The 72,089-nt window shown below is 40.7% G+C and overlaps 2 protein-coding genes across 2 annotated transcripts; both read left to right on the top strand.

Moving 5' to 3' along the window:
* The first annotated feature begins 24,933 nt into the window (after positions 1–24,933).
* Positions 24,934–25,551, top strand: LOC139839057 (uncharacterized). The gene has a single exon (XM_071829102.1). The coding sequence runs from the start codon at positions 24,934–24,936 to the stop codon at positions 25,549–25,551; it is 618 nt and encodes a 205-aa protein (XP_071685203.1).
* A 767-nt stretch (positions 25,552–26,318) lies between these two features.
* LOC127347056 (uncharacterized) lies at positions 26,319–26,934 on the top strand. Its single transcript, XM_071829103.1, has 2 exons — positions 26,319–26,546; positions 26,647–26,934. The coding sequence occupies exons 1-2, from the start codon at positions 26,319–26,321 to the stop codon at positions 26,932–26,934; spliced, it is 516 nt and encodes a 171-aa protein (XP_071685204.1).
* Positions 26,935–72,089: the final 45,155 nt, after the last annotated feature.

The following is a 72,089-nucleotide window of genomic DNA, read 5'->3' on the forward strand; positions in this document are numbered from 1 at the left end:
TAAGATGGTGAAAAGAGGGGTGAGGTTTAGGGTTTAAGATTATTTCAAACTACTATAACAAGCAATCATGGCAATAGCATAAGAATTAAGCAAGATCACTATGTATCCCACTCTATTTAATAAAAGTTTTTGTTGGTTCCAAAATTTGGAACTAGGGAAATTCATTTGTTTTGTTTTGAATTTTTGGGATGTTACACTTTGTCTCCCCTTGTGTCGAATCAATAAATTGGGTTTTACTTCCCGCGAAGACTGTTGCGATCCCCTATACTTGTTGGTCATCAAGACTATTTTCTGGCGCCGTTGCCGGGGAGCATAGCTTTATTTGGAAGTTCACTTGGATTGATATTGTTCGCTGCAAATTCTCCATCATGGGTAAACCTCGCGATACTAAGGTCGCCATATTACCATCCACTACAAGAAAAGGTACAACTCTGAGTACCTCTGCTGCTCTTGATTCACCATCTGTGATAAGTAAACTTGTTTCACCACCACAAGCTTCAAATGCTGGTACTTCTGCTGAATCTGAAAATTCCCCTTATAATTGTGATGATGCTTCTACTGTGCTTGATAATGATGGTTCGTTAGGATCTTTTCTAGATGCTACAATTGCTAGGTCTAGACAAACTGAAAATACTGAAACTCCTAATGAAAATGCTGTTACACCTGTTAATTCACCTGAGTCTGTTGAATACTCTAGTGATGATCTTGATGAAGATTATGTGGAACTTGATGATGATTTTATTGAAAAATGCAATGCTACTACTGATGCAAGAAAAATTAAAAAGTTGCTTGCAGAACATGCTGTTAGATATAAACTGTCTCCTGATCCTAAATTTGCCACATCTCCTATAAACATTAAGGAGAAAGATTATGATTTTTCTCTTGATCTATCTCATATAGCTATTGTTGAGAAAACACCCTTTTGTGGTACTGAAAAAGAAAGTGCTGTTGAACACATGATTGAGTTATCTACTCTGAGTAGCTTGTTTTCTGATGATGTAAAGAAGCGTACTTACTTTGTTGCTAAAATCTTTCCATTCTCATTAAAGGATGACACTAAAACTTGGTATAATAGTTTGCCACCTAATTCTATTAAAAGTCCAAAAGAATTGCTTGATGTTTTCTTCCGTAAATACTTTCCTGCTAGTGCTCAACATATTGCTTTGCAGAGAATCTATAATTTTGACCAGGGAGATGGAGAGAAATTGCCTCAGGCTTGGGCGAGATTTTGCTCTCTTATTAGAGCTCGGCCTGACCATGATTTGGAAAAGCATGATTTACTTGATATATTTTATAGTGGACTAACCATTGAGTCTAGGGCATACCTGGATAGTTGTGCTGGTTGTGTTTTCAGAAAAGAACTCAGGGCAATATTTGAAGAATTATTGGCTAAAATAGGCCGGAATCATGATGATTGGACTACGCCTGAACCAACTCCAACGCCAATATTGAAGAAGAGGGGTTTAATTAAATTGAATGATGAAGATATGAGGGAAGCCAAGAAGTCTCTCAAGGAGAAAGGTATTAAATCTGAAGATGTGAAGAATCTTCCTCCCATAGAAGATATATGTGAGATAATTCCCCCTTCATCCATGATTGAGGTAAATTCCCTTCAGCGCTTTACTAGGGAAGATATTCCGTATTCAAAACCTCCCGCGCAATGCTTAGATGAGTTTGATAATTATATTGTTAAGCAAAAAAAAATTAATATGAGAGTAGAGAATCATCTAATGGAAAATTCTCAAGCTATTAGTGAATTGCATGATATTGTGGAGAGAACCTCCAATGATGTTAAGATGCTTGTTAAACATTTTCATATGGTTCAAACTCAAATTGATCAACTCACTAAAGTGCAAAATGACTTGTTGGGAAATAATTCTAAAGAAAAACATGCTTATGAAGTAACAACTAGAGGCGGTGTTTCTACTCAGGATTCTTTATATCCTGAGGGACATCCCAAAAGAGTTGAACAAGATTCTCAACGAACTAAAACTAGTGCTCCATCTAAGAAAAAGAAAAAGAAACGTAAGAATGTTGTAGAATCCTCTGAACCTGTTAATGATCCTAATAGTATTTCTATTTCTGATGCTGAAACTGAAAGTGGTAATGAACATGATAAAGATAATGATAAGAATGATACTCCTGATAAAGAAGAGGTTGAAGAAGAACCTGAAAAGCATGCTAAAAATAAAAAGTATACTAAAGAAGATTTTATTGCTGAGAAACATGGTAATGAAAGAGAACCTTGGGTGCAAAAGCAAATGCCCTTTCCTGCTAAGAAACTAAAATCAAAGGAAGAAGAACACTATAATAAATTTTGTGATTGGATGAAACCTTTATTCTTGCAAATCCCTTTGACTGATGCTATTAAATTGCCTCCTTATTCAAAGTATATGAAAGATATTGTTACTAACAAAAGGAAAATCCCCAATGAGGAAATTTCCACTATGCTTGCTAATTACTCTTTCAATGGCAAAGTTCCAAAGAAGTTGGGCGACCCAGGTATACCTACTATTCCTTGTTCTATTAAGAATAATTATGTTAAAACTGCTCTATGTGACTTGGGAGCCGGTGTTAGTGTTATGCCTTTTTCTCTTTATAAGAGACTTTACTTAGATAAGTTGATACCTACTGATATATCTTTGCAAATGGCTGATAAATCTACTGCTATTCTTGTTGGTATATGTGAGGATGTTCCTGTTCAAGTTACTAATAACTGCTTGATATTAACTGATTTTGTTGTGTTGGAAATGCCTGAAGATGATAATATGTCTATTATTCTTGGGAGACCTTTTCTTAACACCGCAGGGGCTGTTATTGATTGCAATAAAGGAAAGGTTACTTTCAATGTTGATGATAGGGAGCATACCGTTTATTTTCCCAAGAGGATTGAGAAAGCGTGTGGAGTTAATACTATTTCTAATGTGAGAACTATCAAAGTGGGAACTATTGATTGTCCTATATATGAGCCTAAAGAAGAATATCAAACTCTTATGATTGGATCCATATCAATACAATTCAAGGTAACATGATTGATTTGAGGTTTATTTCTTCTTATGCTATGTAAAATTTATTTGGTGGCAAGACTTGATCAACCTTGTTTGCAAATACTTTTTATATGCATAGAGGAGGTAAACAACATCTCTTTCTTCCTCCACTTGCTCTAGTTGCTGTAGCATTTTTAATTTGCAAAGTTCCTTAGTTAATTGGAGATTTCAAAAAAATTCCTAGCCAATAATAATAAACTTAATACCCAGAAATGTGCATTTTTCAAAGTTTTCAAAAATTCACAAAAATTATACCGTTGGTCCTATTTTTCGACGAGGCACCTGGGAGCACCAGAGGATGACCTGTGGGGCACCACAGGGTGCCACACCACCATCCGGCGCGGCCAAGGAGGTGGGCGCGCCACCCTGTGGTGTGGGCCCCTCTTTGCCCCACTATTTCATCTCTTTCTCCCAACATCTTCTCTCTCCCGAAAAAACTCGCACCAGGTTCCTCTCACTCGCGTTTTTGCTCAAGAACTCCAGATTTCTCGATCTCTTTGCTCAGCCCAGATTTCTGTCTGAGATTTGGCACATTTGCTCTTCGGTATGTGACTCCTCCGATTATCCAAGTAGAATTTTGTTTGGTGGAGTATATCTTGAATATTTTGCTACTGTAGGTAACATGTTTAGTGAGCTTGCATGCTTGTTCTAAGTGGTAGAAACTAGTTTTGATGCATGATTAGTACTCTAGCAAGTTCCTATGGTAGTTTCCCTCAATTATATGTCACCAAATCAAATTTTATATCACTTGTTGAAAATTTCAAAAAAGAGATGAAGAAGTTCAACTTTGGAGAGTTGTTCAAGAAAGGAACAACCAGCACCGGGAGACCTTCTAGGACCGCCATCCAACTTAGGCGATCGTACAATGAGGATATCATCGCGCCTAGCTTCGCGCCCGAAGAGGACAATGGGGCTCCTAATGCTTCATCCTTCCCATGTTATGATTTTCTGACAAATGCAGGGATACTGGATGATTTCTTCACCCTTGTCAACAAGGCGGGCTTAGCCACCTACGTGGGAGATGAAAGGGAGCAATGCTACATGCTCACCAAAATCTTCGTCGAGAGCTTCAAGTTCCAAAACACGCAATATGAGCCGACAGTTGCATTCAAGATCTATGGTAATCCTATTACTATGGAATTGAAAGAATTTTGTCGTGCATTAGATATTGCCCCTGTAGGTACAGCAAGGAGGATTGATGACAACCCCCGGGACTTGTTGGAGCTTTATCGAGGGATCACCAATGATGATTGTCGCACCATTCAGCGTGGCAAGATAAGGAACATTCAACTCCCCGCCATTAAATATTTTGCATATTACATTGCTACTAGCATTCTTGGTAGGGAGAACACTAGCAATATTTCTAGTTATCATCTTGCTTTCTTGAATATTGCACTTACTGGACGGACATCTTATCATCTTGGTTCTCTTATTGCTCGCCGCCTGTCTAACAGGGGGCCTATTTTTGGAGAAACTATTGCATTGCGCGTTTTAACACATTTAAGACTTCCTATTGATCCTAATGATGTGCCATTAACCCCTAGGAGGCTTGATATCGCTGCTATGAAAAGCCATCATTTTGTTACCACTGATTCCACTTTAGATAATATGGTCTATAGAATGTTGTTTGCTGACGGGGATGAGAAAGAAATCCCTCTTCCCCAGCCAGGTTTGTTCTGTATTGACAGGCAACCATGGTCGCGCACTAAGGAGGAGGTGGATGAACATATGAAGATACAAGATTTCCACCAGCAGCATGACTCCGAGGACGCCGAGCCCTCCTACGACTACACCGTCACGTATCCGGGTGCTTCTTCTAGCACATACCCGGAAGATGATCCATCTTTGTCGTACTACGGAGATACTACCTCATGGGGTCGATGGGATTGAACTCCACTTAGGCCAAAAGCCTAAGCTTGGGGGGAGGTATACCAGCATCACTCATTCTTTGCATATTATGGTTGCTGGATACTTGTACATACTTGTTTAATCTCTTTGAGTGGTTTTCTAATGAGAGGGAGATGATATTTGGGGAAGTGCTGCCTGAAAACAGATTCTGGACTGTTACTAGAAAAATTCGTGCGCACAGCCAGGACGTTATTTTGAGCTGCCAATTTTTGTGCAGGTTCCCCAGGTTGTTATCTAACTTTTATTAGTTGAACACTTTTCGAGCTGAGTAACGTAAGATTTTTGTAAAAATAGATTTCTGTACTGCTGTCAGGTTTTGGCAGATTTCTGCCATCTCACTTTTCTGTGTTTCTTTTAGTTTTCATTTTCTTGTTCTTGCTTTGTTTCTTTCCTAAAACACAAAAGACCAAAAATATTTCTACTGTTTCTCTTCATCATTTGTTTATCTTGGTTTCTTGCATTTGTTTCGCTTTATTTGCTATTGCCAGTTTGCTATAAGAAAACCCAAAAAGATTTTGCTTTGTTTGTTTGTTTCCTTTTGTTCTTGTTCTCAAATTCGAAAACACCAAAAATATTTGCTGTTCTTCTTTGGTTTTGTAAAGTTCTTTATGAGTTCAATGGTCTTCGGTGGCTGGAGCGTGGTTTTCATTTCATATTATCCAAGCTACACAAGTGAAAGGCAATAATGACGATATTCGACAATCTGATTGTGGTGAGAGGCTGGTATGAACTCTATTTGTTTTCATTTTTGTACATATACTGATCCATGTGAGCATGCTTAGTTGGTTCATGTGAGGTATATGTCATTTAAGAAAGTCTAGTAGTTCATGATCTCTCATGTTTAGCTCCAATTTATTAATATGAGTAGCATGTCATGGATGTTTGCTTGCATTGTTTTATTCATAGATAGGTGTGATATTGTGGTATCCTCCTCTGAATAATTCGTTTGAATTAACTTGGCACATGCTCACGCATGCATATGACTGAACAAGAGTCAATTAAGCCTCAATGATTTACATTGCTTCAGAGTTCTTGTATCACTTTTATGCCTCAGTTAATTTATTTTGCCGCAAGCATGATTATGACAGTTATTGCTCTCTTGATTTGTCGCTCCCTAGTCTTTTGCTAGCCTTCACTTGTACTGAGCGGGAACGCTGCTCGTGCCTCCAAACACATGAAAACCAAGTTATTCCAGAGTGTCCACCATAAATACCTACACATGGCATTTCAAACCATTCCAAGTAAATTCTCATGCGCTACCTTTAAACCTTCAAAAATGCTTCCCAATTTGTGTTAATGTTTCATAGCTCATGAGGAAGTATGTGGTGTTTAACTTTCAACCTTGTCATTTACTCTTGACAGACCTTCATATGGACTAGTGGCACATCCGCTTATCCAATAATTTTGCAAAAAGAGCTGGCAATGGGGTTCCCAGCCCCGATTAATCAACTTTCACTAATAATTCTCTTCACATGTTTTGCTCTGATTCATCAGTAGGCAACTTAATTTTGCAAATAGACACTCCTCCATGGTATGTGATTGATGGAAGGAACCCGAGGATTCGGTTAGCCATGGCTTGTGTAAGCAAAGGTTGGGGGGAGTGTCACCCATAATAAAACTAAAATACGTGTGTAAACAAAAGAGAAGAGGGATGATCTACCTTGCTGGTAGAGATAACGTCCTTCATGGGAGCCGCTCTTGAAAGTCCGGTTGGCGAGGTAGTTGGTGTACCCATTACCATTCGTTGACAACAACAAACACTTCTCAAAATAATTTTACTCCTGCTTTACAAATGAAAAGCTCTAGCGCATGTTAATCCCTGCTTCCCTCTGCGAAGGGTCAATCTTTTACTTTTATGATTGTGTCTCCATCCTTTCTTTGAGCACTTTCTTGAGAGCACAACTGTCATTCTTAGTGTAATATGCTTGTCTCAAAATATGATTGATTGTGGTATAACTTTGATGCTTTTATCTTTGACAATCACTATTTCTAGTCTTTCTATGAACTTCAGAGGTGCCTGAGCATTTATGTTTTGCTGATCAAATATGGGCAAGCGAGATACCACTCTATCATATTCTTTTATGAACATTGCAATCCTGCTTATATACATGGTTCATGATGCTTATTATTAATTGTTGGTACCTTTCCATGATTGACATAGCTATGGATGATCTTATTTGCATGTACCTTATTATGAACTGCCTAAGTGTTAGCCATAGCATGAGAATATTTACATCATATGAACAAATGTGTTCGTGAAAGTTCTTTTATCGCTCAGTTGTTAACTGAATTGCTTGAGGACAAGCAATAAGCTAAGCTTGGGGGGAGTTGATACGTCCAAAACGTATCTACTTTGCCGAACACTTTTGCTGTTGTTTTGCCTCTAATTTGTGTATTTTGGATGCAACTAACACGGACTAACGCTGTTTTTAGCAGAACTGTTCTGGTGTCTCGTTTTTGTGCAGAAATCCAACTTTCAGGAAAAACCTCGGGATTTTGACAGAAGGCCCTATTTTCCAAGAATACTGACGGAGCCAGAAGGACAAATCAAGTGGAGGCCCGAGGGCCCCACACTATAAGGCGGCGCGGCCTAGGGGGCCCGCGCGGTCCTATGGTGTGGCCCCCTCGGCCGGCCTCCGACACCCTCCTTCGGACTACTTATCGGCCTCGACCTAAAAATGCATGGGGAGAAGTCGAAGTCGCCAGAAACCCTCCAGAATGCCGCCACATCACGAAACTCCGTCTCGGGAGCCAGAAGTCTCCGTTCTGGCACTCCGCCGGGACGGGGAATTGGAGGAGATCATCGCCGCCATCACCACCGACGCCTCTCCATCGACCAGCCATGTTTCCCCCATCCATGTGTGAGTAATTCCCCCGCTGTAGGCTGAAGGGGATGGTAGGGATTGGATGAGATTGGTCATGTAATAGTCATAAGATTGTTAGGGCATAGTGCCTAGTATCCGTAGATGTTACTTTTATGATATTGTTGCAACTTGTTATGCTTAATGCTTGTCACTAGGGCCCGAGTGCCATGATCTCAGATCTGAACATGTTATTGATTCATGAAGATATTCGTTGTTTATGATCTTACCTGCAAGTTGTATACACATGTCGCTGTCCGGAACCAATGGCCCCGAAGTGACAGAAATCGGGACAACCGGAGGGGATGGTAGTGATGTGAGGATCACATGTGTTCACGGAGTGTTAATGCTTTGCTCCGGTACTCTATTAAAAGGAGTACCTTAATATCCAGTAGTTTCCCTAGAGGCCCGGCTGCCACCGGCTGGTAGGACAAAAGATGTTGTGCAAGTTTCTCATTGCAAGCACGTACGACTATAATTGGAACACATGCCTATAGATTGATTAGTACTTGGATACCGTTTTATTATTATCTGCAAATGCCCCTGCTTGACTGTTACATGAGTTTCTCTCATCCATGCAACGCCCGTTCATCCGTCCCCGTGCCTACAGTATTTTAATCCTGCTGTTTACTAAAATCACTACTGCTGTCTTTGTTACTCGTCTTTGTTATTTCACTACTGCTACTGCTATAAAACTATTACTACTGATAAACTCTTGCGAGCAAGTCTGTTTCCAGGTGCAGCTGAATTGACAACTCCGCTGTTAAGGCTTTCAAGTATTCTTTGTCTCCCCTTGTGTCGAATCAATAAATTGGGTTTTACTTCCCGCGAAGACTGTTGCGATCCCCTATACTTGTTGGTCATCAGTCCTCTAATTAAATTAAATGTGCCATGCATTAACCCTAAACCATATATATGTAACTAACCCTAGCTAATCAACCCTACTTAATTAAAACACATAACCCTAAACTATACTAGCTAGCTATAACCCGATCTAATAAAAACATGCTCTATATATAGCAGCTAGCTAGCAAACCGTAGATTAACACCAATTAAAATATACATGGCCTATATCGATGATCATGTTGTATAACATATCCCTGAGATTCATTAATTAATTATATAATTATCGTGATAAATTAATTAACTTGAATTTTGACAAGTTCTCTCGAATGAAAACACATTTGATTAAGTTGCCTCATAATATATATATATATAATTAGTGTGCATGCATGGCCTACAATGCATTCGTGCATATATTTTAATGTATATTTGAACATATTCTTGGGGATTTCAATCTCTCTCTCGATCATCTATATATCGTTGGTGGCCCAAAAAACACACATATATACGCATGCACTTTATGCGTAAAGGCGCGAGTGCCTCTAATAATGTGTGTGCGCACTCAATCGATGATCCCTAATAAACCTTAAACAACCCTAAAACCCTAAATCCCTAATCCCTAAACCCTAAACACCCTAAACACTAAACCCTAAACCCTAGACCCTAAACCCTAACCCGGCCTAACCCTAACCCTAACCCTAACCCTAAACCCTAGCTAACCCTAAACCCTAATTAAACCCTATGTATAGGCCAATGACACTTAATTGTGCATCGAGCAGCCCAGGGGTGCCTCGCGGTCCTCTAATTAAATTAAATGCGCCATGCATTAACCCTAAACCATATATATGTAACTAACCCTAGCTAATCAACCCTACTTAATTAAAACACATAACCCTAAACTATACTAGATATAATTAACCCGATCTAATAAAAACATGCTCTATATATAGCAGCTAGCTAGCAAACCGTAGATTAACACCAATTAAAATATACATGGCCTATATCGATCATGTTGTATAACATATCCCTGAGATTCATTAATTAATTATATAATTATCGTGATAAATTAATTAACTTGAATTTTGACAAGTTCTCTCGAATGAAAACACATTTGATTAAGTTGCCTCATAATATATATATATAATTAGTGTGCATGCATGGCCTACAATGCATTCATGCATATATTTTAATGTATATTTGAACATATATATTCTTGGGGATTTCAATCTCGATCTCTCTCTCTCGATCATCTATATATCGTTGGTGGCCCAAAAAACACACATATATACGCATGCACTTTATGCGTAAATTAAGGCGCGGGTGCCTCTAATAATGTGTGTGCGCACTCGATCGATGATCCCTAAACCTTAAACAACCCCTAAAACCTTAAATCCCTAATCCCTAATCCCTAAACCCTAAACACCCTAAACACTAAACCCTAAACCCTAGACCCTAAACCCTAAACCCTAACCCTAACCCTAAACCCTAGCTAACCCTAAACCCTAATTAAACCCTATAAATAGGCCAACGACACTTAATTGTGCATCGAGCAGGCCAGGGGGTGCCTCACGGTCCTCTAATTAAATTAAATGTGACATGCATTAATCCTAAACCATATATATGTAACTAACCCTAGCTAGCTAATCAACCCTACTTAATTAAAACACATAACCCTAAACTATACTAGCTAGCTATAACCCGATCTAATAAAAACATGCTCTATATATAGCAGCTAGCTAGCGAACCGTAGATTAACACCAATTAAAATATACATGGCCTATATCGATCATGTTGTATAACATATATCCCTCATATTTATTAATTAATTATATAATTATCGTGATAAATTAGTTAACTTGAATTTTGACAAGTTCTCTCGAATGAAAACACATTTGATTAAGTTGCCTCATAATATATATATAATTAGTGTGCATGCATGGCCTACCATGCATTTGTGCATATATTTTAATGTATATTTGAACATATATATTCTTGGGGATTTCAATCTCTCTCTCTCGATCATCTATATAAGACGTTGGTGGCCAAAAAAACACACATATATACGCATGCACTTTATGCGTAAAGGCGCGGGTGCCTCTAATAATGTGTGTGCGCACTCGATCGATGATGATCCCTAAACCTTAAACAACCCTAAAACCCTAAATTAATTATCGATCTCCCTGTGATTCATTAATTAATTATATATATAATTATCGATGATAAATTAATTAACTTGAATTTTGACAAGTTCTCTCATATGAAAACACATTTGATCAAAAGTTGCCTCATAATATATATATATATATATATAATTAGTGTGCATGCATGGCCTACCATGCATTCGTGCATATATTTTAATGTATATTTGAACATATATATTCTTGGGGATTTCAATCTCTCTCTCTCAATCATCTATATAAGACGTTGGTGGCAAAAAAAACACACATATATACGCATGCACTTTATGCGTAAAGGCGCGGGTGCCTCTAATAATGTGTGTGCGCACTCGATCGATGATGATCCCTAAACGTTAAACAACCCTAAAACCCTAAATTAATTATCGATCTCCCTGTGATTCATTAATTAATTATATATATAATTATCGATGATAAATTAATTAACTTGAATTTTGACAAGTTCTCTTGTATGAAAACACATTTGATCAAAAGTTGCCTCATAATATATATATATATATATATATATATATATATAGGTCTGCTATTCTCGAACCGGTTCAAGAATAACTATTCTCGAACCCTTTCTGAACTTCCTAACTTATCGCATGCGAACTTCCCGTGAGTCTTCATATTTTCGCGTCCCACGTCCCGCTCGCGTCCCGCTCCCGCGCGCGTGTGAACTTCCTACGAGACAGCGAACCGTTACGTGTCCCACCTCCCGCTCGCTACCCACCTCCTCCGTGCTCGCTCCCCACCCCTCCCTGCTCGCTCCCGAGCTCTTCCATGGCGATTTCCTCCCTGCTCGCTCCCGAGGTCTTCCCTGGCGTTTTCCTCCCTGCTCGCTCCCGAGCTCCTCCCTGGCGATTTCCTCCCTTGCTCGCTCCCGAGCTCCTCCCTTTTACTCGATGCGTTTCTTAGAAGTTCGGCGACGGTGGCGGCTCATCTCCGTGCTCGTGCCCGACGCTCCATCGACGAATTTGTTCTCCACTGGTGCATCGCAGATCGTTGATGTCTGCGGCACAGTTTCTTCTATGCTATCCGGACATTGCTCTTATCTTTTTTATCTTTGATCTGCAGATTTGTTTTTTCAGATGGCCGTCGCACAGCTTCAGAAATCCTCGAGGTTGATGGCTCCGCCGTTATATTCTCGCGCTTTGTTTTGATAGGTTTTGCTTTGATCCTTATCCACGAATTTTGTTTTCACAGATCTATGTTCTTTTGCTTAGTTCGGTATTTTTGCCTATGCTTGTGTAGTTATGTTTTTCCTCAGATGATGCAGTGATGACGCGGTGGTGTTCATGCTTTACACTTTGATGTAGTAACAGAATCCAGATAATGCTTGTTATCTGTGGGTTTTTTCGTAGCTTACAAGTCTCTGCTCTGTTTTTCATTACCAGCAGTGCATGTTTGTTGGTATTATAACAAATGAACTTCTTTAATTTTATGATTTGAACTACCGGAATGCATGAACTTTGTCATTTGCATGTTTGATTTTCATCTTTCAGATAAGTTGTGGCCTCCATTTCACATGTAAATCCACATCGAGCATGTATGTATATATCTGTTTGTAAGTTGTGAACTTCCCTTTAATGTAGTATCCAATTTTTTCTATTATTGTTTTTCCATTCATACGCATGTTTTTATCTTTTTTTATCTGAAATCTGAAAATGAACTGCTGTTACTTTATTACGTGAACTGCTGTCAGTTTACTTTTGGTATTCTTTTTCTTTAACTCCGTGTATAAATTAACCAGTGTTAATTTATTTTGTTCTTGTACCATTAAAGGGGGGGGGGGGTTGGGGGGGGGCCCCCCCCCCCCCAAACTAGGAAATGAATAAAAGGTTTTTTAATAAATGTTTAAAATATAGTGTAATACATTTTTTTTAAGATTGGTGAACTCCTTGCGTTTACAGAAGTGCACTCCGTAATTGTGGTGGGGAACTCCTACCCGCTATATTAGGGAATCAATTAATGTTTTTAAAATATACCCAAATACCCTTTTTCAAGATGAGTGAACTCCTGACGTTTTTTCAAGTGAACTTCGTAATGGTTGTGGGGACAGTGCGGGTGTGACCCTCCCATCCTATATTTTTTCTTTCTTTTTTAGACAAAGTGAATCGCGATCGCGATTAAATGTGAACTTCCTGTTTGTTTATATCTTACTGACAAAGGTAACGTTTCAGTGTTTTTTTTTTATTGTTGCCTCCTTTTTTTTTTTAATATAAATCTGGTGCAGTTATTTCTCAACTCCTCTTTTTACTCCTCTTGTCTGCGGCTTCTCCTTCGCACTCCCCACTTCCCCCACTCGCAGGCGGACATCCCGAAACTGCTACATCCTCTCTGCAATGGCGGCGGCGCTCTAGGTAACTGCTGCTCCCGATTCGTTTGCTATCCCCCGTCCCCTGTTGATATTCCTTCGTTCTACTCGAAATCCACCATTTCCCCTTTGGTCTAAACCCTAGGTTCGCTGCAGTTTGCTCTTCCTCGCCGTCTTCGGTGTTTGCCGGCGATATTTCCCCGTTCGGCCGGCGGTTGGAACTCCGGCGCTACTCTGATTCTCCTTCGCGGTGGTTCTAGTTCGTCCCAGACGGGCTGGTCGGCTTCAATTTTTGGTTTGGGAGTCCGTTCCTCTGTTTATTTCTCTGTGAGTGATGGATAAGGATGCTTCGAATGGTGGTGGAGGTTTGTTTTTCGGATTTGTATTTTTACTACCCATAAATTCATGCTTTATTCTTGCGTTGTCAAAAATGAAATATCCATGTTTTTGTTCTGTCCTATGACTGGTCCATTTTTTTTTTTGTTCTAGGGTTTGCTTTTCTGTAGGCTTTTTCTGTGTTATAATTCCCCGTGGTCACCATTTTAGGATTTCTATCTTTTTATCTGTGTTTCTGTATAGCACATGTTATGAACTACTTGTCATTTAATTGAACTCACTGTATTAATTATGTTCATTCTTCCTATGTATAATGTTTATTTTTCATGTACAGGCTGTTTTTTAAAAAAAGTGAATCATGAAATTAACATTTTGCTGCACATAGGAAGTATAAGTCTGAACATGAATTTTTCCTATGTTTCGACATTGAATTTGTTTGTTTTTTTGTATTTTTTAGGGAAGGTATTTGATCATGTTGATGATTACGGTGATGCTTTGTGTTTTCTGGTTTGGGGAATTTATCTTCTAATATGACAGATGATGCCGATGAATCAGGTTAGGAACATACATATGTGAACCTCACTAACATTTTCTAGTGAACTTCCTTTTCTGCAATCCATACAAGCTTTCTTGATTACATTTTTACTCTTTTTCTGTGTTATTTTGTTTGTGTTATGCAGCTGACAAGACTATAAGAGAATCTCTGGATTTGCTGAACCAGGATTTTGCTGCATATTCTGCTGACAGTTTACCGCGTTTCTTAGATCCCCCTGTATTTGACAGGACTCCTGCTGTTGAGAAGGGTAACATGGGCAGCCCTGTTTTTGATTATACTCCTCTGCGGCAAGTTCTTGAGTCTGAAACAGTTGAAGCTACACTGTGATGGAAGAAACTCAATCTCGATCTGTGGCTGGTACTCAAATAGTTACTCAGGATTATATGGTTGAAGAACAGCTTGCGAAGGAAAAGGAGAGACAAGCTGCTAAATTAGCTCGGCACCAGGAGAAATTGACTACATATTACCGGAAATACCCTGCGAAAGCAAAGTCTGTTAAGGGTAAAGCTGTTGTCAATGATGTTCCTCCTAAAGTGAGGAAAGAAAGGGTTGTTTGCAGGAAGATAAAAGAGAATTCACCTATGGGGAAAGCTGCTGCTGCTTTCGCTGCCTTGACCAGAGATCCTTTGCGACAGAACATACGCCTTGGTGCCACTCAAGAAGATGTTGCTTTGTGACAAGGTTTATTTCTTTTTATGTTCTTATTTTGTTTATTCTGTTAAATTCCTTTTTGTTCACTTTTACATATGTGTACCATTGTGAACTTCTCTATTTTTTAAATAAATCTGCTGCATACGTCCGGGCTAGAAATCCTGTGCGGCGCAGCCCTCGTGTATTCTTTACTGTCCAGCCTTGTTGCTTGAACGAGTTTCATCTCCTGGGAAATCACGTCTGGGTCGCCGTAAACGTAAGATTGATGTCGATGAGACATATGTCCCAGATTCCACTGAAGATGGTGTTGCTGCTGGCAAGGTTATTTTTGTTTCTTCATTTTTACATAATTCTTCCACTGTGAACTTCTTTGTTTATTGAATCTGAACTCTTCCCTTTTTATGCATCTCATTTTATGTAGTGCAATGCTAAGAAGAGTCGTACAGAATTGGTTAGCGATGAATCAGACTTTGAAGCTCCTGCCAAGGTTAGTGTAGTGTGAACTTCTGTGTTCATGTTGGTGTGAACTTCCTCTTCTCATTAATTTTTTTGTGGTTTTTAAATGTTTTTTTTCTATACCAGGGGAAGAAAGTTGGTAGGAAGCCAGGTCCTTCTAAACCTGTTGTTTTGGAAGGTGATTCGAAGAAAGTTCTGAAAAGGCCGACAAAGAAAACCATGGCTAGGAAGAGGAAGGCAGATGAAGATCTTGATGGTGAGAAGACACGTTTTCGACAAACCTGTTATTTGTTCTCTCGGTGAAGTTCGTTCGGCTGCAGCAATGTTAAAACAGCAACACAGATTGAAGGTTGAGCAAGCTGGTTTTGGCTGTGTTTTTCAGTGGGTCCTGGAGGGTAACGTATCACGTGTTCTCATGTGTTATTTGATGAAGACTATTGACACTTCTACCATGAAGTTGGCTTGTGGATACAGCGAGTTCTAGAGGTTAATAGAGACACTGTTCATCAGGTGTTTGGTTTTCCTATAGGAGGCGATACTCCTATACTGCCTGCAGAATCTGGACATGACGAGTCATTGGCTCTTTTGAAACAAGAGCTTGGGTTCGAAAGCAATGCTAGTATTGAGCCTAAAGATCTGCGTCAATTGTTATCTGATTTTGTTGAAGACCCCGAGAAGGAAGATTTGGCTGTTAAGGTCTTCTTTGCCATTCTTTTTAGCAAGCTCATATGTCCTGGTTCAGCTACCCGTGTCGGTAGGGAAGGTTTGCAATGCTTGTGAACATGGATTATGATAAGATGGCAAAGATGGATTATTGCCACTTGTTGTTGATGAGTTGAAACGAGCTGCTACTAAATATCAAGACCCCGATATCCCTCAGTGGGTTAGAAGGGTGTCTTTGTTATCCCCAACTGTTATGTATCTTGACAGCATCTTTCTACCACCACATTCTGTCATGCATACTCAAACTCCTCGCGCAAACTTTCTTCATGAGAAACCTCTGAAGGCTATTTACAAAATGGACATTCAAAAGAATGGTGGACCAGAGTTGATGAAGTACAAGTTTGGCAGAATTGTGGTTAGTTTTTTCAAACTGTAACCCTTTTTTTATGTGGCATCTGATCTTCATACTACGCATGTGAACTTCCTTATGTCTTTTTTAATGTTTTTATGTGGCATATGAGGTTTACTTTTTATATCCAAGTGAACTTACATAGTTTTGTATATTTTTTACTTTTTATGTATCATCTGAACTTCATAATATCTCGCTAAGTGAACTCTGTATTACAATGCGGTGGAAAGGCCGCAACCAAATTGCTTATTCATATCGGTATCGTGTTGAAGATTTAATTGTCAATCTTAATGAGGGCACCCATCGTAGTGAGCACGATGCTGGTAATGCCAATGAACATCTGCTCGGAGGTCATTGCGAGATTCCAATTTCGCAAATTGCTAATGTCAAGATGAAAGACAATCACCAGTCTGCTTCAACTAGTGCTGGGATGCCTTCTGCTGGTGTTATTGATCAGATTGGATCACTGTTGCAGAAAGTTGAGCATCTCTCTCGTACGATTCCGACTACAGCTGATCGTCTGAAACAATTTCAAGGTCGGCTTGCTGATGGTAATTTCCCCAGTGTTGAAGCACTGGATGAGCAGTCAAAGCGTGAAACATCGCTCCTTGATAGCTTGAGGGGGGCTTTGTCTCTAATGCGCACAGGTTTTCTTGATTTTGGTATGAATCAGGACTCTTTGTGCAAGCAGTTTGAGAGCCGTGCAAATGTATCAGGCAATAATAGTGTTGAAAGTAATGTTCAGAAGAATATTTCTTCTTCTGTTGAAGATGTTGATGCAGGACTTGGTCAGTCCAATTCTGAAGCTGAGGTATAATTAGTCATTCTTGAACTTATGTCCATCCCTTTTTATGTGAACTTCCTTTTTTATCTCTTGTTTTGTGTTACTACACATATGTGAACTTCTTTTGTTTTTTCATGTGAACTTCCTTACCTTTTTCTTTTTTGTTATCCTCTTATTTTTTGCAGGAAGATGCTAGGATTGCTGAGGAAAATGCACCTCAGAATTCAGGAGATGGTGATCATGCACCTGTGAATGATGGGTTTGTTCGTCCGCCAACCCCTCAATGTCCTCCAGCTTTTGATGGTGATCATGTTGAAGATGCAGTTTTTGATAAATCACCTCCTTTAGCTGAGGTATTTTTTTATTTTTTTTTTATAGTTGGGCTTTTGTTTTGTTTTTTGTTTGTGTGTATATGGACTACTCCATCTTCTACATCTGAACTTCTGTTTTTTTATTTGTTTGGTAGGTAAATGAAAAGTGTGTTGAGAAGGATGGTCTTCCAGATGACAGTGATGACAATTCATCTGTTGATCGTTATTATGTCAAGCATAATTTTGTACATCCGGCAACCCCTGTAACTCCTCCTTTAGATGACAGTGATGGTAATTCTGGTGGTGCCGGTGACAAAGTTGCTGATCATTATTCTGAGTTAGACTCTGTTGGAAAGGGGAATTTATTTCCCGAGATAGTTGCACATTCGATGGAGACAAAGATGCTGAACACCATGTTGAAGATTGTGCAGTTACTGGAAAAGGTTTCTCAATTCCTGAAGATCTTGTAACATGTCAGGATGGAAATGATGCGAAGGATGCTGCCCAACTACCTGGCATTGGTGCAGTTGTTTCCGAAACATGTGCTGAGGCTGCTGATGATGTTGGTGTATTACCAGCTGCTATGGATTGTAAGTCTGTTGTTGCGCATGGTCGTGAGGAAGTAGGTGTTGCTGCTGCACGGGGAGAACTGCCGGGTACTGAAGCCAATATAGAGCGCAGCACTGGTGCTGATGATGATGACAATAATGAGTTTCAGGCTGGAGATAACCATGGACGCGATGCATCTGATTCGATTGAGCAGTCGAGCTCATTCTTTGAAGAATCAACAGATGACTTGAGCGCTTCTATTGAAGAATCCCCGCAAGACTTAGGCAAGGATATCTGAATGGGGAACATACAGTTCTCCTACCCCACACACCCTCCCCTAATGCTAGCCCGCCTTTTTATTCTTTATGTTTACTCCTCATATATCTCTATCTAAAACCTTTTTCCCTTTTTTTTTGGTTTTTTATGGGGGGAGGGGTGTGGTGGGGTGCTTTTGTATATGTATTTTGTTTTTCGCTGTTTGGCATCATGTTCCATGTAAGACACTTCCTAATGCTATGTAATGCGGCATGAGTTCATGTCGTAGTTTTCATTTTCTGCATGTATATGACTGACTGGGGGGGGTGAGTGATATCGTGTGTGTGTATTTTTTTTGATGGTAGCCTTCATTGATGAACTGTGGGTCTTCTGGACATTCCAGTTCCTGCACCACGTTCTTGAATATGTGAACTTCTGGAATATCATCATCTGAACTTCCTTTTTTGTTCTTACATTTTTGTCTGTGTTTCCTTATTTTTTGCAGACTCGAGTTTATGTTCGACGCCTCCTTGTCTCTTCAACCTATGATGATTAAAATCAAAGAAGTATATGAAAGCGTTTGCAAGTTGAGGAAAGATCCCATAAGAAGGTTATATCTGTTTTTTAGGCTTTTTTCTTTTTTTGTTGTTTTGTTTTTTATTTTTTTATTAAATTTTTGTTTTGTCCTCTAATTTTTGTGTTTTTTTATTCAGTAAGAAGACCCTTTTCATGAATGATCAATGTGATTGCACGATCGGACAAATTGCTGAAGCTTTTAAACCCAACGGGTTTCTTTGTTCTCTAACTGTTTCTGTTGGAACATACTTGCTTGGTCAGAAGTACAAGAATTCTGATAAAATGGTGGTGCCATACAATTGTTCTGTAAGTTATTTCTCCGTTCTTTTTATCATTTTTTAGTTTTTTTTTGTTAATGTAGGTGCTTGTTTTTTTCCTCCTTTATGTTTTTAACCTTCTTTGTGTTTCATTGTCATGTTTGCAGAGGCAGATATTTGAAAGAAATCTGAGTTCTCGGCTTGTTCGCAATATTTTCAGCGTCGATGCTCCGGAACGTTTGGACCACAAGAAAGTGGTCTTGTTTGTTGTCTTTTTTCTTCTTTTCTATACATCTGAACTTCACTAATTATGGCATGTGGACTTCCTACCTTTTTTTCCCTCCCCTGTTGTACATGTTACTAAAATAACTCAGTAGTAAAGTTAAATGTGATTTCTTATTTGGGGAAATAGTCTACCTTTCATACTTCTAACCTGTCCTTTTTTATTTTTATCATTTTAATGGCAGATTCTTTTTGGTTGTTTTGATCCTCCTGATCCATGTGCACCACACGTTCCTGGTCACTTCGTGTTGTTGCTTTGAACCTTGAGAAAGAGCGTTTTGAATTGCTTGATTCGTTACGCGATATAAATGATCCAGATGGTAAGAAGCTGTTACATACAATGGCATCTGGTATCAAGAAGTTATGGTCGTTAGCAGGGAATTCAAAGGGTGATCATTTTCATCCAAAATCCATCGACCACTTCAAGCTTCACTATGTTAATTCTCCAAGACAGGCAACTGCGTAAGCGTTTTTTCCCCTTTCTTTTGTTTTGCTCTTTATTCTGTATACATTGACTACAGGGTTTTTTTTTTAACTAATACAATTGTTTTCTTTTATTCTTATTCTTTGTTGTGTGTTTTTTTTTTTGCAGCCATGATTGCGGGTTCTTCATGCTACAGATCCTCCAGTCTTATGATGGGGAAAGCATGTGCTTGTTCGATCAAAAAGATATTCTAAACATCGGGATGACCATGTTATATAGGCCGGTGACGGTGGAGATTTCAATATCGACACGAAAGATGTTTTAGGTGTTGATCCTGGTATGATTTTTACTTTTTCGCAAAATATATCGCTGGTTATGCTCTATAACACATGTTTTTTTTGGACTGCACTGTTTTTGTTTCTTTTTTGTTTTTTGATTCAGAAGTGAACTTCCTGGTTTTGTATTCTTTTCATGCAGGTCCATCTCTTGGTATCGAGGAAGATAATTTCTCACTTTTCGAGACTCAGTCATTCACACCAGAAGTACAGATTATCCCTGAAGAGAATTTTGATAGTCTTGTAAGCAAGTCAAAGAAGATTATCCAGAGGCTGCATTCCAATACCAGAAAATCTTCTAGGAATAAGGTTCCTGACACTGCAGAGAAGGGGAAGGCTGATGTAGTTTTGCTCGACGACGATGATGATTCTGATGACTTTGTCACTCAGCTTGGTAAGAAGCTTACTGCGAAGCCCATTACAAAGGATGTTCGGCGCTGTTCTCCGACTAGCAGTGATGATTTTGAAACTCGAAGCCCGAGCAGTCTAGTGCTAAAAATCTGGTTCTTTCGAATAAAAGGCCTACTAAATTGTCCAATAAGTTCAGGGAAGAAGTCCCAAACTTTGTACCATATGTGTTTCCTCATTTATCCAAGGCCAAGCAGATGATGGAGTTAATTCTAAGCAAGGAGTACATCAAAGCTCATGGAAGGTATGTTTTTCGTTTACTACTTAGTTAGTTTTTTTTTGTGGCATATGAACTTCATATCTTGTCTTTGAGTGAACTTCTCTAGGTCTTTTTATTTTTTTATATGCTAAGTGAACTTCCCTAGTCTTATATATATATATTTTCTCTTTTTTAATGTGTGTGCAGTGTCCCCCTGGTGAAGTTCTGCAATGATTTTGATGATCCTGTTTTAGTTGATGCCAAGTACATGTATAAACTGTTTGGCCGCTGTGAAATGTTGGAATCCGACATGATGGATCATATCATCAGTTACTGGAAGGATGATCCAGGGATGAAATATATTTTTGAATCTGGCTCTCGTGTTTTGATGTCACCTCATACTATCCCTGTAGGTTTTTTCAAACATTGAAAATTAATTTTTTCAGATATACCTTTGTATGCATATACTTACTTTGTATAGTTTTTTTTTTTTTGTGTTTTGTGCAGTACTTGCTTGATTTTGCGCCATTCAAGCTAAGGGACAGCAATGGTAATCCATTACCGAGACAACCTTTTGATGTGAGGTCTGCTGCTAAAATGTTCAAGCGTTATGTTCGGCCTAATGAAAATTTGCTGAAAGCAAAGTTGGTATGCTTTTTAATCTGAACCTCTTCATATTTTGCTGTAGTGAACTCCCTTTGTTTTTTTTTGTTTTCACGTGCGTACTTCCTTTTTGTTAATTTCGGTTGTTGCTGAACAGATCATCATCCCTCATTTCATGCATGATCATCACTCGTTTATGTTATGAACAAGTACACTTTGGTACGTTGGACATCCTTGACACTAGGAGGTATCTTTGATGCGGCACATACTTCAAGGAGTCGGCACCATGAGGATCGTGTTGAGATTGTACGTGATTTTCTTTTCATCATTTTATTTATTTTACTTTTTCACTGCTATCATTTTTACTTTTTTTATGTGAACTCATTTGTTAATATAATGTGAACTTCCCAGCTTTTTTCTTTTTATGTGTACTACTGCAACCATTCAAACTTTTTTGTCTGTACTGATATGTTTTTACAATATGAACTTCCTAGCTATTTTTTATATTTATTTAAACTGCTGAAACCATCTGACTGTGTGTGTTAATTTGATATGTTAGTACACTGTGAACTTCCCAGCTTTTTATATGTTTTTTAAACTGCTAAAACTATATGTAGTGTGTGTGAACTGATATATCAGTACTATGTGAACTTCCCAGCTTTTTCTTTCCTTTTTTGTTTTTAAACTGCTGAAACCATTCACTTTTTGTTTTTTTTTGTTTTTGCAGATTAATAGGATGGTGGCCTTGTTAAAACAGGTGTATGGTGTTGCGAGAATTTAACAAATATAATGGTAATATACAGTGGGATGTTGTTGCTGACAGGTGTTCTTATCCAAAGACTCCGGCACAAGGGGCTAATGAGTGTGGCTTCTATGCTCTAAGAATTTGTGCTACATACGGTGGTGATAAGATTGCTGATAATATAAAAAACCAGGATGTAAGTGTAGTGCTGTGTTTTTTATTTGTATAGCTTTTTTGTCTTATTTTTCTTGTTTTTCATATGTTTTTTTGCATTCCTGATTGTCTACCAGCGGCGTGTTGAGGATTGGAAAGCTGAGTACATGTATCAGCTCCTATTTCATCCCAAGAATGAAATTCTGGCGGAGCAGTGGCCTAGTATGTTGAAAGATCTCATGCTGCTTATTGGTCTATGTTCGCAGACAACCCAGCGATCATTGGGATCTGCATGATGATGATCTGATTCAATTTCTTCGCAATTAGTAGTTGATAGGATATTCAACATTTTTATTTTTGTTGTTTTATTGAACTGAACTTCTCATTATGTGATTGAATTCAGGATACAGATGTAATTAGTGAGGATATGGTCTTTCTTTTTTTCAAAACAGCAAAGTTTGTACAAAATATGTGCTGTTTTTTTTTTTTTGTTATTAGTGAACTTCTCTGTCATCACGGTTGTAAAAGTATTCCCATATCCATTCGTTTTCTCAATGCAAGCTGTACTATTTTTTATTCCCGTATATTCGAAATGATTTTTCATGTATGAACTTCGTGGAACATAAACTTGCTAATCTTTTTTTCATTTATAAGCGAACTTCGTACTCACTCTATGTGAACTTCTTCATAAGCATTCTTATTACATCAACAATACTGAAACACAACCATAATTTGTTCTCGGTCTTGATACAAAACATAAGGTTCAATAAAGTAAACCGGTACATAATTTTATTTTCATAGTTAGTTTTTCAGACTCGATTTGCTAAGACGTGTCACGAAGCAGCCGAGTTCTCTTGTTCCGTCGTATAGCGAGAACATGCGAGATATCTCCATCTTTTATTTCTGCACCCATGACTACATCTGGCCAATTTGTTGTCATCACTGCATTTCCAGTTGCAACTTTGTTTATCCTTACCCGTGTACCAACCCAGGCATTTGTGTTGGAGGTTATTGGAATTGTTGTTGGCTCCGTTAGATAATTCTTTAGGTGTTCTTCAGTGTATTCCTTATCGAAAGTCTGCATGAAAACACATGAAAGTGAATATCATATCCATGTTCGGTGTATTACGTAAGTGAACTTCACAGTTTCTTTTATCTGGACTTTAGTAAACATTTAAATATCGGAAGACTGTAATAAAGTTAGTAATACATGTTGGTTCAGCCAAAACATCATATGTAATACAGTTAGTGTACGAAAATAAAGTTTTGTAAGTTGGCGTCTTTGGTATTACCATTTTGCCTCTCGTGATGTTGTTCGTTGTCTTCCCCATCTTGCATACATAATATGGGATTGTTGGCTTGTAGTCAAGTACTTGCCTTTTGAGATGATCCAGATTTTCCTTGGTCATTTCAACTTCATTTCCGAAGTGGCCGGTGCTTGTCAAAGATTTCAAATCCATGAATAGTTGGACCTGCATAAAAAATAAGCACATTTTTAGTTCCATAAAGTATTTTTGAAAGCATTTCTATCTTTTTTTACCTCTTTTACAGGTCTCTTCATCGCTTTATTTGTCGGCGAGGATGACGTACGATGGACCAGCAGCCATTCTGTCACAATATTCCAAAGCATAAAACATTTTTGTACTAACAGGACCTCATCACTTTTTTGAACTGAACTTCCACTTCTAGTCTGCATTTTGTGTTGTCTACATTTTAAACTCCAACTTCTTTTATTATATATTTTTTAAGTTTCCCAATCACAGTATACTAATGCCGGCTGGATACATGTTTGTAGATTTTAAAACCCTCCAACTTATTTTATTTTTTGTATATTGTTTTCCATTTATTTTCACAAGTGAGCTTCTCGGGAGTTCTTATCTGAACTCCTGTTCTTGTTCATTAGTGTCTATTCCACCCCCCCCCAACCCTCTGCCTAACATGTTTTTATTTGATTTTTTTGATAGATCTATCGTATGCAAAACATTTTTTAAGTAATCTCTAAAGTATTTATTTTGTTAAGTTGTTAGATCTTTGTTTTTTATACTAGTCTAGATTCAAAATCACGGCCATGAAGGATGAAAGAGAGGAAGATCCACGGCGATTCAATGAGTAGATGGGATGGGGATGGGTTAGACGCACCTTCTTTTGTTAGGTAATCCCTTCGCTTTTCTGATGCTGGATTACTTTTCTGTAGATCTTGCTAGAATTCTCTTCTTCTTCTTCTTTTTCTCTGTTCTTTTGTTCTCCCTTTGCTCTTCCTTCGACTCCTTCTCCGTGGGATGTTTCTTCCGGCGGAACACCAGGCAGTGGTTGACTTTTTTTTTGCGCCGAGTGGTGGTTTTTAGTGGGTTGGGCGTGGTTTGGTGGGTGGGGGGTGGTTGGTTGGTGTGGAACAGCTTTTTATTTTTTCAGTGTTTTTACTCTGTGCGAACGTCTGCACTGTTATCACGTGAACTTCTTTGTAGTCTTTTTATGCTTTTTTGTTTTGTGCTTGCACGTGAGCTCACAACTGGCCCCGGATAAGATCCTTTTTTGTTTGTTATCCCGCAGGATTTTTTTGTTTTTTTGTGGTTATCTCTCGGCTGTTTCTGTTTTGTTTTATTGGATATGTATTGGTTTGTTCCCTGAATTTGTGGATCACGACGTCTCCTGTTACATTTCTGGAACTATAAATACATGTCTTTTTCCCTCTGTGTTTCGGTGCATATCAATCACCGATTCTTCTCCCTTTCCTTTTTCTTTTTTCTGTGCGTTTTCTCTGTTTCACCGATTGCATGGCAAACCCTCCTTTTTCCCACGAGTTCACATTCCCCTGCCATGGCACAACCACTATGAAGGTCCTGTACACAAACGCAGCAGCTAGTGTTGAGGAGTGGCTCACCAATGCTGAAGCTTCCCTAGATTCTTCTGCTAGGAAGATTGTTGGTCTTGATGTTGAGTATGACAAACTCAGTGGAACCTATTTCAATCCGAAGAAAGCTGCTGTGATCCAGCTATGTGTTGGCACTGATGTTCTTGTGTACCACATATGCCATGCTGATGAGAGGAGTGAAAAGTTGTATGATTTCTTTTATGGCTATAGGTACACTTTTGCTGGGTTTTGCGTCGCAGAAGACCGCACCATTCTGTCACGTTCAAAGTACTATGTTCATAATGTGAAGGATATCCAGGCAATATGGAGAGATCCGGACAACAGGAAGAGAACTCAAGGTTTGAAGGATGTTGCTGGAGCTATTATAGATCCAATCTATTTTGAGATGAAGGATGGTTTTGGAAGGGCAGAGCACAGGATGTGGGCTGATCCGCCGCCTCTACCGCCTAAGCATTTGGAATATGCTGCACGGGATGCATATGCCACGTATGAGGTTTTTCGGAGGCTGGATGTGTTTGAGAGGGGCTTCTTCTCCTTATTCAAACATCCCGAGAAGAAGCGTGGCAGGGATTGGTGAAGATTTTAGTTTTGTAGGGACATTTTTATTTTTATTTTTTCTATGATCAGATTGTAATCGTTTAATTTACCTACACTTTCTTTTAGGTTTTATGTTTAAGAGAATTCCTTAGTTGGCTAGATCTGAACTTCGCAGTCATAATTTTCTCTTTTTACTTTGTGTTTCCCTTCCCTTTTATTCATTTTATAATACAATGAAGATGTCCCTATTTTACTGTTTTTTGCAATCCTATATGTTGTCTGTTCATTTTTTTAACAATTCAGTATCATTCACGTATGAATAGTATGTGAGAACTTCGCAGCTGTTGATATCTGATCTCCCTTTTTTTCTTGCATGTGTGTTCCTGTTTAATTTTTATACGAACTTTTTTTTCACACCGTCATACATAGTGAACTTCGCGGATAATCGGATGTGAACTTCCTGATGTTTTTTTTTAATCAACATTTTACGTGAACAACTGTCTAGCAGTTGAATTACGCGGATAAGGTCATTTTTGTTTCTGTTATCCCGCAGAATTTTTGTTTTCTTGTTATCTCCATCGGCTGTTCTATTTATTTGTTTTGGATATATACTGTTTGTTTCCCGAATTCGTGGATCACGACGTGTTTGTTACATCTCAATCTATAAATACAGGTCTTTTCTTTTTCTGGCTCGGTGCACGTGAATTACCAATTGCTTCTTCTTTCTTTTCTTCTGTCCACCGTTTTTGCATGGCAAACGCTCCTTTTTCCCACGAGTACACATTCCCCTGCCATGGCACAACCACTATGAAGGTTCTGTACACGAATTCAGCAGCTAGTGTTGAGGAGTGGATCACCAATGCTGAAGGTTCCCTCGATTCTTCTGCTAGGAAGATTGTTGGTCTTGATGTTGAGTATGACAAACTCAGTGGTACCTATTTCAATCCGAAGAAAGCTGCTGTGATCCAGCTATGTGTTGGCACCGATGTTCTTGTGTACCACATATGCCATGCTGATGAGAGGAGTGAAAGTTTGGTTGAGTTTCTTCATGGCTTTAGGTACATTTTTGCTGGTTTTTGCACCACGAAGGCGCAAAGTTCTCTCACGTTCAAATCTCTATGTTCATAATCTGAAGGATATCCAGGAAATATGGAGAGATCCGGACAAAAAGAAGAAACTTCAAGGCCTGAAGGATGTTGCTGGAGCTATTATAGATCCAATCTATTTTGAGATGAAGGATGGTTTTGGAAGGGCAGAGCACAGGATGTGGGCTAATCCGCCGCCTCTACCGCCTAAGCATTTGGAATATGCTGCACGGGATGCATATGCAACCTACGAGGTTTATCGAAGGCTGGATTTGTTTGAGAGGGGCTTCTTCTCCTTATTCAAACATCCCGAGAAGAAGCGTGGCAGGGATTGGTGAAGATTTTAGTTTTGTAGGGACATTTTTATTTTTATTTTTTCTATGATCAGATTGTAATCGTTTAATTTACCTACACTTTCTTTTAGGTTTTATGTTTAAGAGAATTCCTTAGTTGGCTAGATCTGAACTTCGCAGTCATAATTTTCTCTTTTTACTTTGTGTTTCCCTTCCCTTTTATTCATTTTATAATACAATGAAGATGTCCCTATTTCTTGTTTTTTGCAATCCTATATGTTGTCTGTTCATTTTTTTAACAATTAGAGTATCATTCACGTATGAATAGTATGTGAGAACTTCGCAGCTGTTGATATCTGATCTCCCTTTTTTTCTTGCATGTGTGTTCCTGTTTAATTTTTATACGAACTTTTTTTTCACACCGTCATACATAGTGAACTTCGCGGATAATCGGATGTGAACTTCCTGATGTTTTTTTAATCAACATTTTACGTGAACAACTGTCTAGCAGTTGAATTACGATATATTTATTCTCACAACATCCTGTGTAGAGGTTTAAAATAAATGATTTTTATGAAAATTCCTGTTCTTTACATTTTGGATCAGCAGTAGCATGAACAAATAGTGAACTTCAGCAGTATATTTATTCTACACAATGTAACCAACTACATATTTGTTTTCAGTATGAACTATTCTATTTTTTTTTCCTTTTTTGTGTCTACCTCTTCCTGGTACTCCTTCTTATAGGTGCTGGTGTAGTTTGTGTTTTCTCCTTGTTCTTCTCATTGCTTCTATCTTCCATTGTGTTGCTATCATTTTCTGTTGACTGCAGGTGTAATAGCTGTTCCTCAAGCTGCCTTCTTGCGCAAGTTCTAGAGTTGTGTCCCCTTATCTTATTGCATGTACCACAAGCTTTCACCCCTTTTGGTTTCATTGTTGCACCATCACTTCTTTGTCGTTCAACAATCTGTTGTTGTAGTATCTTTTCCCTGTTGGGGCATGTTGACGCGTAGTGTCCTAGCCTTAGGTTGCACACGCTGCATTTCCTTTGTCCTCCCGTTTTATTTAAGTTTTGCAGTTTGCTCTCCACATCTGGTGTTTTCTGTGTATCTTCTTGCTCAGTGATATCTTCATCCTCATCTTCTTGCTCATATTCTTCATCATCCGTCTCATCTTCGAAGCATTCACCCTCATCTGTGTCCAGTTTTTCCTCTTCATCATTCTCTGGGAATGTGCTGGCGAGCAAGCAAGTTTCTTATGCGGACCTTGATATTTCTTGAAGATGCTGTAGGCCCATACACCTTCTTATGTGTTTCCAAGAGTGTTTTAGCCAGCTGCCTTGCCTTGCAGGTTCTGGAATTGTGGCCATTAATTTTATTGCATGTTCCGCATAATCTTGTACCTTTCGGTCTCCCGTATTCATCTAGTTCTGGTTCCGGACGGGCAGGTGCAGGGGGTTTGCATTTTCCATTCCTCCTTGCAGCATCTGTAGTCTTGCTTCCTTTTGTTATTGCAAGTAGTGGAGGCTGTATATCTGCATATGGATCATTGTCCTCAGTCTGAGGAATGTCGTTGTGCTCGCCAGTTTCTCGTGTTGTGTTTTCTTGGTTCGATGACTGCTCATTGTTCTCCATCTCTGCATCCTCATTATTCTCCATCTCTGCATCCTCATTATTCTCCGGCTCTGCATCCTCATTGTCCAGGTTTGTATTGGCATCTCTGAAGGCAGATAATGCTATTTGGAATTTTGCTTCCGAAGTGCATCCTTTGTTTATAATTTTAATCGCTTCTTGTAAAGGATTGTTCGTACGTATTCAATTGAAGTCCCATCGTCTGTTGTTGTCCTGTAGTCTCTGCGGTTGTAATCAGGGTTTGTCACTGCATCTTTGGTGTATCTCTGGAGTATATACTTGCTTGGTATCTCATCCAGGCGTAGGTGCTCAAAGACAGCTATGACATGGTGGCAGAACAACCAAGTGTGTGCATAAAGTTAACATTAGCTCGGTTAATTTTTATATTTTTGCGTGTCAACGATTACTATTTTTAGATGCATCTGTAGTGTAATACAACCAAAAGCAATTGATGAAAGAGGCTTTTTTTTTTTACCTGTATGTTCCCACAGTTACATTCGCATTCATAGCGGCCTTCAACTTCATCTGCTAGCACTCTGAACTCATGTCTTGACCAAGCGAATTCTTTACTCTGATTGTAGTGATGCACAAGGTAAATGTTGGGATTATCCTGGGAAGTCTTAATGCGGAAAGCTGTGCTGTGATATTGCCGCTCCCGGAAAACTGAGTACACTGCCCGTGTGTACTTATCCATCACCTGTGCCTCGAAGCCATACCTGGTGACTGTTTTCCTTGAGCCCTGCATTTTTGATTTTTGTCGGTGGAAAAGTCATTTGCTTTTTGAACATGAAACATAAGATAACTTTTATATATATATATGAACCCCAGAACTAAACAGATGTGAACTTCCATAACATGTGCATACTTTTTTTTCTCGAAAACAGATGACACTTTTTTGTGTACAGAAGAACCCCTGACCAAACAGTTGTGAACTTCCATAACATCTGCATAGTCTTTTTCCTTTTTTTTATGTTCTCATCCTATGTGTTTCCAAATTATTGAAGCATATTTTTTTTCATTAACATAAAAAAGGAAATCGATCACTCACCGTTGATGCATTTGCCTCTGCATTCTCTGCTTCATGCCTTGCCTGTATGCAGTTGTTAACTTGCTTAGCAAAAATGTGTAGGTTGTCTCGTTCAGTGACAAAACCCCTTTTCAGCACAAAGTTCATGCTCTCGCTTCTCTGTGTTGAAGTCATGCGTGCACAGAAAACTTCCTTCCAGTAAGCTGATATCCACAATTTCCTTTCAGCCCATAAGTTAATCATGACATTTATATCATGCAGATTGTACTCTTCAATCAAAGCCTTCCACGCATCTTCAAACTCAGATGGCATTAGGGGATGGTTCAAAATTGCAGTCAGCTTATCCTTCAAGTCAGGGAATAGTTTATAAAGCTTCTTCAGCGGGTCCTTATGCTTGTTCATTATGTGCCATCTACAGAACTTATGTAGAGTCCGTTTGAAAATTTTAGGTATTGCTTTTGCCATTGCTGGGCATTGATCTGAACAATTATTAGGAAAAAACACATCAGGTATAATGCAAGCAAACTTCACAAAAAACAAAACAAAGGTGAACTTCAGCAAATTAAATATCTTTTATTTTTTCGTGTTGCAGGGGTGTAAACATGTGAACTTCTGTGTGTTTTTGTTATGAACTACAACTGAAGGTACAAACAGGAGTATAGATTCTGATTTTTCTGCAAACCTGTAAGTATGCAGATTGGTTGTTTACCGCCCATGCATTCAAGGAATCTGCTGAATACCCATTTGAAGGACTCCTCTGACTCGTTTCCCATCAACGCAACACCAAAGATTGTTGACTGCAAGTGGTTGTTTACGCCGACAAATACTGCAAGGGGCAAGTGGTGCTTGTTCGACTTGTAAGTAGTATCGAAAGTTATGCAATCTCCAAAATCTGCATATGCTGCCCTCGAGCTAGCATTAGACCAGAAAACATTTTCCAGTCTGTTTTCGTCATCAACCTTGTAGTCATAGAAGAAATTTTCATTCTCCTTCTTCATGTCTTCAAAGAATTTGAACATATTCTGCACCTCATTCATGGACTCCTTCCTCGTGTTTTCTGCTTTCCTGCAAAAAGAAATTTGTTGTTATTTTTCTTTTTTTGTTTTGCTTTTTTCTTTCCCCTGTTTTTCATGTAAGTTTTCATTTTATATATAAAGGAGGGGGGTGGGAGGGGGGGGCGGGGGAGTACTTACATGTTTAGTATGTCTCTGTTGTGGCAGCCAATCTTATCACGGCCACCATGCAGCCTTGTAAGCAGGCCCATTATGTTTACATGTTTTATATTGCTGAACTGAAGGTCTTTTACCAACCCCTTCAATGTTGGATCCACCTTTTTGTGAGAACGCATGAAAACTAGCATTGATGGGCTTAACAGCAGGGTATGGTTGTGCTGAAGTGTAATGTCCTTGACAATGCAGGTACCATCACTCCTCTCTTTCAATCTCATAAAGGCCTTGCACCCAGTTCTTTTGGTCATCTTGTCACGCTGTCGGTCTTCCTCGTTGACACTTTGGCGGTGTGTACCTTCTCGTACACATCTCAAGTAACGCTTTGCTCTTGTTGTGCTGTCCTTTCCTTATCCCAAACCACTGTGTGCTTTGCATATGTATTGTAAAATACATATGCGTCTTTGAATGTACTAAATTCTTGACCAATGGATGGTATCAGGTCCGGATCAAGATCTGCAGCCTGCAAATTGCCACGGTTTTGTTATTGCATTATTTTTTATTTATTTTTACATATTTTATTTGTATGTTAACTTCAGGGAATAGGTCAAGTGAACTTCCTAAAATTTAATAAAAAATAAGAACATGGACTTCTTAAAGTCATCTGAACTTTTTTCACGGGAAAAGCTGTTGCACATGAATATCGAGAACATATCAACTACACATTTCATATAATAAACTGAGCATGTGAACTTCCTAAAAATCAGCTGAACTTTTATCATGGATATAGGGTTCACGATCTTTCCCAATCATATCAACTGTTTTTTCTAAAGATATAGCATGTGAACTTCCATGCAAATTTGTCTAAATAAATGTGTGTGTAAGAGTGAAATTTTTATCAGCAATATATAAATTGAACTTACGTGTGTGTATGTTCGCAGCTCTGCGAGGGTGGCTCTATCATCTGGTACTATGGGGCATGGCGGTGTGACTTTTGGTACATGGCGAGTGGATCTCGAGGCGGCATATGACTTGATTGAGTGCCTCGACGATCTTGGTGTATCTTGTCACTTTGACCATCCCCATAAGCTGCGTTGCTTTGTTCGAAGCATCCTTGCTAGAAGACGACTTTTGGCCACTTTGTCCCTGTTCACATTGTTGCTTCCACTGTGTTTGTTGTAGATGTACTTGTAGATTGCCGTTTCGTGGCTGACGGAACGTTGCATTACTAGCAAATATCTCCTCGGTGCACTTTATTGGTGAACGGGGTTTTTGGTGGACCTGACCAACACATAATATCCTCATCATCATCTGTTGATGTTGTGGTATCCCGCTTCCTTTTGCTGTTATCCATGTCATCTTGTTCTTGGATTTTCTGATTGAAATTCCTTTCAACGGCAGCAGCATTTGTCTTTCTCTTGGGATTGCGGAACACTGGCTGGATAAATGAAGCGGCTCATCACGGCATATGGGAGTCATTGGAGGCTTTTTAGGGCACGACCGGTGATTATCTCGTAAATCCTTTTTGTTCCTGATTCTTTGCCCTGCAGTAGCAGAACAAGGTAAGTTTTTTAACATGCGAACTTCTTGAACATTTGGACTAGAACTTTTATACATAAAACTTTGTCTGATGTCTTCAAAAAACTAAAACAAGTAAAGTTAACCGCTAAACAATGTAATATGAACTTCCAGCATACATGCACCTGCATACTTATTTTTTCATTTTGCTGTTTTTATTTTTTATAACTGAAGTGAACTCCAGAAGCTGTTTTTAAGAACTTCCCAGTAAAAGACATAAGTTTTCTTTTTCCTACAATAGACTCTGCAGGAGAATATGTGAACTTCCAGTCTATTTTTGGTTTTTGTTTATACTGATGTACATGAAAAGCAGTTAAATAGTTATGTGAACTTCCAATATAAATTCATATGAACCTTTTAAGGAGAATCTAAATTGGTCGTTTTTTCTAAATGAGTTATGTGAACTTCCATTATGAATCATTATGAACTTTCTTTTCACTAGAATCTAAAGTGCTCCTTTTTTTTGGTTTTGCAGTGAGCACAAAGCAGTATATGAGTTATGTGAACTTCTGGTTTTGTACCTTATCTTCCTCCAGTGCTAGCGTCTTGAAGGAGCTTGGTCGGATTGATGTTGAAGCATGTTCCGATGATCTGCCTCTAATTGGAGCCATTAAGCTGCTTTGTAGGGAATGCGGATCTCGTCGGGCTATAGACGAATTGCGGCGAGTAACGAGGCGGGATCTCGCTGTTCTCCGCCGCTGGCTCCTTTGCGTCAGCTACCGCCGCCGTTCGCCTCCGTCGCGTGCTCCCTCGCGTCGGCTGCCGCCGCCGCTCGCTCGCCCGCGCCGACGAGGTAGGAGGCTTCAACGTCTTCGCTTCCGTCGCGTGCTCCCTCGCGTCGGCTCCCGCCGCCGCTCGCTCGCCCGCGCCGACGAGGTAGAAGGCTTCAACGTCTTCGTGTCCGTCGCGAGCTCCCTCGCGTCGGCTCCCGCCGCCGCTCGCTCGCCCGCGCCGACGAGGTAGGAGGTGGAGGTGCGGAGCTGGTTGATCTCCGCTCGAGGCGGGGCGCGGTGTTTTTACGAGGAGGACGTGGGAAGTTCGCTTCGTTCACGAATCGGTATCGGTCGGGAGTCGGGACGTGGGAAGTTCGGTTGGGTATCGGTCGGGACGGGGGGAAGAAACCGAGTGGGATTAGGGGGGGTTCTAGAATCGCTATTCTAGAACCACTCTTAAGGGGGGTTCGAGAATAGTTCAGCTCTATATATATATATATATATATATATATATATATAATTAGTGTGCATGCATGGCCTACCATGCATTCGTGCATATATTTTAATATATATTTGAACATATTCTAGGGGATTTCAATCTCTCTCTCTCGATCATCTATATATCATTGTTGGTGGAAAAAAAACACACATATATACGCATGCACTTTATGCGCAAAAGGCGCGGGGTGCCTCTAATAATGTGTGTGCGCACTCGATCGATGATCCCTAAACCTTAAACAACCCTAAAACTACTCCCCTAAACCCTAAACACCCTAAACACCAAACCCTAGACCCTAAACACTAAACCCTAAACCCTAGACCCTAAACACCGTAAACACTAAACCCTAAACCCTAAACACCCTAAACACTAATTAAACCCTAAACCCTAGACCCTAAACACCCTAAACACACTAGACCCTAAACCCTAGACCCTAAACACCCTAAACACTAAACCCTAGACCCTAAACACTGAACCCTAAACGTACCCTAGACCCTAGCTAAACACCCTAAATACTAAACCCTAAACCCTAAACCCTAGCTAGCTAACCCTAAACCCTAATTAAACCCTATATATAGGCCAACGACACTTAATTGTGCATCAAGCAGGCCAGGGGTGCCTCGCGGTCCTCTAGTTAAATTAAATGTGCAATGCATTAACCCTAAACCATATATATATAACTAACCCCTAGCTAATCAAACCCTAGTTAATTAAAACACATAACCCTAAACTATACTAGCTAGCTATAACCCGATCTAATAAAAACATGCTCTATATATAGCAGCTAGCTAGCAAATTAAACGGTAGATTAACACCAATTAATATAAACATGGCCTATATCGATCATATGTTGTATAACATCTCCGTGAGATTCATTAATTAATTATATAATTATCGATGATAAATTAATTAACTTGAATTTTGACAAGTTCTCTCGAATGAAAACACATTTGATTAAGTTGCCTCATAATATATATATATAATTAGTGTGCATGCATGGCCTACCATGCATGCATTCGTGCATATATTTTAATATATATTTGAACATATTCTTGGGGATTTCAATCTCTCTCTCTCTCTCTCGATCATCTATATATCTTTGGTGGCCAAAAAAACACACACATATACGCATGCACTTTATGCGCAAAGGCGCGTGTGCCTCTAATAATGTGTGTGTGCGCACTCGATCGATGATCCCTAAACCTTAAACCCTAAATAAACCCTAATCCCTAATCCCTAAACCCTAAACACCATAAACATTAAACCCTAAACCCTAACCTCCTAACCCTAAACCCTAAACCCTAATTAAACCCTATATATAGGTCAATGACACTTAATTGTGCATCAAGCAGGCCAGGGGTGCCTTAGCTCGCGGTCCTCTAATTAAATTAAATGTGCCATGCATATATATTGTGTTTAATTTGGGGATTTCAATCGCTCTCTCGTATGTAGCTCTCTCTCTACCTCTCTCTCTCTCTGTCTCTCTCTCTCGTTAATTGGTGGCCAACAACACACACATGCACTTTGTGCGCAAAGGCATGCGCCTCTAATAATGTGTGTGCAGTCGATCGATCTAGTTTTGATTAATCATAGCACACAAATAAAGAAGTTGTATTTGAATCCACACAACCTAATCTAAAACACATAACCCCTAACATGGCCTAATTAATTAACCCCTTCTCTCTACCTAATTAGTGGAAATTGCACAAAATCAAAAGGGGTCCCTCACTAATTATACATATCTGCTAGATTGTGATAAACTTTTGCCCCATATATATTTGGTGGATGGGTGCATCTTGGCATGTAAAACAATTAGTGTTTGCAAACGGCGTTGTCAAAATTTATGTACAAATGATTTCTTTCCATCCAAAGTGCATAAAATGGGAGTTTTAATGAAGAAAGTACAAATAAAATAGCTCAACATGCTTCCACACCCCGATTTTTCACACGAAGTAGAGCATATTTAAAGGATAATTCCAGAGTTTTACTATTTTCAAGCAACTTCGCTAATTTTCCCCCACTCACATGACTTTATGTCGATTTAACGAAAATATGACGAATTTAAACTACATGGGCGGGATAGTTTGAATTGTGCGCGCAGCAAAGGGAACCGCCTATTCCTCAACCTTGTGCACGGCAAATTACACACGCAACTCCATTAAACGCCACCTACCGACCTTAATTATCACCCCGGCGGCCCGGCCGCATGACCCTCCACCCACCCCTACACAACTTATCCCCGTCCGTGCGAAGAGCTTCCCCTCCCCGTCCCGTCCGTGCGAAGAAGAAGCTTCCCCTCCCCGTCGTTCTTCTCGAGACGCACCGGCGGTCAAGTTGATCCATGGTAGGGCTGCTATCTCTAGCTCAATCATGTATCGGGCAAGACGGCCTAACGATTTATATTTTCTTGATGCTGCTAAAAAAATTCGTCAGTATGCTCGAACTAATTGGCACTTTATAGTTTTCTGCTCGATTTGTCATCGATCAATTTGTTCATTTGCATGGGCATATAGAGTCAGTTCTGCACTCGATCCGTTAATTTGCTGAAATGCCATGGCAGAGTTTTGTACACGATCTGTTTGCTAAAATGTCGACGGGAATTTTTTGTTTTGTACTCGACATGATTGCTGAAATGCATAATCATGTAGTATAGTTTTGTACTCGATGGATATACATTTCCTACTTCGCCTTAAATTAATCACCAACCATTGTATCTCATAATTAAACAGATGGACAGAACTTGGATACTGCATGGACACTTATGTTCCCCTTCATATATAAATGGTGTTCAACCCTTTATGGGGTTTATTAGAGCTCATGAAGGTCACAACCTGGACGTGTATTGCCTGCGCTGCACATGTATGAATGGTGAGAAGAGGCCTCACCCTGTAGTGGCAGATCATTTACACATTTTTGGGATGGACCGCACATATGTTAGGCGGGTTTAGCATGGTGAACCATATAATGATCCTTAATTTAGCAGGAGAAGCAGATCTTGCTCACACTGTATGTGTGCTGGCATATGATGTTAATTATTTATATTGATGCTACCGCTGTTTCAATCAATAGTTTGCATTGCTATGCAAGGTTCTGTACTCAAATTTAACTTGTTGCAGATGGATGGACGGGAAGGAGAGAAAAAGCGCTTGCTTCAGGAAACGGGTTTCAGCTCTGGGACATGTGTTGTGCCAGATGAGAAGGTAAATATGTAAAACGGCATTTGTTCAGGTTGCATCCCTTAGATGTTTGTCTAATCGGTTGATGTACTAATTGCAGAAGCATAGAGTTGAAGAGGTCTCTCAGTTTGATGGGAGATTTGAAGATGAATCTCAGTTTGATGCACCTGTGGATGGTACTGATGACGAGCCTTTCATAGACGAAGGTCCTGCACCTGAGATTATCCAGCCTACAGAAGGAGGCCGTGGACCGAGTACACAGCTTTGCGTTGAAGTGGATGCACGCCCGGAGATCATCAGGGGCGTCCGGGTAGTCTCAAGACCACCCAGCCCTGATGCACCTGTGGATGGTACTGATGACGAGCCTCTCATAGACGAAGGTCCTGCACCTGAGATTATCCAGCCTACAGAAGGAGGCCGTGGACCGAGTACACAGCTTTGCGTTGAAGAGGATGCACACCCGGAGATCATCAGGGGCGTCCCGGTAGTCTCAGGACCACCCAGCCCTGATGCAAAATGTTGAGCTACTTTATGATTCGTACTCTTATGTTCTGGTGCTGTAGTATGTTATGATTTGTACGACTTTGGCGCTAGATTAAGCATTCAGTGGATGATCGCGTTGCAAAATTCGACACCCACACAATCAGTTCATCGTATGAGTAGTAGCACAATTACTTCTACAGCGATTCCTGCCAGCGCATTAGTTGGTAGCATGAAACACTTTCAGGTACTCCCCTCTGATTCATATTAATTGACTCAATTCTGTCTAGATATGGATGTATCTAGATGCATTTGTTAACTAGACTAACAAACTTGAGTCAGTTAATATGAATCCGTGTAAACCGCCCAGTCCTTAAGCAGCTAGTTTATTGACTCTGGACTCCAAGCCTCTCGCGGCAAGCCATCGTCGAAGCTTTGACCAGATCTTGGCCCGCAATTTTTTTGTGTGGCGAATAGCAAAGCTTTGACCAGTTCCTCTCGGGATACAGCACGCCGGTGAGCTTGCACGGTTTCCATGAGCACTTTCCGGTGGAACTTCCTCTTCAGCGCCCTCAAGCCGCTGCTGCGAGACAGCACGCAGTGCCTCGAGGTGGACGGAATTCTGGATCTCAGGGCGGGGGGTCCGCATCGTCCGGGAACGATCTCCAGCGGGTTAACGAGGACATGCATGGCGGCCAGGGGATTTGTTTTTTTTTGGTTTGAGCTTGGGATTTGGGGTTTTTTCGGATAGGGGAGGAGGAACCGAGGAAGAGGAAGGAAAAGCCGCGTGCTTGGCGCGTGGCGGTGTGCTTGAATTTCGAATTTTTGTGAAATGTTTCATTTCCCCGCTACAATTCGGGGGTTTCTTGACGCGCCAATGCGTCCCGCCGGGCAGCTTCAAGTGAATTTGGGGTGCCACACTATGAGCCCTAGTTTCAGTGAGACATGTAATGACTAGTCACATCAGTAAGTTCACTGTGTAATAAAATATGTTACCCCTCCCCTTTATGTAGCACCCCTTCTCTCCCGATCGAGTGCCGATTGCCGACGGATGCAAGCCGCTAGCTCGATCCCCTCCTTTCACCTCCACAGTCCAGGCATCCAGCTTGGAGGGGCAAGCTGCATCTAGACCAAGCGGATTAGGTAGGACTAGTAATGTTCTTTCCTTTCTCGAGATCGGTTCTTTTTTCCTCTCCTCGATATCTTGCGCATCTCTTTGCTATTCTGGGCGAAGGGGTGTCTTTCTGGTCACCCTCGAGCTGGGAGTGATTGATGGGGGTGGGGGGCGGGGGCTACCTTTGCTTTGATTGGGGTGTTCTTCCTTTATTTGTCGACATTTGCAACCTTTGTAGTTTCTGCTGATACTCACTGTATCTTTTGTCAGCTTGTACAGGAAAGGTAAGACCTCGGCGGTGGGGGCAATGGAGCGTAAGGCCACCACGCATGTGGGCAGTTGGCTGAGCCTGAGCTGCGTCCCCAGCCCCGCGAAGCAGGTACTCCGTTTGCTTATCCACTCTTTACCTTTTAAGTGTCTCTCTGCATCCTCAATCTGTTCCTGTTCTGGAATATGCTTAAAGTAGCACATGTCTTCAGCTGTTTGTGCGTAAAGCCTCTGTGACACCATGCTCTATATTCTCTGTATCAGGTTGGTACCTCCAGATTCCGTGCTGAGGCTATGGGGAACGAGAATAGCGCCCCACCTGCTGCAGGAGCATGGCCCGATCTGCAGCACAAGAAGCGAAATGCCACTGCCGAGCTGGGCAGGGACCGCCTGTGGGTAAATTTTTTTAACCAACTTACCATGATGTAGTCTGAATCTGATATTCCCTCAGATCCCAAATTAATTGACTCAACTATCTGTAGATACGGATGTATCTAGATGTGTTTTAGCTCTAGATACTACTGCCTCCATCCCAAAGCTTTGGGCTTATATTATTTTTAGAAAGTCAAACTATACCATGTTTGACTAAGCTTTTACCAAAAATCAGTAACATGCAAAATACAAAATTAATATCATTAAATAGATAATAAAATATATTTTCCTACGGTATCTACAGTATTATATTTGTTGATAGAATGTTCTAAAATTTTGGTCAAACTTTGGTTGTTTTGATTTCTCAAAAATAAATAAGGCTTAAGCTTTTGGATGGTGGTAGTACATTCATATCTAGACAAAGCTGAGTTAACTAGTTTTTTTGTCTGTCCATAGCTAGTGTTCACGCTGCAAAAGGCTAAGAGCATCCACTATATGCATCAGTCTATCTCATACAGTAATTCAATATCACTGCTGAGGTCTGCCTTTTGTTTTGCTATTCATATGCAGACTGAAACTTTAGGGCCTTTACTCAAAAGGAAGATCAAAACTGCGGCTGATCAGGCTGCCAGTATGTTGATGCCGCCCCCATCTTCTATATGCCTCTACAAGCACAAGGCCACGCGCCAGCTGGGTGGTGATCTTTTAATGAATATGGTATATTTTCTTAATCCACAAAACATGCCTTGATTTTTCTCTATTTATTGTCGGTTTTTTCTATGCTTGCCAAAAGTTTACAACAACAACAACAACCAAGCCTTTCAGTCCCAAACAAGTTGGGGTAGGCTAGAGTTGAAACCCATAAGATCTCGAAGCCAAAAGTTTAGAAACACCAAATTCGTTTGCTTACAATCATCATACAGTAATGTTCATCTACTCCAGTTCCCCTAACCCAACAAAAAATGATGTTAATTACGATTTTTAGATTAAAAGAGCACCATTAGGCGCTGTTAATTATGACTTTGAGATTAAAATGTCATTTGCAATTGTTAATTACAATTTTGAGACAAATGGTTAGTTTAACCTCGATCTCTTCTGCTCTCCATTTTTCCCAACCGAACAAAAATGTAACCATTCCATTCCTCTGAAATGGAACCATTCCATTCCATTTCACGCTGTTTCTTAACCGAACACACCCTTGCATTGTTGTGAACTGTTGTACATACACGGCCATACCCTTCCACTTACATCCAGCACTATATGCATCAGTTTGTCTCAGAGTCATTCAATATCACTGCTGAGATCTGTTCCCATTCTTATGTAGGCTGAAACTGCTGCGCCTTTACTCAAGTGGATGCAAAATGAGGCTAATGAGGCTGCTGTGAGGACGATGGTGCCGGCACCATATTCCGAAAACCTCTACAAGCACGAGGCCATGGGCCAGCTGGGTGGTGACCTTTTAATGAATCTGGTATATTTTCTTAATCCACATACATGATTTCATTATTATCTGTTTAATTACTGTTGGCTTTGTCTAATGCTTACCAAAAGTTCAGAAACACTGCGTTTGCTTACAATCATCATACACTAATTTTTCACTTTTCAGTCTGTCTCATCCAGTATATAAACTATTGATTTCCATTGGCTTCTTTTGTAATCATTTGCATTGTTGTCAACTGTTCTCTATGCACAACCCTATTCTTCCACTTACACCCCGCACTATTTGCATCAGTCTATCTCATAGATTTATTAAATATCAATGATGAGTTCTGTTGCTATTCATATGCAGGATGAAACTTCTGTGCCTCTACTCAAATGGATAAAAAATGATCCTGATGAGGCTACTGTGAAGAAGATGGTGCCGCCACCATCTTCTGAAAACCTCCTCAAGCACAAGGCCACGGGCCAGCTGGGTGGTACCCTTTTCAAGAAGGTGGTATATTTTCTTACTCCTCATCCATGATTTGATTTTTGTCTGTTTATTGCCGGCTTTGTCTAATGCTTACCAATAGTTCAGAAACACACACACCTATTCTTCCACTTACATCCAGCACTATATGCATCAGTGTCTCATAGATTCATTTTATATATCACTACTGATGTCTGTTGCTCTTCAATTTTCATATGCAGACTGAAACTGCTAAGCCTTCATTGGTCAAAAGGATTGCAACTGCTGCTGATGAGGCATCTGCAGAGGCTACCACCAAGTTACTGTCAGCCCCACCTTCTGGATGCTTATATAAGCTCAAGTCCAAGGACCAGCCGGGCCGTAACCATCCAAGGGTTCGGGTATATTTTCTTAAGCCACATATACATACCATGATTTATGTCTGATATTATCACCGGCTCTGTCTAATGCCTTTTGGAATTCGGAAACACCAAATTAGCATGCTTATATTCATCATACACTAATTTTTCACTGTTCAGTTTGTAACATAGTGTTATGCACTCGCTTGTCAACATTTGCATTGCTCTGAACTATGCACTTTACACAACCTAATTCTTCCACTTACATTCAGCGCTATGCACCAGTAGTACCTCCCATGTTTCCTTCACCATCCCGATGCCGAGCTTGCGGGAATATGGCGGGCCCATGTACATACCCCGCATATAACACCTCCTATGGCTCTATCTACCTTTCTAGTAGCTCCTTCACAGAGTTACATGTATGTATTCTCAGTGGTTTAGCATGAATTGGCATATAGTAAAGTCTTGTTTTTAGTCTTCCTGCTTCTTACATTTGTATCAATTTTCACATGCAGACTGTACCTTGTGAACTTCGTCCAATGATTAACCAGATGTGTCCGCATGAAGGGTCTTTCACTATGCATGGCAATGGAAAATTGATGAACACCTACACGGTCTATGAGGTGTATGTCTACAAGACGCAGGCCATCACATATTTGTATGGACATGATTGGAGAAAGTTTGCTTTTGACTACGGTCTGAAGAAGGGCGACGAGCTAAGGATCAGAAACTCAAACGGGCAGATATACGTGAATCGCTACGAGTTGGAGACAGTTCCAAATATATAATATGTAACTTTTTTCTACTCATATCTTTTGATAATTGCATTCTGAGCAGTTGTTCTAAACCATTCCCTCTGTTCTAGCTTGCTGGGTTTAACATGATCAAAGCTGCAGATCCCCTGATGGAACAGGAGCGGATGTCACAAAGGGCAACCACACCAAAGACCGGCACCGGCTTCCCACTCTCCCCGCATCAGCACCGGTTCCTGTACCAGCTCCGTTTATCGCATCTACCCGGCAGTCCCCTACATCAGCATTGGTTCTGTAGAGGCCCCATATACTACACCTGCCGCCAAAGAGCTCCCGCATCAGCACTGGTTCCTCTAGCTGCACCGTTTACCGCACCTCGCCCAATAGTCTCCTGCATCAGCACCGGTTCCTCTAGAGGCACCGTTATCGCACCCTGCCCAGCAGTCTCCTCCATCGCACCAGCTCGTGTACCAGCCCAGGCTCCCGCACCTGCCCCACGGATCACCGAGGTCTCAGCTCATTGCCGTGGCCACCCGTGTGGTGACCAGGACGCATCCGAAGGCTATGTTCGTGAGTATATGACAAAGCATAACTGCTCTTATCTTGATGTCTTCTCTGCTCAAAGTCTCACATGGTTCAGTGCATTGGTGCCATTGACTAATTTTTGGTGGTATCTCTTGCTTTGAATCAGAAATTGCCTAAAAGTATCTCCAAGGATCTCAATGCTGGCCGAAGGGGCAAGATATCCCTCGTCATGGAGAGTGAAGGTCTCACCGTGGAGGGACGGTACTCCGTCGGTCCACGAGATGGCCGCTTGGCTGTTACTTCCAGGTGGAAAAAGTTCATTGACGGTGCCAAACTTCGCATTGGATCAAAGTTGAAGGTCAAGATCTTTCGATGCCGCTGTGACATGCTGGTCATAAAGTTCGCGGTTGTCTAGTTCTGTTGTCCCATGAGCCCTTAGCAAATGCATTTGTAGTTATACTTATATAAGGTTATCTTATCTGAATCGCTAATTAATTGTATGGGTGGTAAAACTCGGCAAGCTTTTGCTCTTAGCAAGTATGTATGTATGATCAGCTATTATGATAACTAATGTTTGTGTTCATCTTAATTTGCATTTCTGTTTTAGAAAAACTTAATTTCTATTTTGGCTGACCTCGTTAGAGAACTATCGATTGAACCCACAATATGATTCAAATAGATTCATTACACCGAGCCACATGTCTTGACCTTGCTATACACTATTTCCATTAATCAAAGGTTGCAAGAAGGCTTACTCGAGCTGCTCGAACCATGGCAGATTCGAATCCACCTTATCTATCTAGAAATACAACCTTTGCGTAAATAAGCCAAAAATCGGTTGGTAAACAAATTCAAGAAAAGAAGCATTTACCTTTCTCGAGAGGATGACATGTGGGACCCATGAGGCAGCAAGATCCTCAACTATTTCAAGGCGGCAGGGGATGAAAAGAAAAAGGAAATAGCCAGAAATTAATTAGGGTCAAAAATAAATCCATCAAAGGAAACTTTTATTGTTCATAGAGGATGACATGTGGGACCGACTTGCCAGCTGCGTCGTCATCGTTTCAAAGGGGGCAGGGGATCAAAAGAAAAAGGCAAATAGCTAGAAATTAGGGGAAAAAAATAAATCCAACAAAAGAAACTTTTATTGTTCATAGAGGATGACATGCGGGACCCATGAGCCAGCAGCTTCCTCAACGTTTCAAAGTCGGCATGAGATTGAAAGAAAAAGGCAAGTGACATAATATCAGGAGCCAAAAATAATCCAAGAAAAGAAACTTTATTGTACATAGAGGATGACATGCGGGTCCCATTTTGTAGCAGCGGTCTCAACGCTTCCAAGGCGGCACAGGACCGAAAGAAAAATGAAGTAGCCGTAAATCAGGGGTGTGAAAAAATCCAAGAAAAGAAAGATTTCAATTGGGCTGTATCCGGACATCTCGGGCCTTCGAACTATCCTGCTGGGCCTTTTGACTCGTACAATTTCAGCCCACTCCAAAACAGGAAAGGTCGGATTTTTCTCAAAAAAAAAACAGGAAAGTCCTATGCTTCGCAAAAACAAAAAACAAGGAGATTCAACATATAAGTTTGTTTATGTAGATATAAAGATTTAATTTATCCGTTTGCAATAGCTCAGAGCGAAATACAACGTTTATTGTCTGCAAAATAAAATATCACATGCTTCTTGTACGGGGAGGCTGACATCGGGGACCCATGAGCCAGCAACGTCGTCAACGTTTCAAAGGCGGCAGGGGATCGAAAATAAAAAAAGCCAAAAATCAGTTGGTAAAAAAATACAAGAAAAGAAAACATTTATCGTTCTGAGAGGATGACATGCGGGACCCATGAGGCAGCATCCTCAACGTTTCAAAGGCGGCATGAGATCGAAAGAAAAATCCAAGTGACATAATATCAGGAGCCAAAAATAATCCAAGAAAAGAAACTTTATTGTACATAGAGGATGACATGCGGGTCCCATTTTGTAGCAGCGGTCTCAACGTTTCCAAGGCGGCACAGGACCAAAAGAAAAATGAGGCAGCAGCATTCTCTACAATTCCAAGGCGGCAGGGGATCAAAAGAAAAAAAAGGAAATAGCCAGAAATTAATTAGGGGTCAAAAATAAATCCACCAAAGGAAACTTTTATTGTTCATAGAGGATGACATGTGGGACCGACCTGCCAACAGCGTCCTCATCGTTTCAAAGGGGGCAGGGGATCAAAAGAAAAAGGCAAATAGCTAGAAATTAGGGGTCAAAAATAACTCCAAGAAAGGAAACTTTTATTGTTCGTAGAGGATGACATGCAGGACCCATGAGCCAGCAGCTTACTCAACGTTTCAAAGGCGGCATGAGATCGAAAGAAAAAGGCAAGTGACCACATATCAGGAGCCAAAAATAATCCAAGATTTATTGTACATAGAGGATGACATGTGGGTCCCATTTTGCAGCAGCGGTCTCAAAGTTTGTAATGCGGCTTGAGATCAAAAGAAAAAGAAAGTAGCTAGTAATTAGGGGTGAAAAAAATCCAAGAAAAGAAAGTTGATGGACATAGAGGATGACATGCGGGTCCCTTGAGCCAACAGCTTACTCAACTTTTCAAAGGGGGCAGGGGATCAAAAGAAAAAGGCAAGCCAAAAATCAGAGGGTGAAAAAAATCCAACAAAGGAAACTTTTATAGCACATAGAGGATGACATGCAGGTCCCATGAGCCAGCAGGTTCCTCAATGTTTCAAACGTGGCATGAGATTGAAAAAAAAGGCAAGTGACCAAATATGAGGTGCCAAAAAAAACTCCAAGAAAAGAAAGTTGATTGCTCATAGAGGATGACATGCGGGTCCCATTTAGCTGCAGCGGTCTCAATGTTTCCAAGGCGGCAAGGGATCAAAAGAAAAAGGAAGTAGCCAGAAATCAGGGGGTCAAAAAAAATCCAAGAAAAGAAAGAAATTTGGTTCATAGAGGATGACAAGCGGGACCCATGATCCTGCATCGTAAACGGCTCGATCGGAGAGCGTTGAACGAGATGGCGCGATCGAGAAAAAAAACAATGCTAGAGAGGCTGCCATCTGGGCCCTACATCCCTGGGCGGTGCGGATTTGCGTTGACTCGGCCGGCGAACCCGAGAATTCGCGATGCACCACGTCCCGGGCCACCATACGCGACGTTTTGGCCGCTTTCGTCGGGCTAGGTGGCCTCAAAAATGAGAAAAAAAAAGTTTTGACATGAACCACGGAGGGACCAAAAATCGTCGGCCATGGTGCACCAGCAACCACGGCGCGACTTCAACTTCATCGGCCATGGCAACTTTTCTTGTAGTGGCTCAGACGGAAGGAATCCGTTTATTTGGACGTTCTGTGCTGACGTGTTGCGCCGCGTCGTCTGTGGGGCCGCGTCGTGTGGAGCCGCGTCGCGTGGGGCTGGTAGAAAGGGACCGCGTGGGAAAGGACGAGAAGCGTTTGGTTGCACGTGAGCAGGAGCTGGGTTTTGTCTCTCTCGGCCCAAATTGGCATTTTTAAGAGCACCTTTTCCCCTCTTTCTCTCTCTGTCTTTTTCACCAAATTAGTATCAAATCTAGAGAAGCTTCTATTTCTATCTTTCTTCAATATGGCAGCAAATCTAGTAGCAAATCTCTGGGGTTATTTATGCCTTTTGGCCCTCGTTTTTTGCCCAATATGGCAGCAAATCTAGTAGCAAAATCTAGAAGCTAGTATATGATAAATTCACAACAGCATAATCAGAAAACTAAGTATAATACATAGGGATACAGCAGCCAAAAACTGCCAATAACGTTGTTAATGTTCACGACAAACTAAGCTGAAAAATATACAAGACGCACGCAATGTATGGACAACAAGAAGATTAGGATACCCCAGGATGAATGAATTTGTTCTTCATTCCTCCTCATATATTTCTTCATCCCTCCGTTCGTGCATTACCCCAAGGAAATATTCATTGAACTCCCTCCGTCTGAAGTGTGCGGCCAATACATCCTCCAAACGGTATGGCCTGTGTTCATTTCTCATACCGTAGTTTCCTATTCTATCCACACGTAGTGGCCACTCATCCCAGGTCTTTGTATCATGAGAGTACTCTCTGATATAACCCAAATCCGTGTAGTAGATGCAGCCAGGTCGAAGTGTCGGGTACACTCTGGTGTCGACGGAGATACACCGCATATAATTCACGAAGAAGGCATTACTGCCAATGTTACTCACCGGATTGAGAGAGCGGCTCTGAGTGTCCACACGGTACACCAATGGTTTGCCCGCCAAAGCCACGCTGACCAACAACACAAGCAACAGATCACCATCCGACTTCACAAGGTAGAACTTCTGATGTCCAAGTTCTGGAAATGAAATTAGTGTCTCCATCTTGACAGTGCTCGCGCGCTGCTGCAACTGTACATTGGTGCACACTATTCTTCCGTTCTCAAAATTGTCCGCAGCTACTGCATACAGTTCACCATTGAACGGGGTAATGCAACGCAGACAATGGTTCTTGATCGAAAATCTTTCTTCTCCCCAATGTTCATGTATATCCTTAGTTGGAGTGCTCTCACCGACCCAACCAATTTCCGGCGGGTAATGTGCGGCAACGAAGACCATAGTCGGGGATTTGATAACAGCGACTGATTTCAGAAAAACAGATGGCATCTGCGCCTCAAACATAGTGTTCGATTTCTTTATGAGTGGGTTCAGAAGCCGTATCTTGTGCGGCGGGTTCTTCTGGGCAAGCACGATGACGCCACGGCAAAAGCCGACAAAGTATTATCTAAAATATATTGATGAAGATAACATTCAGCACTAAGATGTTTAAGATTGAAAATAAAAAGGTAGATATGGAGGAATTTGAACCTTGTATGAACTTCCGATAGATCTATGGTGACGTAGCGTGATGTGCCGAGTTGGAGGAAGGTGAATGATGACCCACAAGTATAGGGGATCGCAACAGTCTTCGAGGGAAGTAAAACCCAATTTATTGATTCGACACAAGGGGAGACAAGGAATACTTGAAAGCCTTAACAGCGGAGTTGTCAATTCAGCTGCACCTGGAAACAGACTTGCTCGCAAGAGTTTATCAGTAGTAACCGTTTTATAGTAGTAGCAGTAGCGAAATAACAGCAGCAGAGTAACAAAGACAGCAGTAGTGATTATAGTAAACAGCAGGATTAAAATACTGTAGGCACAGGGACGGATGAACGGGCGTTGCATGGATGAGAGAAACTCATGTAACAATCAAAGCAGGGGCATTTGCAGATAATAATAAAACGGTATCCAAGTACTAATCAATCAATAGGCATGTGTTCCATATATAGTCGTACGTGCTCGCAATGAGAAACTTGCACAACATCTTTTGTCCTACCAGCCGGTGGCAGCCGGGCCTCTAGGGAAACTACTGGATATTAAGGTACTCCTTTTAATAGAGTACCGGAGCAAAGCATTAACACTCCGTGAACACATGTGATCCTCACATCACTACCATTCCCTCCGGTTGTCCCGATTTCTGTCACTTCGGGGCCATTGGTTCCGGACAGCGACATGTGAATACAACTTGCAGGTAAGATCATAAACAACGAATATCTTCATGAATCAATAACATGTTCAGATCTGAGATCATGGCACTCGGGCCCTAGTGACAAGCATTAAGCATAACAAGTTGCAACTGAAGGAGATATGCCCTAGAGGCAATAATAAAGTGGTTATTATTTATATCTTTATGTTTATGATAAATGTTTATATATCATGCTATAATTGTATTAACCGAAACATTAGTACATGTGTGATATGTAGACAACAAAGAAGTCCCTAGTATGCCTCTTAACTAGCTTGTTGATTAATGGATGATTAGTTTCATAATCATGAACATTGGATGTTATTAATAACAAGGTTATATCATTATATGAATGATGTAATGGACACACCCATTTAAGCGTAGCATAAGATCTTGTCATTAAGTTATTTGCTATAAGCTTTCGATACATAGTTACCTAGTCCTTATGACCATGAGATCATGTAAATCACTTATACCGGAAAGGTACTTTGATTACACCAAACACCACTGCGTAAATGGGTGGCTATAAAGGTGGGATTAAGTATCCGGAAAGTATGAGTTGAGGCATATGGATCAACAGTGGGATTTCCATCCCGATGACGGATAGATATACTCTGGGCCCTCTCGGTGGAATGTCGTCTAATGTCTTGCAAGCATATGAATGAGTTCATAAGAGACCACATACCACGGTACGAGTAAAGAGTACTTGTCAGGAGACGAGGTTGAACAAGGTATAGAGTGATACCGAAGATCAAACCTCGGACAAGTAAAATATCGCGTGACAAAGGGAATTGGTATTGTATGTGAATGGTTCATTAGATCACTAAAGTCATCGTTGAATATGTGGGAGCCATTATGGATCTCCAGATCCCGCTATTGGTTATTGGTCGGAGTGAGTACTCAACCATGTCCGCATAGTTCACGAACCGTAGGGTGACACACTTAAAGTTGGATGTTGAAATGTTGGTACTTGAATATGGAATGGAGTTCGAATATTTGTTCGGAGTCCTGGATGAGATCCCGGACATCACGAGGAGTTCCGGAATGGTCCGGAGAATAAGATTCATATATAGGATGTCATTTTATGTGAATTAAATTGACGCGGAAGGTTCTAGAAGGTTCTAGAAAAGTCCGGAAGAAACCACCAAGGTAGGTGGTGTCCACATGGGACTCCACCTCCATGGCCGGCCAACCCTAGTGGGGGAGGAGTCCCAAGTGGACTCCCCCTTAGGGGGCCGGCCACCCCCCCATATGGGAGGTGGAACTCCCACCTCTAGTGGGAGTCCTAGCTTGGCTAGGTTTCCCCTCCATATGGAAGGTTTTTGGTTCGGGTCTTATTCGAAGACTTGGATACCAACACTTGGGGTTCCACCTATATAATGAGGGGCATAGGGGAGGGGGCCGGCCACCCACAAAGCCACAAGTTGGCCGCACCGCCTTGAGGCCGGCCACCCCCTCCCAAACCCTAGCCGCCCCCCTCTCCTCCATATCTCCCGCGTAGTTTAGCGAAGCTCCGCCAGAGTTCTCCACCACCACCGACACCACGCCGTCGTGCTGTCGGATTCAAGAGGAGCTACTACTTCTGCTGCCCGCTGGAACGGGGAGGTGGACGTCGTCTTCATCAACAACCGAACGTGTGACCGAGTACGGAGGTGCTGCCCGTTCGTGGCGCCGGAAGCGATCGTGATCAAGATCTTCTACGCGCTTTTGCAAGCGGCAAGTGAATGTCTACCGCAGCAACAAGAGCCTCATCTTGTAGTCTTTGGAATCTCTTCAAGGGTGAGACTCGATACCCCCTTCGTTGCTACCATCTTCTAGATTGCATCTTGGTTTGGATTGCGTGTTCGCGGTAGGAATTTTTTTTTTCTATGCAACGTTATCCTACAGTGGTATCAGAGCCATGTCTATGCATAGATGGTTGCACGAGTAGAACACAATGGTTTTGTGGGCGTTGATGCTCTTGTTATCTTTAGTTTGAGTACTTTGCATCTTTGTGGCATAGTGGGATGAAGCGGCTCGGACTAACTTTACATGACCGCGTTCATGAGACTTGTTCCTCGTTCGACATGCAACTTGTATTGCATAAGAGGCTTTGCGGGTGTCTGTCTCTCCTACTATAGTGAAGATTCAATTTACTCTTCTATTGACAACATTAGTATCACTGTTGTGGTTCATGTTCATAGGTAGATTAGATCTCTCTCGAAAACCCTAAACCACGTAAAATATGCAAACCAAATTAGAGACGTCTAACTTGTTTTTGCAGGGTTTGGTGATGTGATATGGCCATAATGTGATGATGAATATGTATGAGATGATCATTATTGTATTGTGGCAACCGGCAGGAGCCTTATGGTTGTCTTTAAATTTCATGTTGAGCAGTATTTCAAAGTAGTTGTAATAGTTGCTACATGAGGTGAACAACCATGAAGACGGCGCCATGAACCTTGACGTTACACCGACGATGATGGAGATCATGCCCGTTGATGATGGAGATCATGTCCGTGCTTTGGAGATGAAGATCGAAGGCGCAAAGACAAAAGGGCCATATCATATCACATATGAACTGCATGTGATGTTAATCCTTTATGCATCTTATTTTGCTTAGATCGCGACGGTAGCATTATAAGATGATCCCTCACATTAATATCAAGATAATAAAGTGTTCTCCCCTCGTATGCACCGTTGTACAGTTCGTCGTTTCGAAGCATCTCGTGATGATCGGATGTGATAGATTCAACGTTCACATACAACGGGTGTAAGCCATGTTGCACACGCGGAATACTTGGGTTTGCTTGACGAGCCTAGCATGTACAGACATGGCCTCGGGACAACGGAAACCGAAAGGTTGAACACGAGTCATATGGATGATATGATCAACATGTTGATGTTCACCATTGAAGCTACATCATCTCACGTGATGATCAGTTTTGGTGTAGTGGATTTGGATCGTGTACCACTTAACAACTATGAGGGATGTTGTATTAAGTGGGAGTTCATTAGTAATTAGATTAAAACATGAACTATTTATCATAAACATAGTCTGAGTAGTATTTTGAATTAATTTTGTAGTATTGGCATCCGTTTACTACTATGCGCTAGTCTTGTTATTGAGATAGAAATACTGTTAAAATCTGATAAGAAACTTTACGGATTGGTACCGTATTGTTAAAGAATCAAGAATTGATTAAGTCCTATTGCAAACTTTTAGTAAACCTCATATTGCTGATTCAATGAGCTATGGTTTCAATTAGTACCTAAAGTTATCTTGTCTCCGTGAAACTTGAAGTTCAAATCTGTTTGAAAAAGGAAGGAGCTGAAATTTAGTTTTCAGAAATAATCAAGGTATGAGATATATGTGATATCTAAGACCTTATTGCAAGATGATAGAATATAAATTTGGTGAGACTACATAAACTCATAAGTTTTATGGGAATGTACGAAGGTTGAAGACGCGAGGCGTCCCAATCCTCCAACTATTGGGGCACTAATAATATTCGCATATCCATGAAGTTATCATCCTTAGTATGCACCGTTGCTAAGACTCGTCGTATCGAAGCATCACGTGATGATCGGGTGTTATAGATTCTACGTGTGTATACAACGGATGCAAGCCAGATTTGAACATGCGAATACTAAGGTTAAACTTTATGAGCCTAGCATGTACAGACATGGTCTCAGAAAGTTGTCATGAATTGATGGATAAAATTATGAGTGAAATTGTTCATCATATTACAAAGTTACTAATAGTGAAATCTAGAACACTTGTCATATGATGATCAACTTCAAAATAAAAACCTCAAGGTTATTGGTATTAGACCAACAAACCTAGAAGTTATTGATGTTGAAGTATTTTTCTGAATAATGAGGAAAACTAAAAGAGAAACTGCAAAAGATATTTTGGCAGAAAGAAAGAAAAGACTAGAAAGTCTAGCTCAGGTGTATATAAATGATATACATGTTATGGTTGTATTCCTAGTTAGGTCACACTATGAAATTCTTGGGTATTAGTACTATATTGGTTGGTATGAAGTGTCATACAAAACAACGCAATACAAGAATACAATGGCCTAAGTGACTGACAAGGAATATGATAGGAATGCACGTCTGGAACAAAATAAAGTGTTATTATGTTCGTCGTTGGCATTCTATCTAGCCCTTAGAATTTATAATAAAGAACTTAATAATTGTTATTTTGCTCTGGTCAAATGAAAACAATGAGTTGTTCAAATTATGACATTACTCCATGTACGATGGATAAGTTATTATAAATCTTAATGGTGAAACACACATACATAAAACTGACGCTAAAATGCCATAAGGCAAATGATTTGAATTCCACTTATTTGTGGAACCGCCATTTAGGTCATGTTAGAAAGGAACGCATGAAGGAACTCCATGCAAATGGATTTTTGGAGTCATTTGATTTTTGAATCATTTGGCGCTTGCAAATCTTTTCTAAAGAGAATGATTAAAATACCGTTTATAGGCCAAGAGTTGAACGGGCAACAAACTTAGTGGAAAAATACATAATGATGTATATGGTTCACTAAGCATAGTTGTGTGCGGGAGATTCTTCTACTTCATGAAAACTTTCAACAATGAATTGAGTATATATATGTGGATATATTCGATAAGGAAGAAGTTTGAAACATTTGAATGGGTTCAAATAAATTTCAGCATGAAGTGGAAATCATCGTAATAGAAAAGTCAAATATCTATGATTGGATCATGGTGGAAATATTTGAATTACGAGTTTTAGCGAACATCTAAGAGAGTCATGAAACTGTTCTACAACTCACATTTCTTGGAGTATCATAATGATGATATAGTATCCGAGAGATGTATCCAAACCTTGTTGGATCAATGATGAGATAAAATATTGATGCCATTATATTTTGTGGATTATGCTTTAGTGACTACCACTTTTACACTGAATAGAGCATCATCATGATCCGTTGAAATGACACCATACAAGTTATGGTATGGGTATAAACCCTAAAAGTCTTTTCTTTAAATTTTGGTCTAAAGAGTTTACAACCAAAATCAGATGAATGTCTTTGTTGGTTATCCCAGAGATTTAATTGGGAATTCTTCCCACGAAACAAAGACAAAAGTGTTTGTCAATGTTTCTTATTTCTGAGAAATTGTTTCTAGTGAAGTATTTGAGTGGGAGGACAATATAATTTGATAAGGTTTATGAAACCTGAGCATAATGATCAGAATAGCGCAGCATCGGAATTGGTTTCGGAAGCGGCCACAACGATCATGGCTCCCATGACTACAAAGTGTTTTAGCCATGGAGATCAAAGTACATATTGAACCTTGTAGGTATGGTTTACTTTGTGATCAAATAAATGATTTGTGGACAAAGGATTGTTTTTAAAATGATAAACCAACTACAAAACAAAGAAGTTATGATGGGCCCTGACTCCGTTAAAATGGCTATACGCCATAAAATCCAAAATAGATGAATACTTTTTGAAAGTAAATGGATCTATAAAATTGATGGACTTGGATGGAATATCCTTGAAGAAGCTTGACTTGTCGAAAAATTGTTTACGACAAAGTTCAAAAAGTTGACTATGATAAGATTAGATCTTCCGTAGCAATGCTTATAGTCTATGTGGATTATTCTAGTAATCACTACATATTTCTTTTATGAGATATGTTAGTAGGATGGAAAAATACATTACTTATCAGAAGTGTGTATTAAAGGTGTATACAAGATACAACCAAGAGTCTTGCTAGTCCATGGAATACTAGATAGGTATACGAACTTCAATTGGATGAAGTGAGTATCACAGAGTTGGAATCTTCACTAGATGAAATAATCAAAGAGTTTTTGATTTCATCAGAGACGATGAAGAGGCTTGCATTTGCAAGAAATTAAGTGGGAGCGCTAAGACATATTTATAATACTTTATGTAGATGACATATAGTTGGTTATAAATGATGTAATTATATACTTGATTAAAAGGTTTCATTGAGAAATTAACTTCAATGAAAGTGATATGGACTGAAACAAATTTTGTGTCAAGATCTATGAAGATAGATTGAAACACATAAATATGTTCAAAGTCAAAGTACATAGAATGGATATTGAAAAAGTTCAATATAAAAATATTAAGAAAATATTCTTGTCATGTTAAGTTTTAACAAGACTTGAGTGTATCTGACACTCAATGAGTAAAGACACATGAGTGATTATAGATCACGAATAATATGTACACAATCAGATGTCATGTGCTATAAAGTGTTATGAGCATATACCAGAATGATTCATATGATGATCATTGGACGACAATAAGAATATTCTTGAGTACTTTAGAAGAACTAAGGATATATATATAGTTTTGTATGGGAAATGACAAAACAAATCACTATAAGGTGTTGCACCGATATTAGTTTTGTCACATATGAAAATAAAATTTCAAATCTCAAATTAGACTAAGTGTTGTTTAAAAGGTAGCACAATGAGCTAGAAGTTGTCTATGCTAGATTTAGAAGAGTTCTAAATATTGTGACGGATTCTACAAAAGAAGGCAGAGTATGTCATTGTTTTGACAATGACAAAGGATGTTAAGTCAAGAAGTTCTTTGAGAACTTGGTGTAGTTCCGACAGAGTCAGAACTTTGAAGCTATATTGTGTGTGACAATATTAGTGACATATTTCAGACCGCGGAATTAAGGTTCCACCAGAAGACCAAACATATTTAAATGCCGACTCATTTGGAAATGAGTGATGCGATTGAGACGCAAATGAATTACAAAATACATACGTTTCTGAGCATGTCAGATCCGTTGACTAAAACCTCTCCCGTGAGCAAAACATGATAAAACACCAGAAGTCCAAGGTGTTATATCTTTACAAATGTAAACTAGATTATTGACTCTAGTGCAAGTGGGAGACTGAAGGAGATATGCCCTAGAGGCAATAATAAAGTGGTTATTATTTATATCTTTATGTTTATGATAAATGTTTATATATCATGCTATAATTGTATTAACCGAAACATTAGTACATGTGTGATATGTAGACAACAAAGAAGTCCCTAGTATGCCTCTTAACTAGCTTGTTGATTAATGGATGATTAGTTTCATAATCATGAACATTGGATGTTATTAATAACAAGGTTATATCATTATATGAATGATGTAATGGACACACCCATTTAAGCGTAGCATAAGATCTTGTCATTAAGTTATTTGCTATAAGCTTTCGATACATAGTTACCTAGTCCTTATGACCATGAGATCATGTAAATCACTTATACCGGAAAGGTACTTTGATTACACCAAACACCACTGCGTAAATGGGTGGCTATAAAGGTGGGATTAAGTATCCGGAAAGTATGAGTTGAGGCATATGGATCAACAGTGGGATTTCCATCCCGATGACGGATAGATATACTCTGGGCCCTCTCGGTGGAATGTCGTCTAATGTCTTGCAAGCATATGAATGAGTTCATAAGAGACCACATACCACGGTACGAGTAAAGAGTACTTGTCAGGAGACGAGGTTGAACAAGGTATAGAGTGATACCGAAGATCAAACCTCGGACAAGTAAAATATCGCGTGACAAAGGGAATTGGTATTGTATGTGAATGGTTCATTCGATCACTAAAGTCATCGTTGAATATGTGGGAGCCATTATGGATCTCCAGATCCCGCTATTGGTTATTGGTCGGAGTGAGTACTCAACCATGTCCGCATAGTTCACGAACCGTAGGGTGACACACTTAAAGTTGGATGTTGAAATGGTAGTACTTGAATATGGAATGGAGTTCGAATATTTGTTTGGAGTCCTGGATGAGATCCCGGACATCACGAGGAGTTCCGGAATGGTCCGGAGAATAAGATTCATATATAGGATGTCATTTTATGTGAATTAAATTGACGCGGAAGGTTCTATGGAAGGTTCTAGAAGGTTCTAGAAAAGTTCGGAAGAAACCACCAAGGAAGGTGGAGTCCACATGGGACTCCACCTCCATGGCTGGCCAACCCTAGTGGGGGAGGAGTCCCAAGTGGACTCCCCCTTAGGGGGCCGGCCACCCCCCCATATGGGAGGTGGAACTCCCACCTCTAGTGGGAGTCCTAGCTTGGCTAGGTTTCCCCTCCATATGGAAGGTTTTTGGTTCGGGTCTTATTCGAAGACTTGGATACCAACACTTGGGGTTCCACCTATATAATGAGGGGCATAGGGGAGGGGGCCGGCCACCCAAAAAGCCACAAGTTGGCCGCACCCCCTTGAGGCTGGCCACCCCCTCCCAAACCCTAGCCGCCCCCCTCTCCTCCATATCTCCCGCGTAGCTTTAGCGAAGCTCCGCCAGAGTTCTCCACCGCCACCGACACCACGCCGTCGTGCTGTCGGATTCAAGAGGAGCTACTACTTTCGCTGCCCGCTGGAACGGGGAGGTGGACGTCGTCTTCATCAACAACCGAACGTGTGACCGAGTACGGAGGTGCTGCCCGTTCGTGGCGCCGGAAGCGATCGTGATCAAGATCTTCTACGCGCTTTTGCAAGCGGCAAGTGAACGTCTACCGCAGCAACAAGAGCCTCATCTTGTAGGCTTTGGAATCTCTTCAAGGGTGAGACTCGATACCCCCTTCGTTGCTACCATCTTCTAGATTGCATCTTGGTTTGGATTGCGTGTTCGCGGTAGGAAATTTTTTGTTTTCTATGCAACGTTATCCTACAGTAACAATATCATAAAAGTAACATCTACGGATACTAGGCACTATGCCCTAACAATCTTATGACTATTACATGACCAATCTCATCCAATCCCTACCATCCCCTTCAGCCTACAGCGGGGGAATTACTCACACATGGATGGGGGAAACATGGCTGGTCGATGGAGAGGCGTCGGTGATGATGATGGTGATGATCTCCTCCAATTCCCCGTCCAGGCAAGGTGCCAGAACGGAGACTTCTGGTCCCCGAGACGGAGTTTCGCGATGTGGCGGCGTACTGGATGGTTTCTGGCGACTTCGACTCCCTCCCGTGCGTTTTTAGGTCGAAGGCAATAAGTAGTCCGAAAGAGGGCGTCGGGGGCCGGCCGAGGCCGCCACACACTAGGGCCGCGCGGGCCCCTCCTGGGACGCGCCGGCCTAGTGTGTGGGGCCCTCGTGCCCCCACCTAGCTTGCCCTTCTGGCTCCGCCAATATTCTGGAAAAATAGGACCTTCTGCATAAATTCCGAGGATTTTTCTGAAAGTTGGATTTCTGCACAAAAACGAGACACCAGAACAGTTCTGCTGAAAACAGCGTTAGTCCGTGTTAGTTGCATCCAAAATACACAAATTAGAGGCAAAACAATAGCAAAAGTGTTCGGGAAAGTAGATACGTTTTGGACGTATCAACTCCCCCCAAGCTTAGCTTATTGCTTGTCCTCAAGCAATTCAGTTAACAACTGAGCGATAAAAGAACTTTCACGAACACATTTGCTCATATGATGTAAATATTCTCATGATATGGCAAATGCTTAAGCAATTCATAATAAGATACATGCAATTAAAATCATCTAATAGCTATATCAATCATGGAAAAGGTACCAACAAATCAATAATAAGCATCATGAATCATGTCTATTAGCAGGATTGCAATGTTCATAAAAGGGTATGATAAAGTTGTATCTCACTTGCCCGTATTTGTACAGCAAAACATAAATGCCCGGGCACCCTTGAAGTTCATGGAAAGACTAGAAGTAGAGATTATCAAAGATAAAAGCATCAAAGTTATACCACAAATTAATCATATTTTGGGACAAGCATATTATACTAAGAATGACAGTTGTGCTCTCAAGAAAGTGCTCAAAGAAAGGATGGTGACTCAATGTAAAAGTAAAAGATTGGCCCTTCGCAGAGGGAAGCAGGGATTAACATGCGCTAGAGCTTTTCATTTTTATAAAGACAGAAGTAAAATGGTTTTGAGAGGTGTTTGTTATTGTCAACGAATGGTAATGGGTACTCTAACTACCTCATCAACCGGACTTCCAAGAGCGGCTCCCATGAAATTTTATTTTTGGGTGGCACTCCTTCCAACCTTGCTTTCACAAACCATGGCTAACCGAATCCTCGGGTGCCTGCCAACAATCTCATACCATGAAGGAGTGCCTTTTTATTTTAGTTTTATTTAGATGACACTCCTCCCCACCTTTGCTTTCTCAAGCCATGGCTAACCGAATCCTCGGGTGCCGACCAACAATCACATACCATGGAGGAGTGTCTATTTGTAAATTTATGAAAGTTAATTAATTGGGGCTGGGAACCCCGTTGCCAGCTCTTTTTGCAAAATTATTGGGTAAGTGGATGTGCCACTAGTCCATTGGTGAAAGTCCGTCCGGAGTAAATGACAAAATCGAAAGATAAACACCACATACTTCCTCATGAGCTATAAAACATTAACACAAATTGAGAAGCATTTTGAAGGTTTTAAAGGTAGCACATGAGAATTTACTTGGAATGGTTTGAAATGCCATGCATAGGTATTTATGGTGGACACTTTGGAACAACTTGGTTTTCAGGGGTTTGGAAGCACGAGCAGCATTCCCGCTCAGTACAAATGAAGGCTAGCAATAGACTGGGAAGCGACAATCAAGAGAGCAGTAACTGTCATAATCATGCTTGCGGCAAAATAAATTAACAGAGGCATAAAAGTGATACAAGAACTCTGAGGCAAAATAAATCATCGAGGCTTAATTGACTTTTGTTCAGTCATATGCATGCGTGAGCATGTGCCAAGTCGATTCAAGTGAATTATTCAGAGGAGGATACCACAATGTCATATCTATCTATGAATAAAGCAATGCAAGCAAATATTTATGACATGCTACTCATATTAATACATTGGAGCTAATCATGAGAGATTGTGAACTACTAGACTTTCTTAATTGACATATACCTCACATGAATCAACTAAGCATGCTCACATGGATGAGTATATGTACAAAAATGAAAACAAATAGAGTTCATACCAGCCTCTCACCACAATCATATTATCGTAGATCGTCATTATTGCCTTTTCACTTGTGTAGCTTGAATAACATGGAATGAAAACCACGCTCCAGCCACCGAAGACCATTGAACTCATAAAGAACTTTACAAAACCAAAGAAGAACAGCAAATATTTTTGGTATTTTCGAATTTGGAAACAAGAACAAAAGGAAACAAGCAAACAAAGCAAAATCTTTTTGGGAACAAAGCAAAATCTTTTTGGGTTTTCTTATAGCAAACTAGCAATAGCAAATAAAGCAAGAAACCAAAATAACAAATGGTAAATAGAAACAACAGAAATATTTTTGGTCTTTTTGTGTTTTAGGAAAGAAACAAAACCAAAAACAAGAGAACGAAAACTAGAAAAAACACAGAAAAGCAGGATGGCAGAAATCTGCCAAAACTTGATAGCAGTACAGAAATCGAAATTAACAAAAATCTTCCGTTGCTCCACTCAAAAAGTGTTCAACTAATGAAAGTTAGATAACAACCTGGGGCTCATGCTCAAAAATTTGCAACTCAAAATAACGTTCTGGCTGTGCGCACGAATTTTTTTAGTAACAGCCCAGAATCTGTTATCAGGCAGCACTTCCCCAAATATCATCTCCCTCTCATTAGAAAACCACTCAAAGAAACTAAACAAGTATATACAAGTATCCAGCAACCATAATATGCACAGAATGAGTGATGCCGGTATACCTCCCCCCAAGCTTAGGCTTTTGCCTAAGTGGAGATCAACCCCAGCGAGGGTCAGGGTTCCATGCCGGCGAATCGTACATAGCGTGATCATAATAAAGTTCTTGTGCAGAAGAATGGCGTGGAGGCTCCGTATAACCGTAATGTTGATGCGAGGAGCTCGCTGCATCAGATTACAAGTCGAGGTGTTCCTCGGCCTCCTCCGTGCCGCCTCTTGCCTGATGGCCATCTCCCCCAAAGTATGCATTCAGTTCTCCTTCTGTGACTGACCAACTCTTCCTAGAATCAAAGTTAAACAAAACAGGTGCAGGCAATCGTACTAACTTTTCAGTTTTCTTAGTTGTTCTCCAAGTTTTCTTATAAAATGTTATCTTGTAAAACAGTTTACTCAAGTTAGACGAGTCAGAAACAAATTCATGTTTAATCATGGAGACTATATCAAGTTTCTCTACGGAAAGCTGAATATCAAGATGGTGAGGTTCTACACCATGCATAGCTAATAAACGAGAGGCGATGAGACCTCTGCAAATGCCGCCCTTCTCACGGTTAGTGGCAAGTCTAGAGGCTATCAAAGCACCCAAATTATAGGTCTTATTACCTTGCAATGCAGCAGCTAGAAAGTTAAATCCTGAATAGATAATTTACTACCATTCTTTCTAGCTAGAACGCACTTGGTGATGAAATAAGCAAAGTAACGAATAGCTGGGAATTGAATACTACTAATTTTACCACTGTCCTCTAAGAAGCTTCTTCCGCGACAAATCATTTTGTAGAGATTCAAGAGCTCTTGCGGCGATCCCCTCATCTTCTCGCACGATCCCCATTGCGGCACTCTAATGGTTGCATAGAAATCATTGAAAGGCAAGCTGATAGTTTTATTATAAATTTTGTACCGAACCATGGGGTTAGATTGAGACCAATTAAATTCAAAATCCTGCACTACAGACATAGTCAATTTCGCATATTGGCATGGTTCTCCAACAACAAAATCATCCAACCCTGCACGGGAGATTAGACTTTGAACATCTTGCAAGATTCCTGCACTCCTCATAAAATCCACGCACGGGTAGTAAGTGGGGTATACTCCTTCTTCGCGGTGAACCCTCATAACCTGTTGCACCTCCAATTCTTGTTGATTGAGTTGGTACTTACTCCCTTCCATTTTCTGAAATTTTTCGACAAACATTATAAAATTTGATTTGGTGTCATATAATTGAGGAAAACTACCATAGGAACTTGCTAGAGTACTAAACATGCATCCAAACTAATTCTTACAACTTAGAACAAGCATGCAAGCTCACTAAACATGTTACCTACAGCAGCAAAATATTCAAGATATACTCCACCAAACAAAATTCTACTTGGATAATCGGAGGAGTCACATACCGGAGAGCAAATGTGCCAAATTTCAGACAGAAATCTGGGCTGAGCAAAGAGATCGAGAAATCTGGAGCTCTTGAGCAAAAACACGAGTGAGAAGAACCTGGTGCGAGTTTTTTTGGGAGAGAGAAGAGAGTGGGAGGAAGAGATGCTGAAATGGGGCAAAGGGGGACCCACACACCAGGGTGGCGCGCCCCCCCTTGCTGGCCGCGCCGGCCTGTGGGGTGCCACCCTGGGGTGCCCCACTGGTCATCCCCAGGTGTTCCCAGGTGCTTCGTCGAAAAATAGGACCACTGGTATAATTTTTGTGAATTTTTGAAAACTTTGAAAAATGCATATTTCTGGGTGTTAAATTTATTATTACTGGGCAGAAAAAGATTTTGAAATCTCTAATTAACTAAAGAACTTTGCAAAACAAAAGTGCTACAGCAAGTAGATCAAGTGGAGGAAGAAAGAAATGTTGTTTAGCTCTTCTATGCATATAAAATGTATTTGTTAACAAGGTTGATCAAGTCTTGCCACCAAATAATTTTACATGTCATACGAAGAAATAAACCTCAAATCAATCATAGTACCTTATATTGTATTGATGCGGATCCAATCATAATAGTTTGATATCCTTCTTTAGGATCATATATAGGACAATCAATAACTCCCACTTGGACGGTTCTTGAATTGGAAATTGTATTAACTCCACATATTTTATCAGTCTTGGGGAAATAGACAGTATGTTCCTTGTCATCAACATTAAAAGTGACTTTTCCTTTATTGCAATCAATAACAGCCCCTGCAGTATTAAGAAAGGGTCTCCCAAGAATAATGGACATATTATCATCTTCACGCATTTCCAACACAACAAAATCAGTTAATATCAAGCAGTTTTGAGTAACTTGAACAGGAACATCCTCACATACACCAACAGGAATAGCAGTAGATTTATCAGCCATTAGCAAAGATATATCAGTCGGTATCAACTTATCTAAATAAAGTCTCTTATAAAGAGAAAAAGGCAAAACACTAACACCTGCTCCCAAATCACATAGAGCAGTTCTAACATAATTATTCTTAATAGAACAAGGAATAGTCGGTATACCTGGGTCGCCAAGCTTCTTTGGAACCTTACCGTTAAAAGAGTAATTAGCAAGCATAGTGGAAATCTCCTCATTAGGAATTTTCCTTTTGTTAGTGACAATATCTTTCATATACTTTGAATAAGGAGGCAATTTAATAGCATCAGTCAAAGGGATTTGCAAGAATAAAGGTTTCATCCAATCACAAAATTTATTATAGTGTTCTTCTTCCTTTGATTTTAGTTTCTTAGCAGGAAAAGGCATTTGCTTTTGAACCCAAGGTTCTCTTTCATTACCATGTTTCTCAGCAATAAAATCTTCTTTAGTGTACTTTTTATTTTTAACATGCTTTTCAGGTTCTTCTTCAACCTCTTCTTTATCAGGAGTATCATTCTTATCATTATCTTTATCATGTTCATTACCACTTTCAGTTTTAGCATCAGAAATAGAAATACTATTAGGATCATTAACAGGTTCAGAGGATTCTACAACATTCTTATGTTTCTTTTTCTTTTTCTTAGCTGGAGCACTAGTTTTAGTTTGTTGAGAATCTTGTTCAACTCTTTTGGGATGCCGCTCAGGATATAGAGGATCCTGGGTAGAAACACCACCTCTAGTTGTTACTTCATAAGCATGTTTTTCTTTAGAATTATTTCCCAACAAGTCATTTTGCACTTTAGTGAGTTGATCAATTTGAGTTTGAACCATATGAAAATGTTTAACAAGCATCTTAACATCATTGGAGGTTCTCTCCACAATATCATGCAATTCACTAATAGCTCGAGAATTTTCCATTAAATGATTCTCTACTCTCATATTAAAATTTTCTTGCTTAACAATATAATTATCAAACTCATCTAAGCATTGTGCAGGAGGTTTCGAATATGGAATATCTTCCCTAGTAAAGCGTTGAAGAGAGTGTACCTCAATCATGGATGAAGGGGGAGTTATCTTACATAAATCTTCTATGGGAGGTAAATTCTTCACATCTTCAGGTTTAATACCCTTCTCTTTAAGAGACTTCTTAGCTTCCCTCATATCTTCATCATTTAATTTAATCATACCCCTCTTCTTCAATATCGGTGTCGGGGTTGGTTCAGGTGTAGACCAATCATCATGATTCCGGCCTATTTTAACCAATAATTCTTCAGCGTCGTCTGGAGTTCTTTTCCTGAAAACACAACCAGCACAACTATCCAGGTATGCTCTAGACTCAATGGTTAGTCCACTATAAAATATATCAAGTAAATCATGCTTTTCCAAATTATGTTCAGGCCGAGCTCTAATAAGAGAGCAAAATCTCGCCCAAGCCTCAGGCAATTTCTCTCCATCTTCCTGGTCAAAATTATAAATTCTCTGCAAAGCAATATGTTGAGCACTAGCAGGAAAGTATTTTCAGAAGAAAACATCAAGCAATTCTTTTGGACTTTTAATAGAATCAGGTGGCAAACTATTATACCAAGTTTTAGCGTCATCCTTTAATGAGAATGGAAAGATTTTAGCAACAAAGTAAGTACGCTTCTTAACATCATCAGAAAACAAGCTACTCAGAGTAGATAACTCAATCATGTGTTCAACAGCACTTTCTTTTTCAGTACCACAAAAGGGTGTTTTCTCAACAATAGCTATATGAGATAGATCAAGAGAAAAATCATAATCTTTATCCTTAATGTTTATAGGAGATGTGGCAAATTTAGGATCAGGAGACAGTTTATATCTAACAGCATGTTCTGCAAGCAACTTTTTAATTTTTCTTGCATCAATAGTAGCATTGCATTTTTCAATAAAATCATCATTTAAGTTCCACATAATCTTCATCAAGATCATCACTAGAATATTCAACAGACTCAGGTGAATTAACAGGTGTAGCAGCATTTTCATTAGGAGTTTCAGTATTTTCAATTTGTCTAGACCTAGCAATTGTAGCATCTAGAAAAGATCCTAACGAACCATCATTATTAAGCACAGCAGAAGCATCATCACAATTATAAGAGGAGTTTTCAGATTCAGCAGAAGTACCAGCATTTGAAGCTTGTGGTGGTGAAACAAGTTTACTTATCACAGATGGTGAATCAAGAGCAGCAGAGGTACTAAGAGTTGTACCTTTTCTTGTAGTGGATGGTAATATGGCGACATTAGTATCGCGAGGTTTACCCATGATGGAGAATTTGCAGCGAACAATATCAATCCAAGTGAACTTCCAAATAAAGCTATGCTCCCCGGCAACGGCGCCAGAAAATAGTCTTGATGACCCACAAGTATAGGGGATCGCAACAGTCTTCGAGGGAAGTAAAACCCAATTTATTGATTCGACACAAGGGGAGACAAAAAATACTTGAAAGCCTTAACAGCGGAGTTGTCAATTCAGCTGCACCTGGAAACAGACTTGCTCGCAAGAGTTTATCAGTAGTAACAGTTTTATAGTAGTAGCAGTAGCGAAATAACAGCAGCAGAGTAACAAAGACAGCAGTAGTGATTATAGTAAACAGCAGAATTAAAATACTGTAGGCACAGGGACGGATGAACGGGCGTTGCATGGATGAGAGAAACTCATGTAACAATCAAAGCAGGGGCATTTGCAGATAATAATAAAACGGTATCCAAGTACTAATCAATCAATAGGCATGTGTTCCATATATAGTCGTACGTGCTCGCAATGAGAAACTTGCACAACATCTTTTGTCCTACCAGCCGGTGGCAGCCGGGCCTCTAGGGAAACTACTGGATATTAAGGTACTCCTTTTAATAGAGTACCGGAGCAAAGCATTAACACTCCGTGAACACATGTGATCCTCACATCACTACCATTCCCTCCGGTTGTCCCGATTTCTGTCACTTCGGGGCCATTGGTTCCGGACAGCGACATGTGAATACAACTTGCAGGTAAGATCATAAACAACGAATATCTTCCTGAATCAATAACATGTTCAGATCTGAGATCATGGCACTCGGGCCCTAGTGACAAGCATTAAGCATAACAAGTTGCAACAATATCATAAAAGTAACATCTACGGATACTAGGCACTATGCCCTAACAATCTTATGACTATTACATGACCAATCTCATCCAATCCCTACCATCCCCTTCAGCCTACAGCGGGGGAATTACTCACACATGGATGGGGGAAACATGGCTGGTCGATGGAGAGGCGTCGGTGATGATGATGGCGATGATCTCCTCCAATTCCCCGTCCCGGCGAGGTGCCAGAACGGAGACTTCTGGTCCCCGAGACGGAGTTTCGCGATGTGGCGACGTACTGGATGGTTTCTGGCGACTTCGACTCCCTCCCGTGCGTTTTTAGGTCGAAGGCAATAAGTAGTCCGAAAGAGGGCGTCGGGGGCCGGCCGAGGCCGCCACACACTAGGGCCGCGCCGGCCTAGTGTGTGGGGCCCTCGTGCCCCCACCTAGCTTGCCCTTCTGGCTCCGCCAATATTCTGGAAAAATAGGACCTTCTGCATAAATTCCGAGGATTTTTCTGAAAGTTGGATTTCTGCACAAAAACGAGACACCAGAACAGTTCTGCTGAAAACAGCGTTAGTCCGTGTTAGTTACATCCAAAATACACAAATTAGAGGCAAAATAATAGCAAAAGTGTTCGGGAAAGTAGATACGTTTTGGACGTATCAGTGAACTCAGCGACGCGTGAAAGAGCGTGGTCTAGCATGATCCATTCGTCCAGGTGCACGTCGGGCTCAGGCAAACCTGAGCGCCAATTTCTACAGACTTGCCTCATGGCAGAGTAGGTGTCGGCGTACTCCTCGTTCGCCAGTAAGCATTCGCCGATCTTGTGAGGTGGTCCATCAGCCGAGAGAGAGGCCCAGTTCTCGGAGGAGCCGCGCTTGGATGCGCCGCCATCGGAGGCGACATGCTCGGCGGCGACGGGCTCAGCGGCGACTGGCTCGACGGCGACGGGCTCGGAGGCGACGGGCGCGGAGGCGACGGGCTCGGAGGCGACGGGCTCGGAGGCGACGGCCGCCGGCGCATTCTTCTTCTCCATCACCGGCAGGGTAGCGTGCGTACGGCGGTTGGGGTTTTTTCGATTTGAAGAAGTTGATGGGACGTGAGAGGGGTGGTTTCGTGCGTGAGCGAGAATGAGACGACTGTGTGCAGAGGGAGGGAGGGAGGGGCTTACGCATCCTAAATGCGACCCGCGTCCTACGCGTCCACTATTTGCATGTCTGCACCGCGACACGCGTCAACAATGGCACGTCTTCCACTTCTGCACCGCAACACGCGTCCTCGAGTCTAACCCTGGAAATTTAGATATACTCAGGTATACCCTCGAGTCATATACTAGCATTTTTTGTGTGCTCAGTTTTCTCCTTGAGTGCTAATACTGGCTAGTGCAATATACTCAGTTTTACCCTCAAGTGGCTGGTCAACAGAGAGTCAACAAATGGGATTAACTAGTTAAATGAGTTATTTAATGTGCAAAAAATTCCGAAAAAGAGTGGCACTTACTCATGGAGTCTTTACCACAAATTGCCACTTCTCAAATCATAGATAAATCATAGATAAATCAAGTTTCACCACAAATTGCCACTTCTCAAATCACCTAGTAGCTATGAAGGTGCATGGTTTTCCATAATAAGCCCTACCCAAAACAGAATGAGGCCATAATTTTCACACTCATGTAGATTTGTATTGCAAATAGTTTGAGGTAGGCCAAGATGGGTTTCATTGTACAAAACACGCATTTTCCATTTTTTAAATCTCATATTTGAATCCCTTAGTCTGTTTACTACTCACTTGCCCTTGGTTTCTTGATACTACTCAGTTTTGCCCTCTCCCTTCACAAACTCTCACAGACGCCCAACATTGCCCTGATTGGTCTAGCCCATGTCACGCGGATCGTGCCCGCCGACCGTTGATCGTATGATCTAACGGGCAGGATAACCCCTATCTCTCTCTCTGGTCGGGGCCACCACCCTCTCTCTCTCTGTCGTCGGTTAGCTTCCGCCCTCTATGTATGCGAAAGGGCGGTTACCCAGTACGCTAAAGTTTGGTTTTCTGCATTATTTTTCACGAGCTAAACTATAAACTCTTTTTAGGCATTACTTTTCACGCAAAAAATGATAAACCATCACCGATTTGTTGTAGCCATTACTTTTCACGCAAAAAAACAATACACCATCACCCATTTCTTGTAGCCATTACTTTCCAAGCAAAAAATGATAAACCATCACCGATTTTGTTGTAGCCATTACTTTTCACGCAAAAAATGATACACCATCACCCATTTCTTGTAGCCATTACTTTTCACGCAAAAAACGATAAACCATCACCGATTTTGTTGTAGCCATTACTTTTCACGCAAAAAATGATACACCATCACCCATTTCTTGTACCCATTATTTTTCACGTAAAAAACGATAAACCATCACCGATTTTGTTGTAGCCATTACTTTTCATGCAAAAAATGATACACCATCATCCATTTCTTGTAGCCATTGCTTTTCACGCAAAAAACGATAAACCATCACCGATTTTGTTGTAGCCATTACTTTTCACGCAAAAAATGATACACCATCACCCATTTCTTGTAGCCATTACTTTTCACGCAAAAAATGATAAACCATCAACGATTTGTTGTAGCCATTACGGTAAATGATAAACTATCACGAATTACCATTTCTTTTAGGCATTACTTTTCACGGTAAAATGATAAACTATATCACGAAGTTCCATTTCCGTCAAGATAGTCCGCATTACTTTTTTGTTGAGATATATACCCCCACAACAGTCGTCTCCTCCTTAATTTATTGTGTAAACCCCCACAACGGTCATCTCCTCCTTAATTTATTGTGTAAACCCCCACCAACGTTCACCTCCTCCTTATTTCATTGGTAAACCCCTACAACGGTCATCTCTCCTTTATAAATACCCACACGGCCATCCCTTGTGTCAATAGGTTCTGCCTCTCTCTTCTTCGTTCACATACACTTGATCCATTGCCATGGCTTCCACGTCTCGGACGCGGACCGGAAGGGGAAGGGGAAGGGGAAGGGGAAGGGTAAGTGGATCATCATCATTGCCACCACCACCGTCAACACTGTCATTGATCATAGAGGAGTTCTTCATCGTCGTCTATGAAGACCCTTTGGTCAAGAAGGTACGTACGTGTTCCCACATATATGATGCATGTGATTAATTATGGGCATGTTCTAAAAAACCTTTAATTTTAAACGATCGGCGCTCGATCTCTTTGCAGGAACTCCCAAAACAATTTGCGGACTATCTTGACGGCCAGGAGCCAGCTAAGGTGTATCTGCGAGCAGCTGACTGCGGTCCTCGTCTCTGGACCGTGGAGGTCCTATTTGACGGACAAGGCCGGATGTACCTCGACAAGGGCTGGGAGAAATTCGCCATCGCGCACAGTGTGGATTTTGGCTGCTACGTACACTTCAAATATGAAGGCGATGATGTGCTCACAGTGAAGGTGTTCGACGGAACAATGTGCAGGAGGTACTATTACTCAGACGACGAAGATACTGACGATGAAAGTGACGACGACGTGAAGCCATGCATCCATCCCCTTTAGATAAGGGGATTATGACCAAGAATATATTATGCATGTAAAAAATAATATCGCATTTCCACTATTATTCGAGCACCACATCCTCCAAACGATGCCGATGCCGATGCCGATATCCGCATGGTCAGAATGGCTATGCTCGCCGCCACTGCTAGGTCAACGTCGGAATGCACAATGTTTAGCATAAGAGTCACTTTAGATTAAGCTGCGAAAATAGTCACCTGCCATGGGCTGAGGCGGCCCCTACAGAGCGGCTCTATATTATATTCTCTAAATAAATAGATGACCACAACGGTCATTGGCTGCGGAGGCCCCACAGAGCGGCAATATATAATTTTCTATAAATAAATAGACGACCCACTGGTCATTGGCTGCGGCAGCCCCATAGAGCGGCCCCATTTGTCATTGGCAGCACCGCGTATACAATCAGGAAATAAAACGGCCCACGCGTCAGCGGTAGATGGATGGCTACCCGTCAGCACGAGACGGTCAGAGAGGAACTGACCTGACGGTAACGGTAAGGCCTCTGACCTGACGGCAACCCGCGTCTTCGAGGGGTTTCAAACTAGAGGGAGGGGAAAACTGAGGAAAAACTAACGAGCTGGGGAAAACTGAGTACAACTAACGAAGCAGGGGCACGAAAATAGAAATCCCATTTATTTAATGGGATTTCTATTTTCGTGCCCTCGGGTCCTTAGTTGTACTCAGTTTTCCCCAGCTCCTTAGTTTTTCCTCAGTTTTCCCCAATCCCTTGTCTGTAACCCGCAGAAAGAGCTCGGACGGAAGGAATCCCATTTAGTTGATGTTGGTTGGTGCTGGCAAGTGGGGACGCTGTTGGTGCCCCGCAGTGGACACGTCTCCACTTATCCAGATCATCGTGGGACCCACAACTTGTCCACGTTAGCGCGCCGGATCCACAGCTTACCCAGGTGACCGTTGCAAAATGGGAGCCCGAGCCAGCCCCGCGCCCGTGCCCGTGCCATTGCTTCCCCTTTCTTTCTCCGCGCCCCATTGTTCTTCTTCTCCGCCAGCGGCAGCCCTTCTCCGGTAGGCGGGTGATGTCTAGTTTCTCTTCGACCTCCCGTTCTTCATGGCCGCAGTATGGACCCGTGCCTTTGACAAGATGCCCTGACTGCCCACGCCAGGAGCCTCTGAAGCGGTCGATCTGTAAGACGGACGAGAACGGCAACCGTGGACGTGAGTTCGTTGCATGCTAGAGCTTGCCATATAGAGAGGGGGATAAGGTTAGATCTCGCTCCAATTTCTCTATTTTCTCTCGATTTTCTTGTTATTCCCTCGAATTTGGGATTTAGGGTTCACGTTGTTGTTTTCAGATCTTGAAGAAATGCAGGCATTTCGAGTGGATCGATGTGTACGTTCAGAGGCTTCAGTTGCAGGAATCAATTGGCGCTATTGGGGGGCGCAATTTGGGAGGGGGGGACTTGCTGTAGAGAATGCGGCGGAGAGAGGAGCCGTTCCGATTATGCCTAATGCTCCCAATGCAGAACTGGTGGAAGTGAAGGGAGAACTGAAGAAAATGAACAAGCAGTTAAGGCAGCTGATCGAGTTGAAGAAGCAAGCTAATCTGATGGCTGGTTATTTTTTTGTTGTTGTATAATTACGATCGGATTCTTATCATTGCTCAGCAGGCGCTAGAAGTTGTTACAAGGGATACCTTGTTACAAATCCATTATTCAGTTACATGTACTTGTAGTTGTTTCAAAGTTAGTGTGTGCATTCACCGAAATTACCAACTATATTCCCTAAAAGAAAAGGAAAGCTAAAGATAGTTGATAATTGTTAGAGGGGTGACAAATAATGCAATCACCGAAATCCGCAAATATGTATGCCTCATGTTTATACCAAAATTATACCACTTTTAGGCCGTTTCAAAATACCAATACCATATCCCAAACTATATTCCCTAAAAGAAAAGGACATCTAAAGATAGTTGATAATTGTTAGAGGGGTGACAAATAATGCAATCACCGAAATCCGCAAATATGTATGCCTCATGTTTATAACAAAATTATACCACTTTTAGGCCGTTTCAAAATAGGGTCCCTTCAAAATACCAATACAATATCCCAAACTATATTCCCTAAAAGAAAAGGACAGCTAAAGATAGTTGATAATTGTTAGAGGGGTGACAAATAATGCAATCACCGAAATCCACAAATATGTATGCCTCATGTTTATAACAAAATTATACCACTTTTAGGCCGTTTCAAAATACCAATACTATATCCCAAACTATATTCCCTAAAAGAAAAGGACAGCTAAAGATAGTTGATAATTGTTAGAGGGGTGACAAATAATGCAATCACCGAAATCCGCAAATATGTATGCCTCATGTTTATAACAAAATTATACCACTTTTAGGCCGTTTCAAAATACCAATACTATATCCCAAACTATATTCCCTAAAAGAAAAGGACAACTAAATATAGTTGATAATTGTTAGAGGGGTGACAAATAATGCAATCACCGAAATCCGCAAATATGTATGCCTCATGTTTATACCAATACTATATCCCAAACTATATTAAGTGGCAAACTCGTTATTGCACATAAATAGAGGGGTGGGCATTCTCCACCGACAGAGAGAGAGGGGTGGCCACGAAGAGAGAGAGAGAGATTGAGAGAGAGAGAGAGGTTGCCACGAAGAGACGGATAGGGGTATACTGCCCGTTAGACCAGTGGATCAACGGTTCGTGGAGTCGATCCGTGTGACAACGGCTCAACCAATCAGGATAAGTTTGAGCTTCTCAGAGCATTTGTGACAGTACTTGAGGGCAAAACTGAGTAGTACTAAGAATCCAAGGGCACATAAATAGTAAATAGACTAAGGGATTCAAACAAAAGAATTACAAAATGAAAAATGTGTGTTTTGTACAATATAATTCATATTGGGCTACATCAAATTATTTGCAATTCAAATATACATGAGTGTGACAATTATGGCATCATTTAGACAAACTATGTTTTGGGAAAGATGTTTTGCAAAGGGGTTTGGGTGGAAAACCATGCATCTTCATAGCTACACTAGTGATTCTGAGAAGTGGCAATTTGTGATAAAACTTAATTTATATATGTTTGTTAAGGTTTTCTAGGTGGCAGGTTGCGTAGGAAGACTCCATGAGTAGTTGCCACTATGTTTTTATTTTTTTGGATTTTTTTGCGCATGAAATGACTCAATTAGCTATGTTAATCTCATTTGTTGACTCTCTGTTGACCAGCTACTTGAGGGTAAAACTGAGTATATTGCACTTGCCGGTCTAAGTCCTCGAGGGAAAAGCGAGTACAGATAAAATTTCTGTATAAGGCATGAGGTTATAACTGAGTACACCAAACGTCCCAGGGTTAGACTCGTGTAGCGGTGCACGCTGCAGCCGTGCATAGCGGACGCGTGTTGCGGTACACGCCACCTT

The sequence above is a fragment of the Lolium perenne genome, chromosome 4, assembly GCF_019359855.2.
Source record: "Lolium perenne isolate Kyuss_39 chromosome 4, Kyuss_2.0, whole genome shotgun sequence".
NCBI classification, from domain to species: domain Eukaryota; kingdom Viridiplantae; phylum Streptophyta; class Magnoliopsida; order Poales; family Poaceae; genus Lolium; species Lolium perenne.

Bases quoted from the DNA above. Each gene is read 5' to 3' on its own strand.
- LOC127347056 (XM_071829103.1), top strand. From the start codon at position 26,319: ATGAAGGTTCTGTACACGAATTCAGCAGCTAGTGTTGAGGAGTGGATC. The intron at 26,547-26,646 runs GTTGAGTTTCTT...CATAATCTGAAG, and splicing joins ATGAGAGGAGTGAAAGTTTG to GATATCCAGGAAATATGGAG.
- LOC139839057 (XM_071829102.1), top strand. From the start codon at position 24,934: ATGAAGGTCCTGTACACAAACGCAGCAGCTAGTGTTGAGGAGTGGCTC.